The sequence below is a fragment of the Triticum urartu genome, chromosome 7A (genome assembly GCF_056163025.1).
Source record: "Triticum urartu cultivar PI428250 chromosome 7A, HENAU_Tu73, whole genome shotgun sequence".
Taxonomy (NCBI): domain Eukaryota; kingdom Viridiplantae; phylum Streptophyta; class Magnoliopsida; order Poales; family Poaceae; genus Triticum; species Triticum urartu.
The window spans coordinates 20,512,955-20,585,043 of NC_141879.1; the positions used below are offsets into that span (position 1 = coordinate 20,512,955).

Here is a 72,089-nt window from a genome sequence, read left to right on the forward strand (position 1 = left end):
TGATACACATGTTCATGCCAAAAGATATAAGATAGTAATGATAGTACCACCTACTTGTGGCACTGCCACTTAAGTCATATCGGTATAAAACGCATGAAGAAGCTCCATGTTGATGGATCTTTGGGCTCACTCGTTTTTGAAAGGATTGAGACATGCGAACCATGTTTGTTGGTAGATATGCATGAAGAAACTCTATGCAAATGGACCGTTTGGACTCACTTGATTTTGAATCACTTGAGACATGCAAATCATACCACATGGGCAAGATGACTGAAAGCCTCGTTTTCAGTAAAATGGAACTAGAAAGCAACTTGTTGGAAGTAATACATTTTGATGTGTGCGGTCCAATGAGTGCTGAGGCGTGTAGTGGACATCGTTATGTTCTTACTTCACAGATGGTTTGAGTAGATGTTGAGTACATTTACTTGATGAATCACGAGTCTGAATTATTGAAAGGTTCAAGTAATTTCGGGGTGAAGTTGAAAGATCGTCGTGACAAGAGGATAAAAGATCTATGATATGATCATAGAGATGAATATCTGAATTACGAGTTTGGCACAGAATTAAGACATTGTGGAAATTGTTTCACAACAGATACAGCCTGGAACACCATAGTGTGATGGTGTGTCCGAACATCATAACTGCACCCTATTGGATATGATGCATACCATGACGTCTCTTATCGAATTACCACGATAGTTTATGGGATAGGCATTAGAGACAACCGCATTCACTTTAAATAGGGCACCACGTAATTCCGATGAGATGACACCGTATGAACTATGGTTTAGAGAAACCTAAGCTGTCATTTCTTAAAAGTTTGGGGCTGCGACGCTTATGTGAAAAAGTTTCAGGCTGATAAGCTCGAACCCAAAGCGGATAAATGCATCTTCATAGGACACCCAAAACAGTTGGGTATACCTCCTGTCTCAGATTCGAAAGCAATTAGGGATTGTTTCTAGAATTGGGTCCTTTCTCGAGGAAAAGTTTCTCTCGAAAGAACTGAGTGGGAGGATGGTGGAGACTTGATGAGGTTATTGAACCGTCTCTTCAACTAGTGTGTGGCAGGGCACAGGAAGTTGTTCCTGTGGCACCTACACCAATTGAAGTGGAAGCTTATGATAGTGATCATGAAACTTCAGATCAAGTCACTACCAAACCTCGTGGGATGACAAGGATGCGTACTACTTCAGAGTGGTACGTAATCCTGTCTTGGAAGTCATGTTGCTAGACAACAATGAACCTACGAGCTATGGAGAAGCGATGGTGGGCCCGGATTCCGATAAATGGCTCGAGGCCATAAAATCCGAGAGAGGATCCATGTATGAAAACAAAGTGTAGACTTTGGCAGAACGGCTCGATGGTCGTAAGGCTATTGAGTACAGATGGATTTTAAAAGGAAGATGGACAATGATGGTAAGTATCACCATTAAGAAAGCTCGACTTGTCGTTAAGATTTTTTTCTGACAAGTTCAAGGAGTTGACTATGATGAGACTTTCTCACTCGTAGCGATGCTAAGAGTCCGTTGGAATTATATTAGCGATTACTGCATTATTTATGAAATCTTGCATATAGGATGTCAAAACATTGTTTCCTCGACGATTTTCTTGAGGAAAGGTTGTATGTGATACAACCGGAAGGTTTTGTCAATCCTGAAAGATGCTAATAAGTATGCAAAGCTCCAGCAATCCTTCTAAGGACTGGAGTAAGCATCTCGGAGTTGGAATGTATGCTTTGATGAGATGATCAAAGATTTTGGGTGTATACAAAGTTTATGAGAAACTTGTATTTCCAAAGAAGTGAGTGGGAGCACTATAGAATTTCCGATGAGTATGTGTTGTTAACATGTTGTTGATCGGAAATGATGTAGAATTTCTAGAAAGCATGCAGAGTTATTTGAAAAGTGTTTTTCAATGGAAAGCCTGGATTAAGCTACTTGAACGTTGAGCATCAAGATCTATAAGGATAGATCAAAACGCTTAATGGTACATTCAAATGAGCACATACCTTGACATGATCTTGAAGGTGTTCAAGATGGATCAGTCAAAGAAGGAGTTCTTGCCTGAGTTGTAAGGTATGAAGTTAAGACTTAAAGCTCGACCACGGCAGAAGAAAGAGAAAGGAGGAATGTCGTCCCCTATGCTTTTGTCATAGGCTCTATACGGTATGCCATGCTGAGTACCGCACCTGATGTGTGCCTTGCCACATGTCTGGCAAGAGGGTACAAAGGTGATCCAGGAGTGGATCACTAGATAGCGGTCAAAAATTGTCCTTGGAGTAATAAGGACATGTTTCTCGATTATGGAGGTGATAAAGAGTTCGGCGTAAAGGGTTACATCAATGCAAGCTTTAACACCTATCCGAATGACTCTGAGTAGCAAACCAGATACGTATAGTGGAGCAACCATTTGGAATAGCTCCAAGTGGAGCGTGGAAGCAGCATTTATAATATGACCTGGAGATTTGCGAAGTACATACGGATCTGAATGTTGCAGACCCGTTGACTAAAACCTCTCTCACAAGCAAAACATGATCAAACCCAAAACTCATTGAGTCTTAATCACATGATGATGTGAACTAGTTTAGTGACACTAGCAAACTCTTTGGATGTTGGTCACATGGCGATGTGACCTGTGAGTGTTGATCACATGGCGATGTGAACTAGATTATTGACTCTAGTGCAAGTGGGAGACTGTTGGAAATATGCCCTGGAGGCAATAATGAATTGATTATTATTATATTTCCTTGTTCATGATAATCGTTTATTATCCATGCTAGAATTGTATTGATAGGAAACTCAGATACATGTGTGGATACATAAACAACACCATGTCCCTAGTAAGCCTCTAGTTGACTAGCTCGTTGATCAATAGATGGTTACGGTTTCCTGGCCATGGACATTGGATGTCGTTGATAATGGGATCACATCATTAGGAGAATGATGTGATGGACAAGACCCAATCCTAAGCATAGCACAAGATCGTGTAGTTCGTATGCTAAAGCTTTTCTAATGTCAAGTATCATTTCCTTAGACCATGAGATTGTGCAACTCCCGGATACCGTAGGAATGCTTTGGGTGTACCAAACGTCACAACGTAACTGGGTGGCTATGAAGGTGCACTACAGGTATATCTGAAAGTGTCTGTTGGGTTGGCACGAATCGAGACTGGGATTTGTCACTCCGTGTAAATGGAGAGGTATATCTGGGCCCACTCGGTAGGACATCATCATAATGTGCACAATGTGACCAAGGAGTTGATCACGGGATGATGTGTTACGGAACGAGTAAAAGAGACTTGCCGGTAACGAGATTGAACAAGGTATCGGGATACCGACGATCGAATCTCGGGCAAGTATCGTACCGATAGACAAAGGGAATTGTATACGGGATTGATTAGGTCCTTGACAACGTCACGAGGAGTTCCGGAATGGTCCGGAGGTAAAGAATTATATATAGGAAGTGCTATTTCGGCTATCGGGACAAGTTTCGGGGTCACCGGTATTGTACCGGGACCACCGGAAGGGTCCCGGGGGTCCACCGGGTGGGTCCACCTGCCCCGGGGGCCACATGGGCTGTAGGGGGTGCGCCTTGGCCTACATGGTCCAAGGGCACCAGCCCCTAGAGGCTCATGCGCCAAAGGGACAAGAGGAGGGGAGAGTCCTAAAGGGGAAGGCACCTCCGAGGTGCCTTGGGGAGGATGGACTCCTCCCCCCTTGGCCGCACCCTTCCTTGGAGGAAGGGGCAAGGCTGCGCCCTCCCCCTCTCCCTTGGCCCTATATATAGTGGGGGGAAGGGAGGGCAACCATACCTAAGCCCTGGCGCCTCCCTCTCCCTCCCATGACACATCTCCCTCCTCCCGCAGCGCTTGGCGAAGCCCTGTTGGAATCCCGCTACTTCCACCACCACGCCGTCGTGCTGTTGGATCTCCATCAACCTCTCCTCCCCCCTTGCTGGATCAAGAAGGAGGAGACGTCGCTGCTCCGTACGTGTGTTGAACGCGGAGGTGCCGTCCGTTCGGTGCTAGGATCATCGGTGATTTGGATCACGACGAGTACGACTCCATCAACCCCGTTCTCTTAAACGCTTCCGCGCGCGATCTACAAGGTTATGTAGATCCACTCCTCCCTCGTTTCTAGATGACTCCATAGATAGATCTTGGTGACACGTAGGAAAATTTTGAATTTATGCTACGTTCCCCAACAGTGGCATCATGAGCTAGGTCTATGTGTAGTTTCTATGCACGAGTAGAACACAAAGTAGTTGTAGGCGTTGATTTTGTTCAATATGCTTACCATTACTAGTCCAATCTTGATTCGGCAGCATTGTGGGATGAAGCGGCCCGGACTGACCTTACACGTACTCTTACGTGAGACTGGTTCCACCGACTGACATGCACTAGTTGCATAAGGTGGCTAGCGGGTGTCTGTGTCTCCCACTTTAGTCGGATCGGATTCGATGAAAAGGGTCCTTATGAAGGGTAAATAGCAATTGGCATATCACGTTGTGGTTTTTGCGTAGGTAAGAAACGTTCTTGCTAGAAACCCATAACAGCCACGTAAAACATGCAAACAACAATTAGAGGACGTCTAACTTGTTTTTGCAGGGTATGCTATGTGATATGATATGGCCAAGAAGAATGTGGTGAATGATATGTGATGTATGAGATTGATCATGTTCTTGTAATAGGAATCACAACTTGCATGTCGATGAGTATGACAACCGGCAGGAGCCATAGGAGTTGTCTTTATTAATTTTATGACCTGCGTGTCATTGAACAACGCCATGTAATTACTTTACTTTATTGCTAACCGGTAGCCATAGAAGTAATAGTTGGCGAGCAACTTCATGGAGACACGATGATGGAGATCATGATGATGGAGATCATGGTGTCATGCCGGTGACGATGATGATCATGGAGCCCCGAAGATGGAGATCAAGAGGAGCAAAGTGATGATGGCCATATCATGTCACTATTTGATTGCATGTGATGTTTATCATGTTTATGCATCTTGTTTACTTAGAACGATGGTAGTAAATAAGATGATCCCTCATAATAATTTCAAGAAAGTGTTCCCCCTAATTGTGCACCGTTGCGACAGTTCGTTGTTTCGAAGCACCACGTGATGATCGGGTGTTAGATTCTAACGTTCACATACAACGGGTGTAAGACAGATTTACACACGCGAAACACTTAGGTTGACTTGACGAGCCTAGCATGTGTACAGACATGGCCTCGGAACACAGAAGACCGAAAGGTCGAGCATGAGTCGTATGGTAGATACGATCAACATGAAGATGTTCACCGATGTTGACTAGTCCGTCTCACGTGATGATCGGACACGGCCTAGTTGACTCGGATCATGTAATCACTTAGATGACTAGAGGGATGTCTATCTGAGTGGGAGTTCATAAGATGAACTTAATTATCCTGAACATAGTCAAAAGGTCTTCGCAAATTATGTCGTAGCTCGCGCTTCAGTTCTACTGTTTAGATATGTTCCTAGAGAAAATTTAGTTGAAAGTTGATAGTAGCAATTATGCGGACTAGGTCCGTAAACTGAGGATTGTCCTCATTGCTTCATAGAAAGGCTTATGTCCTTAATGCACCGCTCAGTGTGCTGAACCTCGAACGTCGTCTGTGGATGTTGTGAACATCTGACATACACATTTTGATAACTACGTGATAGTTCAGTTAAACAGTTTAGAATTGAGGCACCGAAGACGTTTTGAAACGTCGCGAAACATATGAGATGTTTCGAGGGCTGAAATTGGGATTTCAGGCTCGTGCCCACGTCAAGAGGTATAAGACCTCCGACGATTTTCTTAGCCTGCAAACTAAGGGAGAAAAGCTCAATTGTTGAGCTAGTGCTCAGATTGTCTGAGTACAACAATCATTTGAATCGAGTGGGAGTTGATCTTCCAGATGAGATAGTGATATTTCTCCGAAGTCATTACCACCAAGCTGCTAGAGCTTCGTGATGAACTATAATATTTCAGGGACATATATGATGATCCTTGAGATATTCACGATGTTTGACACCACAAAAGTAGAAATCAAGAAGGAGCATCAATTGTTGATGGTTAGTGAAACCACTAGTTTCAAGAAGGGCAAGGGCAAGAAGGGATACTTCATGAAACGGCAATTCAGCTGCTGCTCTAGTGGAGAAACCCAAGGTTGAACCCAAACCCGAGACTGAGTGCTTCTGTAATAAGGGAAACAGCCACTGGAGCAGAATTACCCTAGATACTTGGTAGATGAGAAGGCTGGCAAGGTCGGTAGAAGTATATTGGATATACATTGTGTTAATGTGTACTTTACTAGTACTCCTAGTAGCACCAGGGTATTAGATACCGGTTCGGTTACTAAGTGTTAGTAACTCGAAATAAAAGCTACGGAATAAACGGAGACTAGCTAAAAGGTGAGATGACAATATGTGTTGGAAGTATTTCCAAGGTTGATCAAATATCGTACGCTCCCTCTACCATCAAGATTGGTGTTTGCGTTGAGCATAGACATGATTGGATTATGTTTATCGCAATACGGTTATTCATTTAAGGAGAATAATGGTTACTCTGTTTATTTGAATAATACCTTCAATGGTCTTGCACCTAAAATGAATGGTTTATTGAATCTCGATCGTAGTGATACACATGTTCATGCCAAAAGATATAAGATAGTAATGATAGTACCACCTACTTGTGGCACTGCCACTTAAGTCATATCGGTATAAAACGCATGAAGAAGCTCCATGTTGATGGATCTTTGGGCTCACTCGTTTTTGAAAGGATTGAGACATGCGAACCATGTTTGTTGGTAGATATGCATGAAGAAACTCTATGCAAATGGACCGTTTGGACTCACTTGATTTTGAATCACTTGAGACATGCAAATCATACCACATGGGCAAGATGACTGAAAGCCTCGTTTTCAGTAAAATGGAACTAGAAAGCAACTTGTTGGAAGTAATACATTTTGATGTGTGCGGTCCAATGAGTGCTGAGGCGTGTAGTGGACATCGTTATGTTCTTACTTCACAGATGGTTTGAGTAGATGTTGAGTACATTTACTTGATGAATCACGAGTCTGAATTATTGAAAGGTTCAAGTAATTTCGGGGTGAAGTTGAAAGATCGTCATGACAAGAGGATAAAAGATCTATGATATGATCATAGAGATGAATATCTGAATTACGAGTTTGGCACAGAATTAAGACATTGTGGAAATTGTTTCACAACAGATACAGCCTGGAACACCATAGTGTGATGGTGTGTCCGAACATCATAACTGCACCCTATTGGATATGATGCATACCATGACGTCTCTTATCGAATTACCACGATAGTTTATGGGATAGGCATTAGAGACAACCGCATTCACTTTAAATAGGGCACCACGTAATTCCGATGAGATGACGCCGTATGAACTATGGTTTAGAGAAACCTAAGCTGTCATTTCTTAAAAGTTTGGGGCTGCGACGCTTATGTGAAAAAGTTTCAGGCTGATAAGCTCGAACCCAAAGCGGATAAATGCATCTTCATAGGACACCCAAAACAGTTGGGTATACCTCCTGTCTCAGATTCGAAAGCAATTAGGGATTGTTTCTAGAATCGGGTCCTTTCTCGAGGAAAAGTTTCTCTCGAAAGAATTGAGTGGGAGGATGGTGGAGACTTGATGAGGTTATTGAACCGTCTCTTCAACTAGTGTGTGGCAGGGCACAGGAAGTTGTTCCTGTGGCACCTACACCAATTGAAGTGGAAGCTTATGATAGTGATCATGAAACTTCAGATCAAGTCACTACCAAACCTCGTGGGATGACAAGGATGCGTACTACTTCAGAGTGGTACGTAATCCTGTCTTGGAAGTCATGTTGCTAGACAACAATGAACCTACGAGCTATGGAGAAGCGATGGTGGGCCCGGATTCCGATAAATGGCTCGAGGCCATAAAATCCGAGAGAGGATCCATGTATGAAAACAAAGTGTAGACTTTGGCAGAACGGCTCGATGGTCGTAAGGCTATTGAGTACAGATGGATTTTAAAAGGAAGATGGACAATGATGGTAAGTATCACCATTAAGAAAGCTCGACTTGTCGTTAAGATTTTTTTCTGACAAGTTCAAGGAGTTGACTATGATGAGACTTTCTCACTCGTAGCGATGCTAAGAGTCCGTTGGAATTATATTAGCGATTACTGCATTATTTATGAAATCTTGCATATAGGATGTCAAAACATTGTTTCCTCGACGATTTTCTTGAGGAAAGGTTGTATGTGATACAACCGGAAGGTTTTGTCAATCCTGAAAGATGCTAATAAGTATGCAAAGCTCCAGCAATCCTTCTAAGGACTGGAGTAAGCATCTCGGAGTTGGAATGTATGCTTTGATGAGATGATCAAAGATTTTGGGTGTATACAAAGTTTATGAGAAACTTGTATTTCCAAAGAAGTGAGTGGGAGCACTATAGAATTTCCGATGAGTATGTGTTGTTAACATGTTGTTGATCGGAAATGATGTAGAATTTCTAGAAAGCATGCAGAGTTATTTGAAAAGTGTTTTTCAATGGAAAGCCTGGATTAAGCTACTTGAACGTTGAGCATCAAGATCTATAAGGATAGATCAAAACGCTTAATGGTACATTCAAATGAGCACATACCTTGACATGATCTTGAAGGTGTTCAAGATGGATCAGTCAAAGAAGGAGTTCTTGCCTGAGTTGTAAGGTATGAAGTTAAGACTTAAAGCTTGACCACGGCAGAAGAAAGAGAAAGGAGGAATGCCGTCCCCTATGCTTTTGTCATAGGCTCTATACGGTATGCCATGCTGAGTACCGCACCTGATGTGTGCCTTGCCACATGTCTGGCAAGAGGGTACAAAGGTGATCCAGGAGTGGATCACTAGATAGCGGTCAAAAATTGTCCTTGGAGTAATAAGGACATGTTTCTCGATTATGGAGGTGATAAAGAGTTCGGCGTAAAGGGTTACATCAATGCAAGCTTTAACACCTATCCGAATGACTCTGAGTAGCAAACCAGATACGTATAGTGGAGCAACCATTTGGAATAGCTCCAAGTGGAGCGTGGAAGCAGCATTTATAATATGACCTAGAGATTTGCGAAGTACATACGGATCTGAATGTTGCAGACCCGTTGACTAAAACCTCTCTCACAAGCAAAACATGATCAAACCCAAAACTCATTGAGTCTTAATCACATGATGATGTGAACTAGTTTAGTGACACTAGTAAACTCTTTGGATGTTGGTCACATGGCGATGTGACCTGTGAGTGTTGATCACATGGCGATGTGAACTAGATTATTGACTCTAGTGCAAGTGGGAGACTGTTGGAAATATGCCCTGGAGGCAATAATGAATTGATTATTATTATATTTCCTTGTTCATGATAATCGTTTATTATCCATGCTAGAATTGTATTGATAGGGAACTCAGATACATGTGTGGATACATAAACAACACCATGTCCCTAGTAAGCCTCTAGTTGACTAGCTCGTTGATCAATAGATGGTTACGGTTTCCTGGCCATGGACATTGGATGTCGTTGATAATGGGATCACATCATTAGGAGAATGATGTGATGGACAAGACCCAATCCTAAGCATAGCACAAGATCGTGTAGTTCGTATGCTAAAGCTTTTCTAATGTCAAGTATCATTTCCTTAGACCATGAGATTGTGCAACTCCCGGATACCGTAGGAATGCTTTGGGTGTACCAAACGTCACAACGTAACTGGGTGGCTATGAAGGTGCACTACAGGTATATCTGAAAGTGTCTGTTGGGTTGGCACGAATCGAGACTGGGATTTGTCACTCCGTGTAAATGGAGAGGTATCTCTGGGCCCACTCGGTAGGACATCATCATAATGTGCACAATGTGACCAAGGAGTTGATCACGGGATGATGTGTTACGGAACGAGTAAAAGAGACTTGCCGGTAACGAGATTGAACAAGGTATCGGGATACCGACGATCGAATCTCGGGCAAGTATCGTACCGATAGACAAAGGGAATTGTATACGGGATTGATTAAGTCCTTGACAACGTCACGAGGAGTTCCGGAATGGTCCGGAGGTAAAGAATTATATATAGGAAGTGCTATTTCGGCTATCGGGACAAGTTTCGGGGTCACCGGTATTGTACCGGGACCACCGGAAGGGTCCCGGGGGTCCACCGGGTGGGTCCACCAGACCCGGGGGCCACATGGGCTGTAGGGGGTGCGCCTTGGCCTACATGGGCCAAGGGCACCAGCCCCTAGAGGCCCATGCGCCAAAGGGACAAGAGGAGGGGAGAGTCCTAAAGGGGGAAGGCACCTCCGAGGTGCCTTGGGGAGGATGGACTCCTCCCCCCTTGGCCGCACCCTTCCTTGGAGGAAGGGGAAAGGCTGCGCCCTCCCCCTCTCCTTTGGCCCTATATATAGTGGGGGGAAGGGAGGGCAACCATACCTAAGCCCTCGCGCCTCCCTCTCCCTCCCATGACACATCTCCCTCCTCCCGCGGCGCTTGGCGAAGCCCTGTTGGAATCCCGCTACTTCCACCACCACGCCGTCGTGCTGTTGGATCTCCATCAACCTCTCCTCCCCCCTTGCTGGATCAAGAAGGAGGAGACGTCGCTGCTCCGTACGTGTGTTGAACGCGGAGGTGCCGTCCGTTCGGCGCTAGGATCATCGGTGATTTGGATCACAACGAGTACGACTCCATCAACCCCGTTCTCTTGAACGCTTCCGCGCGCGATCTACAAGGGTATGTAGATCCACTCCTCCCTCATTGCTAGATGACTCCATAGATAGATCTTGGTGACACGTAGGAAAATTTTGAATTTATGCTACGTTCCCCAACAATGGTCTCTTCTCGGCGGAGTCCGGGAAGTGAACACGGTGTTGGAGTAATGCTTGCGCAGGTTGTTCTCTAGTTTCTCGTTCGCGCTTTGCCTCCTCTTCTCGCTCTCTTTTGCGAACAGGATAGCCACCATATATGCTAGTCGCTTGCTGCAGCTCCACATATTACCTTGCCTTACCTTTTAAGCTTAAATAGTCTTGATCGCGAGGGTGCAAGATTGCTGAGTCCCTGTGGCTCACAGATTACTTACAAACCAGATGCAGGGCCTGATGATTCCGCTCCAGGAGACGCGCTTGAGCTCAAGTGGGAGTTCGACGAGGACTCTCAACGATACTACGTGTCTTTCCCTGATGATCAGTAGTGGTGCCCAGTTGGGGGTGATCGGGACCGTGCCGCATGTTGGGTTATCTTTTATTTTGGCGCCGTAGTCGGGCCATGAGTGTTTGGATGTTGTAATGCTATTTATGTACCTTGATTGACGTGGCGAGTGTAAGCCAACTGTGTTATCTCCCCTTTTATTATCTATATTACATGGGATGTTGTGAAGATTGCCTAACTTGCGACATTGCTTTCAATGCGGTTATGCCTCTAAGTCGTGCCTCGACACGTGGGAGCTATAGCCGCACCGAGGGCGTTACAGCAAATCACTAAAATTATTATTCAACATTGCATACTAAATCCCTCTGCATATTTAATAGTCCTATCCTCAAATAGAATCATTGAAGAAGCAAACATATGCAAACAATGCAAACGTAACAGCAATCTGCCTAAATAGGATAGTCTGTAAAGAATGCTGCAACATCCATACTTCCCTAGCTCCAAAAATTATTAAAGAAAATTCCCACTGTAGTAAATTTATCAGATCTTAATATGCAAAAGGTTTCAACACTTTATCACATTCTGACTTTTCTAGGGAATTATTGCAACAGCGGTAAACTTTCTGTTTTCAAACAGCAACATGTGGACTTCTAAAATAGGCCTAGTAAAGGCTATCAATGCCACTTTTATTGAAATAAAAGATGCAAAACAATGTTCTAAATAACAGCAATCAAATCCTAACAAAATAAATTGACGCTCCAAGCAAAACACATATCATGTGGTAAATAAAAATCTAGCTCCAAGTAAAGTTACCGATGAACGAAGACGATAGAGGGGATGCCTTCCGGGGCATCCCCATGCTTAGGATCTTGGCTATCCTTTAATATTACCTTGGGGTGCCTTGGGCATCCCCAATCTTAAGCTCTTGCCACTCCTTATTCCATAGTCCATCGAATCCTTACCCAAAACTTGAAAACTTCACAACACAAAACTTAACAGAAAACTCGTAAGCTCCGTTAGTATAAGAAAATAAATCACCACTTCAAGTTAATGTAATGAACTCATTATTTATTTATATTGGTGTTAAACCTACTGTATTCCAACTTATCTATGGTGCATACCCTCCGATACTACTCATAGATTCATCAAAATAAGCAAACAACACATAGAAAACAGAATCTGTCAAAAACAGAACAGTCTGTAGTAATCTGAATAAAACGTATACTTATGGAACTCATACAATTCTCAAATAAATTGCTGTACCTGAGGAATTTATCTATTAATCATCTGCAAAAATAATTAACTAAATATCACTCTCCAAATAAAAATGGCAGCAATTCTCGTAAGCGCTAAAGTTTCTGTTTTTTTACAGCATGATCAACAAGACTTTTCCCAAGTCTTCCCAAAGGTTCTACTTGGCACAAACACTAATAAAAAGCATAAAACCACATCTAAACAGAGGCTAGATGAATTATTTATTACTAAACAGGAACAAAAAGCATCGAATAAAAATAAAATTGGGTTGCCTCCCAACAAGCGCTATCATTTAACGCCCCTAGCTAGGCATGATGATTTCAATGATGCTCACATAAAAGATAAGAATTGAAACATAAAGAGAGAATCATGAAGAATATGACTAGCACATTTAAGTCTAACATACTTCCTATGCATAGGGATTTTGTGAGAAAACAACTTGTGGAAACAAGAATCAACTTGCATAGGAAGGTAAAACAAGCATAACTTCAAAACTTTAAGCACATAGAGAGGAAACTTGATATTATTGCAATTCCTACAAGAATATATTCCTCCCTCATAATAATTTTCAGTAGCATCATGAATGAATTCAACAATATAACCAGCACATAAAGCATTATTTTCATGATCTACAAGTATATAAATTTTATTACTCTCCACATAAGCAAAATTCTTCTCATGAGTTATAGTGGGAGCAAACTCAACAAAATAATTATCATGTGAGGCATAATCCAATTGAAAACTAAAATCATGATGAAAAGTTTCATGGATATCATTATTCTTTATAGCATACAAGTCATCACAATAATCATCATAGATAGCAACTTTGTTCTCATAATCAATTGGAACCTCTTCCGGAATAGTGGAATCATCACAAAATAAAGTCATGACCTCTCCAAATCCACTTTTATCAATATAATTATCCTAAATAGGAGGCATGCTTTCATCAAAATAAATTTGCTCATCAAAACTTGGGGGACAAAAAATATCATCTTCATCAAACATAGCTTCCCCAAGCTTGTGGCTTTGCATATCATTAGCATCATGGATATTCAAGGAATTCATACTAACAACATTGCAATCATGATCATCATTCAAATATTTAGTGCCAAACATTTTATAGATTTCTTGTTCTAGTGCTTGAGCACAATTATCCTTTCCATCATACTCACGAAACATATTAAAAAGGTGTAGCGTATGAGACAAACTCAATTCCATTTTTTTATAGTTTCTTTTGTAAACTAAACTAGTGATAAAACAAGAAACTAAAAGACTCGATTGCAAGATCTAAAGATATACCTTCAAGCGCTCACCTCCCCGGCAACGGCGCCAGAAAAGAGCTTGATGTCTACTACACAACCTTCTTCTTGTAGATGTTGTTGGGCCTCCAAGTGCAGAGGTTTGTAGGACAGTAGCAAATCTCCCTCAAGTGGATGACCTAAGGTTTACCAATCCGTAGGAGGCGTAGGATGAAGATGGTCTCTCTCAAGCAACCCTGCAACGAAATAACAAAGAGTCTCTTGTGTCCCCAACACACCCAATACAATGGTAAATTGTATAGGTGCACTAGTTCGGCAAAGAGATAGTGATACAAGTGCAATATGGATGGTAGATAAAGGTATTTGTAATCTGAAATTTTAAAAACAGCAAGGTAACGAATGATAAAAGTGAGCGTAAACGGTATTGCAATGCGTGGAAATAAGGCCTAGGGTTCATACTTTCGCTAGTGTAAGTTCCCTCAACAATGCTAACATAATTGGATCACATAACTATCCCTCAACATGCAACAAAGAGTCACTCCAAAGTCACTAATAGCGGAGAACGAACGAAGAGATTATGGTAGGGTATGAAACCACCTCAAAGTTATTCTTTCCAATCAATCCATTAGGCTATTCCTATAGGTGTCACAAACAGCCCTAGAGTTCGTACTAGAATAACACCTTAAGACACAAATCAATCAAAACCCTAATGTCACCTAGATACTCCAATGTCACCTCAAGTATCCGTGGGTATGATTATACGATATGCATCACACAATCTCAGATTCATCTATTCAACCAACACAAAGGACCTCAAAGAGTGCCCCAAAGTTCTACCGGAGAATCACGACGAAAACGTGTGCCAACCCCTATGCATAGGTTCATGGGCGGAACCCGCAAGTTGATCACCAAAACATACATCAAGTGAATCACGTGATATCCCATTGTCACCACAGATATGCACGGCAAGACATACATCAAGTGTTCTCAAATCTTTAAAGACTCAATCCGGTAAGATTACTTCAAAGGGGAAACTCGATTCATTACAAGAGAGAAGAGGGGGAGGAGAAACATAAGATCCAACTATAATAGCAAAGCTCGCGATACATCAAGATCATGCCAAATCAAGAACACGATAGAGAGAGAGAGATCAAACACATAGCTACTGGTACATACCCTCAGCCCCGAGGGAGAACTACTCCCTCCTCGTCATGGAGAGCACCGGGATGATGAAGATGGCCATCGGAAAAGGATTTCCCCCTCCGGCAGGGTGCCGGAACGGGTCTAGATTGGTTTTCGGTGGCTACGGAGGCTTGCGGCGGTGGAACTCCCGATCTAATCTCCCTTCTGGAAGTTTTGCGATACGTAGGTATATATGGGTGCAAGGGGTATGTCGGTGGAGCTTCGGGGGGCCCACGAGGCAGGGGGCGCGCCCCCACCCTCGTGGCCAGCTCCCGTATCTTCTGACGTAGTGTCCAAGTCTATCTGGTGGCTTTCCTTCCAAAAATAACTTCTCTAGTTGATTTCGTTCCGTTTCGACTCCGTTTGATATTCCTTTTCTTTGAAACACCGAAATAGGCATAAAACAGCAAATCTGGGTTGGGCCTCCAGTTAATAGGTTAGTCCCAAAAATAATATAAAAGTGGAAAATAAAGCCCAATATTGCCCAAAATAGTAGATAATATAACATGGAGCAATCAAAAATTATAGATACGTTGGAGACGTATCAGAGGGACTCGCGCGTAGCCTCCCACTAGTAGAAAACATGGCTTTGGTCCAGGCTGAGGTGGCCCATTAGTCCTGGTTCAGTCCAGAACCGGGACCCGTGGGGCCATCTGTCCCGGTTCGTGAGGCCAGGGGCCTGCCGGGCCTCGTGGGGGCATTGGTCCCAGTTCGTCGTGCCCCTTTGGTCCCGGTTGGTGGGACGAACCGGGACCAATGGGCCTCGCTCCTGGCCCACCACCATTGGTCCCGGTTGGTGGCTTGAACCGGGACCATAGGTTTCCCTTTAGTCCCGGTTCATGCCACGAACCGGGACCAATGAGCTGCCTATATATACCCCTCGCCCGCGAGTAGAGCACCCCAGTGCTCTGTTTTTCTCTGGCCGGTGAGGGGAGGGCTTTGTGGTGCTCTAGCTCACCTCCTATGCACATGAGGTGTTCGATGAAATGACCGAGCCACACTAGTTAAGCTTTCTCCTCTCGAAGCTTGACCTCAAAGCTCCATTTTCCTCGAGATTTGTCTAGGTTTAGCGGCCCGTCACGTCCCACTCCCGTATTCACCGCTGTGGATCACCCGCACCGATCTCATCGCCCGCACCACCGTGGTGAGCCTCTTGTTCTTATCTTCTTTCTGAAAGAAAAAATTCTTACTTTAGCTAGATAGATACTTGTCTAATTTTCTTACTTTTATTATTGCTTGTTATTATATAGTGCGATGGTTTTGGTATCCGCCCCCGTCGGCCCTCGTCCTGGCTATGACTCGGATGTGGTATATATTATCTTTTTATAACTATTTGGTTCATTTATTGTTTATGACAATTATGCCGACCAACGTGACATAGATTTTATTTATCTAGGAGGTAGTTGAACCGTAAATTCCAACCGACCCTATTGTCGAGAGGTTAAATTTAGTTGAAGAAGAAAACAATTACTTGAAGGAAAAAATAAAAAAATTGAGGAGGAGAAGATGATATTGGAGTTGCATGTTGCGGATGTCATCGATGATCACAAGATCAAGATGGATGCAATGCGGTTGAAGATGAGAAAGATTAGAAAATATGCCATTCATACCGAGGCTTGGTATCATTATGCCGTTGGATCAATTGTTACCTTGGTTGCGATTATGATCGCATTTGTTTTCGCATTGAAATGTTTTACATAGTTTCAATGTATGGTTTAATTAATTAGATGCTCTGGAGAGCTATATGTTGTTAGATGAGAACTATGTATGTACTTTGGTTTTAATGTGATGATGAACTTATATTAATTTGGTCACTTAATTATCTATTCATGATGTTCTGTAATGGTTTTTGACACACTTAATTATATATAATGCACGTAGATGAACCGGCAATGGATGTACGGTGGCAGACACACCTCCGAGTACATTAAGGGCGTGCATGATTTTCTCGAAGTGGCTGAGGCAAACAAGCAGAATGGTTTTATGTGTTGTCCATGCCCTAAATGTGGGAATACGAAGTCTTACTCTGACCGGAAAATCCTTCACACCCACCTGCTTTACAATGGTTTCATGCCACACTATAATGTTTGGACGAGGCACGGAGAAATAGGGGTTATGATGGAAGACGGTGAAGAAGAAGAGGACGATGACAACTGTGTGCCCCCTGAATACGGTGATGCTGCAACGGGGGAAGCTGCTAAAGATCAAGAGGAACCAGACGATGTGCCCAATGATGCTGCAACGGGGGAAGCTGCTGAAGATCATGAGGAACCAGACAATGTGCCCGATGATGATGATCTCCGCCGGGTCATTGTCGATGCAAGGACGCAATGCGAAAGTCAAAAGGAGAAGCTGAAGTTCGATCGCATGTTAGAGGATCACAAAAAAGGGTTATACCCCAATTGCGAAGATAGCAACACAAAGCTCGGTACCGTACTAGAACTGCTGCAGTGGAAGACAGAGAATGTTGTGCCTGACAAAGGATTTGAGAAGGTACTGAAAATGACACAAGCGAAGAAAAAGTGAAGACTTTCTCCCGCAACTATTATGATGATACCATGCCAACTTTGTAACAGACGAGTATGATACCATTGTCCGTTCTGTACATGCACATGCTATGTGGGTGAAATTATGATACCATGCCAACTTTCAACTTTTTCAGAGTTCATTTGAAAAGCTTTAATGTCTTATGGTTCGGCCCTCGTAATACCATTATTCAAATTTTAACTATTCAAATTTGAAAACTAATGGCACTAATAGAAAGTTTATAAATTTTTCTAAAACTAATGGCACTAACAGAAAGTTTATAATTTTTCTGACCTAAAAGCAAAAAAGGATTAAAAACTAAAGCAAAAAACAAAAGAAAATAAATAATGCAAAAAAAACACAAAAAAACTGGAAAAAAAACTATTTTTATAGTAAAGTTAATCACAAACTTGTGATTCACACAAATTTCAAAGAACTCAAATTTTAACTATTCAAATTTGAAAACTAATGGCACTAACAGAAAGTTTATAATTTTTCTAAAACTAATGGCACTAACAGAAAGTTTATAATTTTGTTGACCTAAAAGCAAAAAGAATTAAAAAAAGCAAAAAACAAAAGAAAATAAATAATGCAAAAAAACAAAAAAACTGGAAAAAGTAAAGTTAATCACAAACTTGTGATTCACACAAATTTTAACTATTCAAATTTGAAAACTAATGGCACTAACAGAAAGTTTATAATTTTTCTAAAACTAATGGCACTAACAGAAAGTTTATAATTTTGCTGACCTAAAAGCAAAAAGAAATAAAAAATGCAAAAAAAAAGAAAATAAATAATGCAAAAAACAAAACAAAAAATGGAAAAAACTATTTTTATAGTAAAGTTAATCACAAACTTGTGATTCACACAAATTTCAAAGAATTCAAATTTTAAATATTCAAATTTGAAAACTAATGGCACTAACAGAAATTTTACAATTTTTCTGACCTAAAAGCAAAAAGAATTAAAAATAAAGCAAGAAACAAAAGAAAATAAATAATGCAAAAAACAAAACAAAAAAAGCTGGAGAAAAATAAAAAAACTGCCACCTATTGGGCCACCACGGCCTGAATACGACTAGAAACCCAACCTGGGCAAGGATTCAGGCCCACAGAAGGCCCAATAGGCCCACAGACAGCATAGTGTGAGATTAGGTCCGTAAGCCTGCATTTGAGAGGAGCTCGAGAGGGCAGCCGCAGTGGGGCTTATAAACCACTCCGAGCCCCTCTCAACTAGCGAGGTGGGACTAAACTTTTGGCCGCGGGCAGCGCAAGGCCTTTGGTCCCGGTTGGTACCACCAACCGGGACTAAAGGGGGCATTGGTCCCGGTTCGTGGCACCAACCGGGACCAATGCTCCTCGCCCCTGGCCCATGACCATTAGTCCCGGTTTGTGCCACAAATCAGGACTAAAGGGTTGGTCCTCGTTGCGGGCAGAGTTTAGTCCCACCTCGCCAACCGAAGGGGGCTCACACCGGTTTATAAGCCCTTCCCTCTCTGCCTTGTTGAGCTCCTCTCAAAGTGAAAATAGATGCCCTTATAGAGAAAAGTTTAACCTAAATTCAGAGTGAATTTCTCTGAAATTCATAGAAATTTACTATGAATTTAGGTTGAATTTTCTCTATAAGCGCATCTATTCTCATTTTTTTAGTAAGTTAATCACAAACTTGAGATTCACACAAATTTCAAAGAATTCAAATTTTAACTATTCAAATTTGAAAACTAATGGCACTAACAGAAAGTTTATAATTTTTCTAAAACTAATGACACTAACAGAAAGTTTATAATTTTGCTAACCTAAAAGCAAAAAGAATTAAAAATTAAAGCAAAAAACAAAAGAAAATAAATAATGCAAAAAACAAAACAAAAAACAGGAAAAAAACTATTTTTATAGTAAAGTTAATCACAAACTTGTGATTCACACAAATTTCAAACAATTCAAATTTTAACTATTCAAATTTGAAAACTAATGGCACTAACAGAAAGTTTATAATTTTGCTGACCTAAAAGCAAAAAGAATAAAAAAAATAAAGCAAGAAACAAAAGAAAATAAATAATGCAAAAAACAAAACAAAAAAACTGGGAAAAAATAAAAAAAAAAGTGCCACCTATTGGGCCACCACGGCCTGAATACGACTAGAAACCCAACCTGGGCCAGGATTCAGGCTCGTAGAAGGCCCAATAGGCCCACAGACAGCATAGTGTAAGATTAGGCCCGTAAGCCTGCATTTGAGAGGAGCTCGAGAGGGCAGCCGCAGTGGGGCTTATAAACCACTCTCGAGCTCTCTCAGCTAGCGAGGTGGTACTAAACTTTTGACGCGGGGCAGCACAAGGCCTTTGGTCCCGGTTGGTGCCACCAACCGGGACTAAATGGGTGCATTGGTCACGGTTCGTGGCACCAACCGGGACCAATGCCCCCCTTTAATCCCGGTTGGTGCCACCAACCGGGACCAAAGGCCTCCACTTCCCGCCCTTTGGGCTGTTGAAAAGAGACCTTTGGTCCCGGTTGGTGGCACCAACCAGGACTAAATGGGGGCATTAGTCCCGGTTGGTGCCACCAAACGGGACTAATGCTTGGACTATATAACAAACACTTGTGAAAATTTTCAGTTTTCATCACCAGTTGCCTCCCCACCCCCCACCCTACCGACGACGCCGAGCTCATCGACGCCGTCAGGCTGCTCCACCTCGTCGTCTACGCCGCCGCCGTCGTCGCCTCCCCGAGCCCGCACCGTCCTCGTCGTCGGCATCCCCGAGCCCGCCGTCCTCGTCATCCCCGTCGCCGCATGCCTCCCCAAGCCCACCCTCCTCGTCCTTGTCGCCCCATGCCGTCCCGAGACTATCGTCCCCGTCACCGCATGCCGCCCCGAGCCCGCCGTCCTCGTCGCCGAACTCCTGCCATCGGCGCCCCCCTCGAAATGAGCCCCCTCCCTTTCCCATGGTCCAGATCGAGCGCCGCTCTTGCACCCGAGCGTCCCTTGCTCTCTGCCCCTGCTCCATGGTCGCTGCCGGCCCCGACGCATTGAAGAGCAGAAGGAGAGGAGAGGAGAAGGAGTGGAGCAGCAGCAACACGCCATCCAATTTTCTGAAATTTCTGATTTTTTTTCAGATATGAACAGTGCATATAGAGGGTATTTGATCAAATGCTAGATGGCTTTGGGCATTTCTAGAATTTAGGATATTTTTTGTGGTGAGGTACTGATGCAAGACAAAGGTGATGGCAAAATTTCAGAATTTTTGGATTGGTTTAGAATAGGTTTTTAGCAAGGAATTTGAATCTGGTTAAAATTTCATTTGAATGAAATTTGAAAATTTTGAACTATGGATCAGAAGGTTTTTGGTGAAATGGAGTGTGGGTACTGTCATGAAGTTGGAGTAATTTTTGTGGTTGTAAAAGAGTTAGGAACATTTAGAATGTGCTAAATATGTCAAAAAAAATTTGTTCATAGAAAGTTTTTTGTTCATATACAGAAAGTTTTTATATATGACTATGGATATATGAGCAATGATGATCCATGGATGTATGCATCGATATATATGAGAAACGGTGTTCATAGAATATTTACCAAGTATATATGTATTTTTGTTCATAGCATTTTTTTCCATTTATATATGTATATGAGAATTAAATATATATGAGAAACGGTGTTCATGTATTTACCAGGTATATATGATGATCCATGGCTATAGATGGATATATATATATATATATATATATATGAAATGCTGATCCATGGAAAAGTTTTATATATGGCAAAATTACATTTTTAGAAAAGTTTTATATATCTAGCTAGGAAAGGAAGAAGAAGAAAAAGAATGAGAGGAAAAAGGAAAATAAGAAGAGGAAGAAAGGAGAAGAAGAGGAGAGGAAGAAGAGGAGAAATAAATAAGAAGAAGAAAAAAGAAGAAAAATAAGAGGAGAAGAAGAAAGGAATAGAGGAGAAGAAGAGAAAATAGAATATACTATTTTCTCTTCTTCTCCTCTATTTCTTTCTTCTTCTCCTCTTTTTTTTCTTCTTTTTTTTCTTCGATCTTCTCCTCTATTAATATCTTCTTCTCCTCTTTTTATTTCTTCTTCGTCTTCTTATTTTTTATTGGATATGTCGTTGTCGATATACCCCGTGTCCCAATAACTTCAACACTAGGGGGGTTCGACCTACCCCCTCCCCGATAACATATACCACAGGAGCACCCCCGGCCCTCTTGCTCGACCAAAACTCTCGAGGACACCCAAACCCTAGAAAAAACGATGTCGGTCTCCTACCCCCTCCCGCCGCGCCCCTACCCTTGAAGCGTTGCCGAGGCCACCCCAAACCCGGAATAAGCTAGGTCTACGTTTGCCACTAATATATCCACATGCTGTCATATTTGTGTAATAATTGCCATGTTGTAATATTTGCAGAAACAATGGAGTTCCGACGAGACGAGGAACAAGAACAGGTGTTGGGGGACATAATCTTAGCCGGAGGTGATGTCATGTCGTATCTTAACGACAATGATGGTCTGGAAGCAGAACAGGGTGAAGAAGAAGCAGGCTACGGTGATCAAAGAATGGAGGAGGAAACACATGATTATGATGGCTCCGGTGACCCAATGCTCACTACAAGAAATACGTTAATCCATGACGGATTTCTCGTGACGTTCCTAGGATCCGTCACTATCGATGACGGATTTGTCTGGCTCGTCATGAAAACCGTCACGGGTCACTGAGATGAGAACAAGACCTACGACAATGGCTCCCTTAGGACGGACCGTCACGGATACCGTCATGAATCGACCAGCTGTACACCACCCAGACCGTCATGGATGACTCATGCTGACGTGTCATGCGTGCGACCCACACTGATCAGGCTTAGCTTTTCCCGACGTTGCTTATTTTTGAAGGAAAAAATGAACTGCTGTTGCGGCTGTGTCGTCCCGAAGTTGGGCCGCTGTAAGGTGTTCTTTTACAGAAAAGCTATCTGGTTTTTTAATGAAAAAAATGAGAAGCTGGGACATACGATCGAAGTAGCCTTGGTCGCTACTACTAGGCAATTTCTACGTTTGTGTTAAATGTCTTTCTAAGTTCTTACATACGATCAGCCGAGATTTTTAGTCAAAAAAAAGAGATCGAACTGGGAATCGAACCATTTCTATGTTCTTTTGCCAGGTCGGCTACAATTAACAGATCGACCATACCTGAACGTAATTGTTTTAGTAATTTGCACACGCAGGCAACAATTGTTTTCCACATCGATATCAAACATTCGCGAAATCTCCTAACAAATTTATGCCAATCTTATGAATCAATAATATTGTACCATGCCCAATTATTAGAATTGTCTTCCATATTTTGATATAATTATCATTTTTTCCAATAGGTTGCAAATAAAAGTTTGAGTTATCCCTAACTATCTTTTGATATTTTCATCCATTTCTAGGATATGAGCTAAAAAGACATAATGCCTTAAATATATTTTTGAAATGTTTAAACCTTATTTGACATACATATACCTCAAAAAGGAATTACGTCCGATAAGCACACATAAATTCATTTAAACTATAGAAAATATTAAATCATCTCTAAAATTATTGAAACTCGTACACAACAAAAAATATGTATTATAGTACATGTAACAATTCTATAAGGGTACGCAGCGTGTTTTAATTGAAAAAAAGAACCGCACATGAATGGAACTCGAACCCAAGACATGATTTTTAAACGACTAGCTCCTTTTTTTCAAAATCATATTTGTGATAAAGAATGTTTCGTACAATTAAGAAAATGTCCAACTTATACTTTAAAAATGTTTAACATTTGTTCAAATAATGTTCAAACATGTTTTGAAAAAAAATAATTCATCGTGTATTTCAAAATTCAACGTTAATCAAAAAATGTTACATGTGTATACAAAAATTGTAGAATGTCTATTGTATAAAGTTGACATGAATTTGAAAAAAGGAAATGAAAAAAGGAAAAAGAAAAAAATAAAACCAAGCAGGGAAAACCCCCCAAAAGTCGATGAAAACCTACGAAAAACACATAAAACCAATAAAATAATAAAAGAAAACCATGAGCTTGGGCTTGGGAATTTCAGCTCGATTGAATGGGAGATCTTTTTTCAATAAATAAAAATGTATAAATTGATTTAAAGCAAAACAAAACAAACGACATCAACGAAACTTTATCAGTAAATGAAGTTGAACATGGGCAACCCAAAAACAATACTTTGAAAGGCATCAACTTAATGATTATAGCTTGAAATTTAATTATTACAAAAATAGTAATAAATGGTTTTATAAAAATACCAAAATATAATTTAATTTTGAACTGCAGCTGCATGAAAAAGTTTGCAAAATTGGTTTGAAAAATCATATTTGTGTTAGCAAGTCTATGTTTAGGCCTTATTCAAGAAAAGGAGGGAATTCTAAACATGACGGTGCCAAGACATGACCCCGACCATGGAATTACCCCTTTTTCAATTCCAAAAAATGCAAATGGAGTCTGAAAAACATGAAATTTAACATGGTGCCCTCATAAGACATCCAGAGGCTATGGTAGAAATTCGAGAAGCTTTGGCAAAAGTTGTGACATAAGCTGCTTAGAAATGTTCGTGAATTCAATGTTCGAGAAAAAAAATCTAGGTTTCGAGAGGCAACAGGTCCAGTTTGAAGGCGAAGCAACCAATGTTCGTGAATTCAAAAAATGAACGTGAATTCAAAAAAAACATGAATTAAAAAATATTTGCGAATATGAAAAATGTTAGTGATTTCAAAATTTCTTCATGAATTCATAAAATGTTCGCCATTACAAAAATATTCACGATTTCAGAAAATAAGTTCAAAAAATGTGAAAAATGTTCGTGAATTTAAAAAATGTTCACATATTGAAAAAATGTTCACTTATTTTAGAAAATTATTCCTGTATTCAAAAAATGTTCATGAAATTCAAATAAATTTTCCAATTCACAAAAATGTCACGAAATTGCAAGAATGTTCATAAAATTAAAAAGTATCCTCGGCTTGCCTACATCTGTTCGAATCCTCATACACTTTAAGTTAAATGTGTTTGTAAAAATGTTAAATAATTACACAATAATTTTTAATAATCTGTGGTTTTCTTTTTCTAAAAAAAATTTGAACATTTTTTAATACACTTTATTAATTTTTAATGCATGGCGATTTTTTTTAAACTCTACTATACACCAACGTGGCATCGCTCCGGACGCCTCGTGTAGCATGAAACCTAGGCAAGACCGTAATGGAGCATATTCTCGTATTTGAGAATCATATTGGAGCATTCCGGGAGTCTCTGGACTATAGTGTTACGCGTCGTGGGTGTACTTTAAAAAATGTCTTGATAGAAAGCCTCGTCATGTTCTGGACAGGAGAGAAAAAAAATGATGCCACATCGAACCACCATATGTTCGTGTCTTCCGCGAGCCCTGGCATAAAAAATATGTTCATGTTGTTGAATGATTTGTAATTGAAAAATGCAAACAAAGTCAGAAAAACATAAAACTTCGCACGATGCCCTTTATGACACCTAGAGGCCGTGCTAGAAATTTGATAATGGTTAACAATAGTAGTGACGTACACTGCTTAGAAAACCGGGCCATCTTCGTGTAAGAATCAAGGTTTCGATAGGGAACATGTTAGGTATGTATGCAAAGGGACCACATCTTCATCTGTTGGCCTTGGATTTTTCTACGCCCAACAAACACGATAACATGATCCATGTAAAAATAGTTGTGCCATACGCTTCTGAGAAATCAGGCCATATTCGAGTAATCTAGGTTTCGAGAGAGAACATGTCAGTTTAAAGGCGAAGTGATCACTGCTTTATCCATTTGCCTTTTTTCTGCACTCAACATACACCATCATACGACCCATGTCAAAAATTGGCATTTTCTGGGTCTGTTTGCACATTTAAGTCATTTAGTGCATTTTTGGACATTTAATGAATAAAATTCAGTTTCAAACTGCAAGTGTATGGAATTTTTATGGAAAATGGTTTTAAAATCCTATTTGTGTTAAAGTGTCTATGTTCGGGTCTTATACAAGAAAAGGAAATGAGTGCAAAACATGAGGGTGCAAGACTCTTCTAAACTTGAAGATGAATGTTTTTTACAAGGTGAACAATATCATTAATGATTCAAATATTTTTCGCATTTAACTAACATCAACCCAAAGGACAACAAATGATTGAGTCGGACCCGCAAAAAAAAGATTGAGTCAGGACTGCCCTAAATTAAAAAAAAGGTTTTAAAAAATGTTTATTGGGTGAGTGCACCAACGTGGCAGTTGTTGGTTAGCAACTATAATACGGTGCTTCCCTAAAAAAACTATAATACGGTGCTTGCACGCACATGCAAGAGATACGGTGCCACAGATAGCGATCCTGCGTGAGGCAAATCTAGCGTTTTGGTTGGTCCATCCAACCATCCCACGGATCGACCATCCACACCGTTTACTCCTCTAGATCCAACGGCAAGCACACACCTATCCAGCCGCTGCAGCCGGCTTATCTTCAACGCAGCAACAAACTCCCAATTCTCTCCTCTTCCAGATCCTTCCTGATCCACGACCGCGCGTATCTCCCACCACTCTCTGAGCCGCTTGTTCCCAGCCACCAGTTTCTTCCCCTAATCTAGGCTTCCACCTCTCCATCCGGTGGTGCCGCCCTGAGCGGCCCTATAGGGTCGTGCCGTGGTGGCCAAGGGGGCTGCGCCGAGCCGGCGCCAGACCAATGCCGCCACGGATTGCGCCGTGGTGGGACGCCGCCGCCCTTCGTCGCCGAGGTTCCCGAGTCCGTCGTGTACGTCGTCCTCATCGTCGGCTTCTCCATCAACCTCAGCATGCCCTCAAGCTCTTGTCGTGCTCTTCGCCGTCGACCAGCTTGCCTTCAAGTTTGCCGTCCTAAGAGCCCGCCGACCGAGTCTCCTGGCCTCGTGCTGCGCCCGCGCCTGCTCCTACGGGATCCGCAAGGCCTTCTTCGTTCCCTACATCTCCCGCGTGGGGAACATGCCCGCCTCCATCGCCTCGCAGATCTACGCCGACGCTTTGACCGTGATGTTTGTCCCGCTACACTAACCTTTCTTTTAACTTATCCATTACCTTGCATGTCTTCCTCCAGAAAGGCAAAACAGCACATGGTGTTCTCCGGTTCCATTCGTCGAGCACTAGGCGGCACTGAGCGGACCGGTTGCACTTGGAAAGCAGCACATGGCGTTCTCCGGGACTTCCTATAGATTGAAGTTATGTGTGTTTTGCTCCTGTATTTTTTTCTAGAAATGTCTGTAATTTCGAGTTTGTCGTGGTGTTTCTCTTCTTTTGTGTAAAATGTTACTATCAGAAAATGATTGTAAAAAGGATTTAGTAGTAGGTTTGTTGTAATATTTTGCAGTGTGTATATGTAATTTTCTTTTCTTTAAGGACAAACAAATATCTTTTGAAAAGTTTGTATTGGCGCATTAGATCAAAATTTTAATGGATTCATTGAACCGTGTGATGGGCTAATCTAGGCCTCAAATTCATGGGCTTCGGACTGACCTAAAATTTGATTGGGCCAAATTTAGTTTGGGCTAAATACTACATGGGCTATTGGTCTTACCCCTGGGCTGAGATTTAATGGGCCAAAACTTTAATGGAGATACTCTCTTCATGGGCCGCAACGTCATATACATGTGAGATGATGATGTGGCACACAAGTTAACACCGTTATGAGCACGTCAGTTAACTGACATGCATGACGGTCAAGAACTGCCATAGATCCATGACGGTTTGAGAGATCCGTCAACGATTGCATTGTGGTTAAATTATGACGCGATATACATGACGGATTACAAATCCGTCACGGCGGATGATGCACGACAGTTTTGCACTCGTCTGTGACGGACAGGAGTCATCATGGATTAGCAGAATTCTTGTAGTGGCTGGTGCAAGAAGGAGCCCGTGGTGACGGCTCCGGTGACTGAACAGAGTCCGGCCAGGTAAATATATTAGTTAAGCCTGTGATGACTAGCTAATTGATGCATTCATTGTTTTGGTATGTACACATATTAATTAACTCTCATCTAATTCTTCTTTTTTCTAGCCCTCCGAATCGAGCACAACTTCGGTAAAGAGACGAGGCCCGAAGAAAAAGTTGCGCTCGGATGAAAGGTTTGAGATCACAGAAATCGCACACGATGGCATGCCGATTGAACCCATCCGAACAAAGGAAGCATTTTCTGCTCAGTGCGGGGTTCTTGTTAGGGACAAGATCCCGATCAGCATCCAGTAATGGTATAAGCCTAAGAACGAAGACCCTGAGGTGTCTTATGTCAATGATATGAAGAAAGATGATCTTTGGACTGAGCTGAAGGCAAATTTCACCCTACCGCCAGAGGAGGATCCGGAGAAGCCAGTTAAAGAGCAATTAATCAAGTCTCATGCTCTTAAGAAGATGGCAGAGCTATTCAGGAGGTGGAAGAATGAGCTAAAAACGTTTGTTGACAATGAAGAGACACCAGAATTCATCGGCAGATATGAGAAGATCAGAGATCACTGGCCCGCATTTGTGGCCTACAAGACATCGGAAAAGAGTAAGAAGATGTCGACGACAAACAAGAAAAATGCTGCAAAGAAGAAGCTTCACCATCGCACGGGGTTAGGTGGCTACCTCAAAGCCCGACCTAAGTGGGCCAAGGCTGAGAATGATCTTCTTGATAAAGGGATCGAACCAGAGACAATGAACTGGCCAGACCGTTGCCGGACTTGGTTCTTCGGGGCTGGCGGAACCGTGGACCCTGTATCAGGGAAATGCGTTTGGACGGACGAGCAAATGAACATACCAGTCAAGAAGCTAAAGCACTATGTCGATGCAGCGCAGCAAGGGACGTTCGTTCCAGACAGAGAGAACGATGAGCTCACAATGGCCCTCGGGAATCCTGAGCACCCTGGACGGACACGAGGCACGCCAGGCTCCGTTCCGTGGAAGGCTGGTTTTTCGGACGCATGCGGTTACAAATGCCAGGAGAGGAGGAAAAAAGTGCAGCAGACCCAAATGCAGGCGCTGCACGCAAGGGTACAAGCGATAGAGGAACGAGAAGCAAATCGCAGCAAACGAACTGCCGAAGCTTCCCCCGAAGCTACCCCGCCATCTCAGCGGAGAAGCAGCGTGGCTTGCATTGAGCTGCTTCAGCCGGAGCATGTCTTGACGGCTCCTGCCAGCTATCCCGTGGATGCTATCGCGGAGTCTCAAAATTGCCACCTTATGACACAATGGATGAATTTGAAGGTCAAGGCGACTGTTGGCTCTGTTTTTCCTACTAAACCCGACGCAACTTTTCACTACCGGCCGATTCCAGAAGGATATGCTAGGGTGATGGTGGATGAAATAACAGAGGGATTTGAGGACCTCCAGCTTGACCACCCTACCAGTGAAGGGGAGACTCGGCTGGGTTCTGCTCTGAAGACTCCATGCCTATGGCGGAAGGAGCTCATCAACCTTCCGAACTGGACGCCTCCGCCTCCTCCTCCTCCTCCGGCGAGTCAGGGCACTCCGCCTCCTCCACCGCCTCCTCCTCCGGCGAGTGTCGATCAGGGCACTCGGACTCCTTCTCCGGCGCGTTGCGGCACTCCGCCTCCTTCTCCGCCTGCGCCGGCGCGCCTGGGCAGCCAGCCTCCTCCTTCTCCGCCTCGTCAGCAAGGGCGGAAGAGACCCGCCGCTGCTCCGGCTGCTCCGGCGCGTCGTAGTCCTTCTCCTCCGCCTCGTAAGCAAGGAAAGAAGACAGCCCAGCCGCTCCATCTGCTCTGCCGGCGTTTAGCAGTACAGCCAGAGGTGGGAGGCAATACAGATTCGGTCCTTCTCTGAAGACTCCAGAGAAGTTACCATACGAGAGGACCCTGGAGGAGAACGCCGACATCACGCGACCTGAAGTGAGGAACTTCTTTGAAGGGGTGAAAGCAAAGAAACATCCACCTCCGGACGAGAAGGTAGATCCGGTGAAAGCAAAGCGCACTCTGGCTGCCCTGAAAAAACCAGCAAAGTCTCCGCCGAAAGGCAACTATGAGCGCATTATTGAAAAGTCATTTGTCGAAGCGGAGCGGTCGGGAAGTACTGTCAGTGATCAAAGGTTAAAAGAACGACGAGATGGGAAAAAAATTCCCCAGCTCGGCGAACAAGCGAACCAATCATGCCCCCCGCTCAAGGTGCCTACTAATGATCCGAGGATGGTGCTCGGTTATAGCAATCTTGGAGATTACCTGCCTGACGATGTACATTATGAGTTCTTGGAGGTGGAGGAACAAAAATACGAGTACGGGAAGCCTCTCGTCAAAGATGAAATATCTCTAACAACGATGATGCGAAGATTCCATGATTGGTACATGAAAACCTGCAGAGAGTCTAGGGGGAGGAATACTTTGACCCTGAGAGTTAGAGAGGAGCATGACCTCGTTGGAATTGAACTGTTGAATGTTCCATTTGAGGAGTTCTTCTAGTTTTTCAATCAAAAGGCCCTCGATAAAGCAACGGTCACTTGCTACTGTCTGTAAGTAGTACTACTTATGTCATTAAGTCTCTCTATATAGGTCAGCTCTTTCATTGCATGTATTTATAATTATCCTCACTATATTATGCAGATTGAAGATCGCCGAATTGAAGAAAAGACAAATCGGTGATATTGGGTTCATTAACACAAATCTCATAGATGCAACTGAGGTTAAATATCATGCCGAAGATACCGAGGCCAACTTGCTACGATCGTTGGTAATAAATGAAAACAAAGATATAATACTCTTTCCTTACAACTTCAAGTGAGTGTTACTGTCTTGTGCATATTCGGTTTCCCTTATTAGTCTAGGTTATAGTAATGTAATTGATTAGTTATGCATGCGTGCACAGGTTCCACTATATTCTCCTAGAGATTAAGCTTGAGCAGGGACTAGTAACCGTCTTAGACTCGAGACAAAAAGATCCCCAGGACTATGCGGACATGACTCAAATGCTCGACAAGTAAGTTAAATCGATCATTATCCACCATATCAGCAACTTTGTTCATTTCCTGATATCAAGTAATTGTTTTCTTTGTCTGGCAGGGTTTGGAGAAAATTCACCAAAAAAGCTCCGGGACTGCCAAAGAAGCTGCAATTTAGACACCCGAAAGTAAGTACTATAGTAACATGTTCCGCGCATCTCCTAGTGATTCAAGCGCTAGTTTCATCAATACCATTTGGCATGCTTGCTTATCAGTTTAATTGACCTCTATTTCTTGTAAATTGGTTGTGGCAGGAACAAGGGAATGATTTCTGTGGATACTACGTTTGCGAGTCCATCCGCCACACGACCTGTGAACGAGGGTACTCTGACGAACAATATGAAGTGCGTAAGCAATAATATTCACAATTTTATTTTATTACCATCATTTGTGTTGAGTTTCATTTCATTTATTCATATATATGTATTGACCCCCTTCTTCAAATTAGATCTTCTGGATGCGGGATGAACTCCTAGCACCACATCGTATGCGAGCAATTCAAGAGGAATTGGCGGCATTCTTCCTTGACCACGTGATCGCTGAAGACGGAGAATACTATGTGGATGCTGCGTTCATATATAATTAGGAGATTATATTGTAAGAGATAATTATTGTATATATGTAGCCGGTAGTGTCGGATAGATATACGAGAACTTGTTGTTCGACCAATCTCTCGGAGAAGGAGAGGTGGTCGATATCACTTCTCTCTGTATGCATATATGTTCATGACGATCTTCTGTTTCCTTCGTTTGCTTAGTAGCTAGCTAGCGTGTCTAGTCCTCTCTATACGTATATAGTACGTAGCGTCGACCAAGCACGGACATAAGAGAGGACACTTCTCTCTATTAATTAGCTAGCTAACACAATATATGAAACACCTAAATTAACCTCCAAAACCCCCAAAACCCCCTCCCTTTCAAAACAAAAACAAAAATCTCAGCCCCTGAAATGCTGACGCGTGGATGCCTATTGGTCCCGGTTGGTGCCACCAACCAGGACCAAAGGAAAAAAAACAAAAACCTCAGCCCCTGAAATGCTGACGCGTGGATGCCTATTGGTCCCGGTTGGTGCCACCAACCGGGACCAAAAGCCCTCCTGCCTGGGCTCGGCGCACCGGCCACGTGGAGGCCCATCTGTCCCGGTTCCTGTTTGAACCGGGACTAAAGGGCCAGGGCATTAGTAACGACCCTTTAGTCCCGGTTCAAAAACCGGGACAAAAGGCCCTTACCAACCGGGACAGAAGACCCTTTTTCTACTAGTGTCCTACTGGATTGATACCTTGGTTCTCAAAAACTGAGGGAAATACTTACGCTACTTTGCTGCATCATCCTCTCCTCTTCGGGGAAATCCAACGCAGTGCTCAAGAGGTAGCAGACACCACCTCACCCGAGACCCGCCGCTACCCCAACCAAAGAGACGGGCGGAAAGGTCCCACCTTTCGCACCCTTGGGCGACCCCCAGCGTCGAGACCCAATAGGCCAGCCAGCACTGGCATCCATCAACCCGTCCTGCAACCCCGGGCACGAGACGAGCTCGGTCCTGCAACACCGTGAGAGGGATGACGTCAGTCCTGCTGCACCGTGCGCGAGACGAGCTCGGTCCTGCTGCACTATGCGCGAGACGAGCTCGGTCCTGCTGCACTATGCGTGAGACGAGCTCGGTCCTGCAACACCGTGAGGGGGATGAGGTCAGTCCTGCTGCACCGTGCACGAGACGAGCTCGGTCCTGATGCACTATGCGCGAGACGAGCTCGGTCCTGCTGCATCGGGGGCGAGACAAGCGATGGACCGTAGCTGGGAGAGGTCCAGCCCTTCGATGGAAGTAGCGCCCGGGCGACGTGGAGATGGGGCAAAGGCCGAACCGGTCCGAACGCAGACGAGCCGACGCCGGAGAAGCCGGCCGCCGCCGCCGCAGGCAGATCCGCCGAGCCACCATGAAGCCGCCACGACACCTGGAGGCTACCACCACCGGACCTCCCCACGGCGCCGCCCACGGCCGGAGCAACGGCCACGCCAGGCCGCTGCCCAACCCGCTTCGCCTGGCAAGCTCCAAGCACCGGAGCCGTCGGGCACACACCACCGAAGCCAGGCGCCGCCGGCCTACCCTCATCGCCAGATCCGGCCGGATCCAGCAGGAGGTCGTCCGCGCGCCACCTCCCGATACGGGAGCACCGCAGCCACCCCGCCGCGCGGGGGATCCAGGACGCCGGCGCGCCGCCACCAGCCGGTCACCCCGCCGCCCCACGAGCCCACCGCTGAGCCCCGCGGCCACCCAGCACCGCCACTCGAGGAAGCCGCCCGCGCCGCGCCCCACGAGCAGAGGGGGAAGAAGGGCCCCGCCGCCGCCGCGCCCACCGGGCTTTGCCCGACAACTCGCCGGGGGCGGCAGGAAGGAGGGGAGGGAGGCAGGGTCGAAGGGGAGGGGCGGCTAGGGTCCCCCCTCCCGACGCGCGCAGGCGCGTTGCGGGAGGGGATGGGAGGGAGCTGATGAATAGTTATGCCACCATTTTGCCGATTTGATTCTCGGTATACTTGTTCTGCGTAGCTTTGATAAAAAAGAAAAGGAAGGAAAAAAAGAACTTTTGTAACGTTGGATGTTAGATGTGTGAGTATTGCCATGTGCCTGTGTGGTCCCCAAAATTCAATATGAAGATGCATAACAGGTTGGGATCACGATCGTTACCTTCACCGAGTTGCAGCAGAAGAAGAACGTGTCAGTGTAGATTGTACTTGGAGTCCCTCGAACCGTCGATGAACGATATTGCGAACTACCCACGACCAGTCCCTCGAATTGAAGACCAAAAGCACGGCCTCTCTACTTGGTTGCAAGCGTGTAGCTTTCACGATCCAACAGCGTTTCATCGTCCAGAGCTAATCATTACCGGAGAATTAGTGGCAGGAGATTAGAACCACACTGGGCTTCTAATTACGAGGATTAGAGGATTAGTCTATCTCTAATCAGTCAACTAGGACCAACTAGAACTAGAACAAGAAGAACTAAAGGAGGCTTCAAAACTTGTGTGTGCAAAAGAGTACAAATCCTCAAGTATATATAGGTTAGAGAGAAGAGGCAGGGCTGCCACCATGGGAGGAAGGAGTCCCCCTTGGTGCGCTGGCTAGGGGAGGGGAGGGAGGAGGAGCCTTGACCACCTTAGTTGCAGATTCTCAAAGTGTTTGCAACTAAGGTGGTCAAGGCTCATCTCTTTCATGATGAGAGGAGCCTTAACCACCTTAGGTGCAAACACTTCGAGTGATATGACTTTCGAGGATGCAAGACCTTCTTATATGCACCCCAATGTAAATTTGAATTGATAGGCATTGACTTCATTTGACACTTTGTGTGCTGTCCCAACATCATGTCTTCCTACTAATTCAACTTGGTCACTTGGATCCATCCACTTTAATCTAATCCGCCACAACCCCTTCATTGCTACTGTATAAAAAATTATATAACGATGTATAAATATAGTATAAATATAAAGAAATGAAATACGCACGAATAGTAGTAGCGTGGGAAAGAATCGGCGCTACTGGTATTTAGCAGTAGCGCGGATCCAACCATATATGCTACTGCTAGACACAAGTAGTAATAGCACGGTGTCAGATCTGCGCTACTATTAACAATTAGCTGTAGTGCCCTAGCAGTAGCGCGGGCCCCACGCTACTGCTAGCTCTTAACCCACGCTACTACTAGGGCGGCGTCCGGTGGCGACAACCTTGTCGGGTTGCGGCCTGGTCGGGGGTGGTGTGGATTGGGGCATATGATGACGAAGCCTTGGGTTGGGAATGGCGACGTAGCACCGATAGTGGCGGAACTCTGGTGGCGGCTGTGCGGAGGAGGGCCAACAGAGAAGAGGAGAGGGCTGGCCGGGCAAGAAGGAAGGGGCGCATATGGGTGAATTGGCGTGGGCCCTAGTGGTCAGTCCGATGTGGCAAACACGTCCAGGCACGCCAGGGCGTGCCATATCCGTCCTAGATATGGACCGGATATGAAGAGTGTCGGTCGGTCCAATGTTCGGGTTTGGTATGGGGCATCCAGTTGGGTGGGAATTTCTCGTCCGAGCAGTGACCGAGCAGCCCGTCCGGACGTTGGGGCAGGTACAGGGGTCAGGTTGTAGATGCTCTTACGGGTATAGGGGTCCAGTTGTAGATGCTCTTACTACCAAGCAGAGTTGGAGTTGGGCAGCACATGTGACGGACAGGTGGGCCAGGCAAAGGCAGGTGCCCATCCTGTACTTGCTTCCAGGCAAATCTTTATCTCCATCTCACGTGACAAACGATCTTCCCCTGCTCTCTCTCTTCTCTCATCCTCTCAAAGTGAAACCCCATCTCTGCATTTGACAACGCCCATTGATTTCATCAACGTCAATAGATTAATCCCTTCTCTTCTTCCCCACACCACACACGGGCAGGGCTTCTAGCATGGAGACTGAGGTTACGCCTACGCCACTAGTATAAGAACCCCAGCTCCCCCTTGGGGCCGAGGCAGAGCAGAGCAGGACCTAGACTAGAGAGAACATCTTTAGTGCTGTACTATTTTGTGAGGAGGAGAGAGAATGATGGAGGTGGCAGTGGAGAGCCCGCAGCCAGCGGCGTGGGACCACTTCAAGGAGAAGGTGGAGATCATGGAGGAGGAGAACGGTGGTGCTTCCGCAGCCGCAGCCGCAGCCGCCGCCGCCGCTGCTGCAGGGGAGCTGCTGACCAGGGAGATCAAGAAGAGGTTGCTGAACCACGCCCATGAGAATGGGAATGGCCATGGCCATGTCAATGGAGGAGGACCAGAGGAGCTCAAGGTTGTTCCCGAGGAGGAGGACAAGGTGGAGGAGGCTCCTGAAGAGCCCAAGGTTGCTGAAGAGGAGCAGAAGTCGCACCTGCAGCAGACTATCTTCTTCGATGCAGCCAAAGGTAACACCTCTGTTTCTTACCCATCTGCTCCTGCTTAATTAATTTCATCTTATGGGAAGAAGAAGAAGAAGAAGAAGATCGGAATGGGATTTAATTGGTTGCTTAATTAATTAATTTCTTGATGGATGTGGAGGCTGCATTATTTTCCTGCAGGATAGAACACCTGCTGCAGTTATTTCAGGCTCCATCTGCTTCTTATTCCTTAATTTGTCCATTTCTAGAAAACAATAATTCTCCAAAACATAGTCCATGTGTGCAGCACAAAACTAACTTTGTCATCTTGTAAGAGCTTTAGGCAGTGTCTGGATGGTGAAAAATGTAGAGAATTTTAATTACTGCTGCTGTCTCTGCTCCCTAATCAGTTTTATTTACCTGGGAGGGATCAACAGGATGCAGTGATTATTGCACTGGAGATCTTAGTCAGAAACCAGACAAAAAAGGACACGCGAAACGCATGCTAAAAAGGACAAAATCTCAGTGACAGTGATATATGCCAACATCCCTCTCATCTAATCTAGGTCTCACTCAGAATCTTTGGAAACCTTTTGCTGACCACTCAAATTAATCATATGTAGCCTTCCATGGCAGATGATGGCTCCACATGTCGGCGAAGTCTTTCTTAAAAGTTATCATTGAGATTAGACACTAACTCTCTCTTACAATTAGCTTTCTGTTGCTTCACTGAAGCGTTAGATTTGTGGTCGTTTTATAATACAGTAAAGCTAGTTTTCTATTGCTTACTGAAAGGTTAGCTTTCTATTGATTCACTGAAGGGTTATGGAAGTGCCGGCACTGCGATTGGACGTACCGCCTGACTAGTCTGTGCGAAAATGGTACCGTAGATCATCGAGGCTATCGTCACCAAATCGAGCAGAATCTCGAATCGTTGGTTGAGAAAAAGGATCGATTTACGGTTCACCGAACAAAGGTTAGTGCTGAGACCGAGCAATATGGCCGTAAAAAAATTTAGGACAGTTGTGATTAACTTCAGTTTGTCTGGCATACCTGCAATTCTATCTTTGTTTCTTTGCTCAAGCCTCCTCAGGCAGAGGAGGAGAAGGAGGAGGAGGAGGTTGCCGAAGAGGAGCAGGAGTGGCACAGGAGTATCTTCTTCGATGCAGCCAATGGTCACACCTCTGTTTCATACCCATCTGCTCCTCCTTAATTAATTAATTTATCACGGGAGGAAGTAGAGACTGGATTTTCTACTCTCGGGTGTACTACACCCGAGTTAGCAAAAACTTTGAAAAAAGTTTATCAAACGAAATCCAAAAAATCTGAAATTTTGCTACATCAAACTTTATCATATGTTTGAGGTTCGTGTCAAGTTTCATCGAAAAATAACATCCGAGGAGCTCTCACCGAAAAAAACAAAATCGCTGCTGAAAGTTTTGTGCACTGTTTGAGCAGTGATTTTGTTATTTTTGGTGAGAGCTCCTCAGATGTTATATTTAGATGAAATTTTGCAAGGACCTCACACATCTGATAATGTTTTATGTCCCAAAAGTTTAGATTTTTTGGACAATGTTTGATCACATTTTTTCAATCTTTTGCTAACTCGGGTGTACTACACCCGAGAGTAGCCACTACTTTCCGATATAAGAAGAATGAGATTTAGTTGGATGGTCCAAAATCCTCGATTGCATTATTTTTTCCTGCAGGAAAGAACTCCTGTTGCAGTGAGTTCAGGCTCCACCTGGTTGTTCTCCTTTAATTTGCCCATTTCTGGAAAGCAATAATTCGTGTGTTGGACCCTTTTCCAAAAAGTAATCCATATGTGTTGTGCAAAACTAACTTTGTCATCTTGCAATAGCTCTAGCTGCATGGTGAAAATGTGAGCAAATTTAATTTACTGCTGCTGTCTCTGCTCCCTCAGTTTTACCTTGTGATAAAAATTGCATTCAGTATCCTGGAGATCTTATTCAGAAACCAGACAAAAAAGGACACGGGAAACACATGCTAAAAAAGACAAAATCTCAGTGAAAGTGATAGGTGCCGACATCCCTCTCATCTAAATCTAATCTATGCCGCACTCAGAATCATTGGAAACCTTTTGCTGACCACGCAATTCAATGATGATATGTGGCCTTCCATGGCAGATGTCGAGGGCGACTCAGAAGCTCCCTGGATCCGCAAAGTCTTTCTTACAAGTTATCCTTGAGTTATGAAATGGAACCAGAAAGCTTTGCTTTGCTTTCTTTCATGGGATATTTCCCTCTCATACCCCGTCGCCGCTCGCCCCTGCAGGGCGATCGGGGGGCCAACCCTAGCACCCCGGCCGCCGTGATCCCATCTCTCCTTCCCCTCCACCGCCGCCGGCGGACAACGCCGGGCAGATCCCGTGCGTTCGACGGCGCGGCGGAGGGCTGCTCCTCCTTCTCGGGCTGTATGGCAGCGAGGGCGCCAGATCCGTGGAGGTGCGGCCTCTTCCTCGATCCGTGGCGGCGCGGTGGCTCTTGCTGGAGGCGTTTGTTATGGTACGAGGCCAGATGGCAAGAGGATGGAGGTGGGACTGGGCATCGCCGGCGGTGGCGGTGGCGTCCGGCCCGGGTCCGTCTTGGCGGAGGCGGCGGCGATTCCGGCCCAGATCCGAACATGGCGGTGACAGCATCCCCTCTGCCGGGGATGAGGGGCCAGATGGTGGGTCCTAGTGGTGGCGCTGGTGGCGGCAGATCTTGGGATCCCGCAGGACATCGCAGGACGCGCGTGGCGGCCGGTGCTTCATCCAGCTTTGACAGTGCTTGATGCGGGATCGCGACGGCGGTTGCTGTTTTGTGGACGACGACAACGGCTGGTGCGACGGTGGGTGCTCCCTGTAGCGGCCGTAATCGGGGCGGCGGCCCCTCTTCTTCAATGACGGCAGCCTCTGGGATCGTGTGGGCGATTCGGAATCTGGATCTCGAGGTGGTGATGGCCTTCTGAGGCTGGTGGCGGTATGGGACGTCCCCTCCATCAATAGATCATGTTCGATGCGGCTCGGTAGGTGACACATTTGCCCTTTTCAGAATTGTCAGGTGGTGCCTGTCACCGATAGGTGAAGCCACCAGTGGACGTGATACTGGCGGATACTACGCATGGCGTATTATATGGAGACGTCAATTCATGTCTGCTACTAGCTGGTGATGCACGGTGGCTCTGGCGGAGGTGTCATGTTTAGCCTGCTGTTGTCGGATCGAAGGTGGTGCGACAGTAGCGGGAGGCAGGTGGTATGGGACGTCTTTGTCTTTCGTTGTCCCCTCCAGAGGTATCTGGCTATCAAGGTGTTGGTAGACGGATAAGGGTGGATGGTACATATGACTTCAGCAACGATCTTATGCACTCCGGTGAAAACACAAGATCTTTGATCAGACTATGTCATCACGCGTCTGCATCGTGTCCTTACTGAAGGTGGTGGATTGAAGTTTGGCTTTGGGGATGAGAATCTGGAGTTCAACCTTGTGGTGGACTCGCCATCAACGGCGCACGTGCGGCGATCCCTTCTTGAAGGCGTAATCTAGAAGTTGTGTATTTTTTCGTTTTATATTGTGTCTTGTATCATAGGGATTAGTGGCTATCTGGGAGAGGTACTGTCGTGAGGTATACGGTCACAGGGTTTGTTTTCCACTTTATTTCCGGGTTGATGGTGTCTGGCTGCTAGATTTTACACTATTAATAATATATGGTTGTATGCATCATCCTCATGCAAAGGCCAGGGTTATCCTCCTTTAAAAAAAGAGAGATTAGCCACCAACTCTCTCTTAAAATTAGCATTCCATTGCTTTACTTAAGGGTTGGTTTTGGTAAATCTTGCTTTCTGTTGCTTTACTGAAGGACTATGGAAGTGCGGGCACTGCGATTGGACGTACCGCTTGGCTAGTCCGTGCGGAAATGGTACCGTAGATCATCGAGGCTTAATGAAACCAGAGCATTTGGCAGTTGAATCATATTCGGAGAACCAAGCTGCTGAAGGTGTGTTACTTATGTTTTCCTGACCAATTTATCTGCAATTGATGCTTTGTTTCATCAGCTGAGCAATTTATTACTACATTCCAGATCCAGTGATCATGCCACTGCAGTCCGAGATGCAGAACTCCAACGATACAACCACTAAAATTGAATCTCGCACATATGCTCATCATAGTCATGGCACAGTTGTAAAACCAGTGCATTCGATAACCGAATCATCGTCGGAAGATCAGAACACGACAACCACCACAACTACAACCGCATCGGCAACAGCGACCACATCCTCTACAACCACATCAGCAGAAGCGACAACTCACTCATCGTCTTCTACAGGTGTGCATCATGAGAGAAGTGCATATTACATCCTTCAACTCTAACCTAGTCTAATATACAACCTCCAACTTCAATACCATCTAATTTACACTCTCAACTCTTAAAACCAGGCAGAATTCAACCCTCCCCTCCCTGTTGACCGTTTTGACCTGTTGACCGGGTGAACAGTAGCTCTCAGCAAAAAAAAGTGACGTCTATGAAATACTCCCTTCGTCCTATAATGTAAGACGTTTTTTGACACTACACCAGTGTAAAAAAATGTCCTATATTATGGACGGAGGGAGTAGTTAACAGTTCGTGTACTGTTTGGGCTGATATTTTTTTTTGTTGAAAGACCACTGAAATGTCCAAACAAGCTGAAAATTGTCACCAACATCACGCGCTGTAATCGTCCATGCAAAAACAATTCGGATTTTTTTGAAAAAATAGTATTTTTTGAATGTACTATTCACCTGGTAAAAAATCAAAATTGCTTGTTGAATTTTGTGTCCAACTCTTTTTTGAATTTACTGTTCACCCGTTGAAAAAACCAAAATATTTTTTTGAATTCACCCAGTCAACATGTCAAAACTGGTCAACTGGGTCAAAGCCGGTCAACGAGGAGGCGAGGGTTGAATTCCGCCTGGTTTTGAGAGTTGGGAGATGTAAACTAGACGGTATTGGAGTTGAGGGGTGTATATTAGACTAGGGCTAGAGTTGGGAGGTGTAATATGCACTTCTCTCTTATTTTTCTAATGAACTTGCAGATGATTCCTTTTCCAAAAATAAGCGGCAATGGCTATATTTGCATAGAAATGCAAAATATGCCAAAGAAGGGTTAGCAGAGTTCCATCAATCATACCAACCTACATTTTTTTAATGGTAACCAATAAATTAAAAACAAACTGTGAATACAAAGGTACGAGACACAAGAGAGAAAAAGAGCTAGCTACAAAGCTACCAACTTTCATTTGTTTTCATATTAATCCTCCCATCATCACAGTTTATTTAGGATCACTATGTCAATGTAGTGAACTAGATTAACAGACAATAGAAACATGGCATGCAGGAATCTTTCACGCAGAAGTAACTGAATGGATGACAGATGGCATGCCTCCCCTCAAGCCTGCTGATGGAGTTATCATGGATGCAACTCACCACCTACATGGACATGAAGGTAGGCCTGATAAACTGAGCAGTATGCATGGACTACTGTTATTCAGAGGTGAAGCCTGATAACAGTAATTATATTTCTTCAGATGTTCATGGAACTAAGACGACAACGTTCGAGAATGGCTCATTTACCACTCATGTAAGTCACACAACAGAACTCAAGGTCGATTGCCCGAATGTGACCACTACCGCGAGGGGCGATTTACCAACCTCGCCGATTCCTCAAGCAGAAGATCAACCTTATGTAGCAGTGTCAGTCCCTGAAGATGTGAATCCTGCTGCTCCTAGCCCCCAACAGAGTGATGACTGGGATATACCAAAAGCCATAGTGTATGGTGGCTTAGTGGAGTCAGTCACCAGCCTCTCCGTTGTTTCAGCAGCAGCATCAAGTGGAGCAAAAACATGTCAGTTACTTACTTTCCACTTATTTACATGATGAATTCTTTGCACAAAAAAACACATGATGAATGCACTAATTTGACACTGATATTTATATTGTTCCATCTAATTAAATTCTGTTTTTCACTTGCCTGTAGTGGACATATTCATCTTGGGCATAGCCAACCTTATGGGAGGGCTTCCTCTCATTTTCCACAATGTAACAAACTTCTCTGCTCACTGAATGTCACACTGTTCTTACTGATCACTGCAGAAAACTCAGAAAACTAACATATCCTTCCTTTCCCATCGACAACAGATTGCCGATCTAAGAGACATTCGAGATGTGAATGAGGACAACGAGCGCGTCGGCCACTACTGGTTGCAGCTCGGAAGGCGGTCGAAAGCCCGACTCCACATGATCCTGGCCCTGCTCTCATACATCGTGTTCGGGCTACTTCCACCAATCCTCTACGGTCTGTCATTCCGTGAGAGCAATGACAGGGAGAACAAGATGATGGCCGTCGCCGGTGCTTCACTCGCCTGCATCGCTCTGCTAGCACTTGGAAAGGCGCATGTCAAGGAAGCACCCAGGACATACTTCAAGACCCTAATGTACTACCTGACAGTCGCTGTGAGCTCGTCGGGGCTGTCGTACGTCGCCGGCGTGCTGATCACGCGGCTCCTGGTGCACTTTGAAATTATCGAGCAAGGTGGGTCGGCTGCTCCTCCTTCTCTGGGCCTGTCACTCCCTCATTCTGTGGGTGCACAAACATCTGCCTGGGCCTCATTCTGAATTCTGAACTCTGAAGTTATTGGGAAACAGTGCTGAAAAAGAGAAGACATGTATGAGTGGCATTGGTGTTTAATCCTGACATATTGATAGCAGAAGTGAACTGGCAACCAGGCAACTGAGAAAGACCAATTGAAATGAACACAGGCCACTTAGTTGACCACACCAAACCGAGAAAAGCAAACACCCTCGAAAGAGTTGTTAGTACCCGGTGGTTCCACAGCAGTGCTTTTGTGTGTGTATTGTGTAAAAGAACCTAGATTGCGAATAAAAATCATTTGATTTTCGGTGTATCCGATGTGAAATGGAAGGGGGCATACAGTCCCAATCCTTTTCGGTGGTACACGTCCATTATTACGAAATAGCCATAAGTTACGTGCCTATTATCCTTATTTTGTTTCTTGATGTTGTGTATTGAAACATTGGTTCCATGAATGTAATCAGGAAATCAACCTGTTCTTAAGAAGAAGATTTTTTTATGATGTTTGTCCTAAATTATGCGTGCTAACCTTAGCATGAAAAAGTAACAGAATGTTGTATTTTGCTCCAAACACTTCATTTTGTAAAAAAAACAATAGATGTGGATTACTCATGAGAATTTGGGATGGAGGTTTGTGCCCCTCTCTGCTAATGGGAACACATGGTCACAAAGGATTGATTTAATTAGAGATGAAAACTAAAGCTACAGGAGCTTGTATATATCACCATAGCATATAAGGTGTGGGTGCACCTGATATTCTCCCATTAATTCGCTTTGCTGCTGAGGAGTCTGGAGACGAACGTCACTTCTGTACTCTGCTTATGAACATGTTATTGGCGGGCGTAGGCAAACCTTGAAGCTCCCTCCCCGCCCGATCAGGGCACGTTGGATTAATAGTCTGCCCCTCCCCACACGTTACCGGCAGCTGCAACCATTTTTTCTCTTGGAGCAAGGAACATTTGGCACCCCGTTCCATCCTTGCCGGTCCAATTCAGAAAGCATCCGAAGCAAACCCTAGTTGGGCACAGACAAAGCACTTACAGATCAAGCCGCCATGACTCGACCTCTGCCTGAGATAGAACGATGGCGCCATGGTGGAGGGCAGCCTCCCTCAGGAGAGCCACTCTCTACGAAACCAATTATTGGTTTCGCTAAAACTGACTGAAGCTCATGCCTGAGGCTGAGGCCGAGTGGTCAATCAGCTTAATCGGCTTCGTCGAGATCGACAGAGTCCAATCGGCATCGCCTAAGTCAACAGTTTATTACAGAATCGCGCATTATGTATCGAATTAGTGAAAAATGTATTACTATTCTTAAAAATAGCCTCCGTGGTTGCCCTCTGCACGGCTCTTATATTTTTCCACTAAACACAATATACACGGATAATTTTTCCAAACTGCTCTCTCGTATCAAGATCACTTCTTCCAGATTTCAAGAGTGGCTGTGACTCTAAGAACAGCAGATGCTCCTACACCGCAGCCTTCCCAACCACCAAATAAAAATGATTTAGCTTTGTAATCTGTTTCTAATGCGAGGAGATCAAGCAACACATCGGGGAGTCATCGAAATCAGCGTGGTGGGAATGAACATTTGTTAGATATGACTTCTGCGGTACATATAGCGTTAACATTTTCAGTACGAACTCCCACTGCCCCAAAGAAAGTGTGGCCAATCTAGTACAACTTTGTACAGGAGTGCATCTTTTACAAGAACGAATTGGGACGATGAATAATGCAATGTTGAATGTAAGGTCAATTGAGTAACCTGGAGATTCTCAACATAATTATTCTTCTTTTAGATAATAATAATACTAGTAGATAAATATTCCGTCAAAAGGTAACTTAATATTTTTCCACCATCAATGCAGGTGTTCTATACCAAAAACAAACCAAATTGCAATGCTTGTCCAATGAGAAGTGAATGTAGGCTTTAAAAGACATTCACAACTTATATTCGATCCTTGCGCCAAACTGCCTTATGTTGATTGAGATTTGTGACACATATTAGTTTCACTCAGAATACAACTAACTGCTAATTAGTTGGTTCTATTTGTTTCAAACATCATGTTTCATTTTATTGTGCAACTAAATCTTATCTCGGATTCTTGGTCTTAACTTGGCCTTCCTATGTTTGTGTGAAATTCTTAGTTCTTCCGAATTTTCTTACGTTACCCAATTCCTTTTGATGAAGTGAGTGGTAGCATGCCCACTCTAAATTTCACTACCTGATTTGTGTCATGAGGAAAGTACATAGCAAAAGGATTTTCACACTAACAACTCTAAACCAATTATCGAGGAGCCAGCAAGTCCAGCACGGGAAGAACATCCATAAACTTTGGAAAAAGATATTGAAGATTATGATCCATATACTGCTCAAATACCGACCAGAATTGCTCAGAGAACATTTAACCAATATCTGGATCATAATCTTCAATATGATTTTCCAAAGTTTCTAAATGTTCTTTCTGTGTTGGACTGGCTAGCTCCTCGATAATTGGCTCTGAATTGTTTGTGCTAAAAACCATTCACTGTACTTTCACCAAGCTTTTCTCATGAGGTGTAGAGAGTGCAAGCAATGCACTTCACTAAAAGGAATCGAGAGAAAAACAATCGGAAGGACAAGAAAATTCACAAATCAGTAATAATTAATTTGTACACAAAAGTAAAGAGCACCCATTTAAGACCAAGAATCCAAGATAAGTTTTGGCTGCACAAAATAAAATAAAAATGATGTGTATCAAAATTAACAGAGCCATCGGATTATCAACAGATTATATTTTGAGCGGAAATAATATGTGTCATACAAATTTCAACCAGTGTAGCTTGGTGCAAGGACCAAATATAAGTTCTGAATGCCTTGCGAGGGCACTTGCGAAATGCCTACATTCATTTCACATTGGATAGGCATTGTAATTTGGTTTCTTTTGGTACAAAAGACATGAATTGATTGAGAAATATTTATTTATTCTTTCTAGGGAATATTTATGTACTAGTTAAAGAGAACAAATTCATCCTTAGATCCTATGAATATTGTTAAATCTGCTATATACTTTAGTTATTATTTGTACATGATGATTTATAGAGATTGCAATTTACATGGAAAGAATAACATATCATTTGCTGGTAAAAAACACAAGCTCGTAAATTTAAAATTATATTACTACACTCACAGTTTTTATTTATCAAGTTTACACCTACGAGGCCAAAGGTTAAGCGAAAAGATGAAACTGCCAGCTTATTATTGGTAGGGAAGTACTTAAGAACAGTGCATTAATCATGTCATCTTAATAGATTTACATATGTTACAATCACATAAGGAAATTAATGAGCATCTACCATATCCATACTGGAGGAGGATGGAGTTAGAACCCAGATTCTTGGAACTACATATGATGAAGAAAAGAAGTTTGAGAGGAATATCGGCTCCATACAGTATGATCTATAACACTAAGGCTGTGTTTGATAGCATAGTACTATATAAACCAAAGTATCAAAAATTTCAGTAATTTTGCCTATAGGTATGAGATACCATGGTTTTACTAAAATGAAGCATTTTGGAGTATTCACAATACATAGAACCTGTTTGGCTGTTGCCGCACAACGCTATAAATTGTGTTGCCTAGCCGTTGCATTTAAGCACTCAGCAACTTTGTTTTTAAAAAAGAGGTTTGGGGTTCTTTTTTTATGCAGAGAAAAAACTAGTATTAAAACCACAGTTGTTAGGGGCAACCAAACAGCTCATTGTAAATAAAACTATGGTAATCTCAAAAATTGTAGTATTCTTAAAATACGTAAAAAATACTTTGCTATCAAACGGGCCTAAAATAAGAATATATAGTGCAAGATCATGACAGATTTAACACGCCACTGAAAAATGTGTAGAAACGTGTGAGAGATGATATACTAAAACGAAAGTAACAAATAGTGTAATAAAGTGAATTAATGCATTTTGTCTACATTAATAAGATAACTATGCCATGCGGATCTCTGCTTTATAGTAGATAGAGGCCATTAATCATCAGTATGCTTATACCATGGTATTTAACCAGTAGCTAAATGCATTGTCGCGAAGTATGAACACTCTCAATTTAGGCATAGCCTTATTCTAATAGAAGAAAAATGAAATAAGACAGTAACAAATCTATTATAATTCTGATAACCAAAATTATCAGATGTCATGACTTCACCATTATACTCACTGGCTGAACACGTATGTGTAGCCAAAGGTCAATAAATGTACCGGAAACATTACCCAGCTCATTTTTGTTCCAACAACGAGCGTGGAATAAGATCTTATCTCAGAGTCTAATCACTCTCTACTTCATACAGGACGAATTAGTATGTCTTCATGAGCTGGAGGAAACAACTGAAAGAAACAACTTTTTCAAGGTTTGAGTGCAAGAATCAGCTTACATATCACAATAATAAGATGATGACAAAGAATCCCCTCGTACCATCTTTCAGAATTGCAGTCACTTGGCATTATGTGCTACAGCCATGAAACAAAAATGATAATAAGAAAGATTAAAAGAGAAAACAAGAAAGGAATCACTCTTAAAGACAAGAGTAAATCGCAAGATCCACACAGCCTCACGAGTTCAATCCCGTGGTGCTGGGTTAGACAGAATTATTAGTACAATTCCAAATTCTGGAAACAGAACTGCATGCCCAAACTATGGGCCGGCTTATTAAGTCAATGGCCAGATTAGATACATAGAATTAGTGCCAATCAAACAGACATGTAGGATTAGTGCAAAACAAACAGACATGTGGTTAGATTAGTTACCAGAAGAAAAGAACCAACATATCTGATTGGTAAAGGAACATATACCAATATTAGCTGGAGATCTTGTTTTATGTCTTATGCACACTGAACAAAGAAAAAACAGCAAAGAAGAACATAACCATCTGATGTAGAATCTTTGACCTGATGGCAACAAATCTGCAAATTAGGAACAGATATTCAGCAACAGCAGCAGCGTACAAAGCATACATGCATTAAGCATACAGCAGCAAGCTGCAGCGGCTGCACACAAAGCTACAAATAATCTAATTTACAGCAGCAGCAGCAGCAGCATGCAGATGTCAATCTACAACAGCACCAGCACATCTATTGCCGTGGATGTTGGGGAGGAATTGGTAGGGAGGAGCAACAACACGCCTTGCTTCTTGGGCACGCATGGGCAGTGGAGGAGCAGGAAACCTTGAGTTTTTTCGGGAGGCAACCACAGCACCGCAGCGGAGACAGCAGCATCGAGGAGATGGTGCAGATCAGACGACACGTCCTCCCTCTGTCCATGGCCTCTCCAGGCGGAGGAGGCAACGACAATGACGGTGGGAGCGACCCGCTCTCTCTATCTGACGTGCCGTGCTCTCTCTATCTCCCTCCCATGACGCTCGAGCACGACAGGAAAGCAGCAGCGCTACCGGCAGGCAGGAAGGAGGGGCAGGTGTGTGACGGAAGGGGAGGAGGTAGAGGGGTGGCGTCGAGAGGGACGGTAGGGGCGGCACCGTAGAAGAGGGGCTAGGGTTAGGGTTAGGGGAGAGGGGGAAGCGAGGATAATAAGATCATAAAGAGTTTCTCCCACTTTATATTATAATAATAAAGCAAACACATGATACAACAAGCATGTTGGGCCGCAGCACAACGAGACCCAAAAGATAAAACATGAGAAAGAAAGAGAAACAAATGCCGACACCAGCAGCTTGATGAAAAGAAGAAGATGGGCGGCAAGCACTGCGCCCTCCAGAGATCTCCCACCAATGCGAGGATAGTATATAATAGAATGGCCGAGACGGTCTAATAGACGGTCTAATCTATCGGTACCCATCTCCTGGGAGGCTAGGACGTGCAATGACGAAATTGCCCCGTTGGGGCATGGATATTATGAAGGAATGCAATCGGAGTTTTATCTGACGACCTACAATGGCTGGCTGAAGATCCAACATCCCACATGATCCTAGCCCGAGATCGGACTGCCAGTATCACGGAAGAAATCCGATCAGACGGCCAAGAGTCTCGGAGCTTTGTGAGAGCTTAATACCCTCTAGGTCTTTACTCCTGAGGGCATCTCCAACGCCGATGCATCCGTCCGCAGACACGGATGCAGGAGCTGCCCATCCAAAGATTGCCGCATATGTCTAGTTGGATTTAAAAAAATTAAGGAAATTTATCAAATTTCATGCAAACTCAAACTAACAGATGATATTCATTTAAACTATGATAAATTTTACATAAATTCAGACATATTTCATCCAGTGAACTATAAACCTTTTAAAACCTAATCCTATACTTAACGGTGACCTGGTAGGCCATGTTGGGCTGGCCGGTGGTTCCTCTATAATCATCACCATCGCTGTTTTCGGAGTCATAGACTCATAGTTGTTGGGCTTCGGGCAGCGGAAGGGTACGGTGTCGCTGCAGGGCTTCCCGACAGCTGCTTGATGCTCGCGCATTATCCTGTTCACTTGCTCCTGCGCCGTGCGCAGTGCGGCCGCAGCCACCGCGGACATGCGCACGGGAGAGGGCAGCATGCCTTGAAATTGTTACTTGCAAGGATTAAATCTGGTAAAATAAAATTTTTGGTTTTTAGTTTTGACCAGTCGATGGGGTGGACGGCTGGTAAATGATAAATTGCAAAGTGAAATAAAAGTAAGTAAATTGCAATAAGATATTTTTTGTTTTTGTCGATGTTCAAGAAATCGTTAACTGGTAGCTGCTCGGTCGGTTTAGTAGTAGCAATTATGTTTGATAGTAAAGTATCAGAAAAACCAAAGTATCAAAAACTGCAGTAATTTAGTCAGTAGGTACACAAAACAATGGTTTTTATTTAACAGAGTTTTTCGAAGTATTCATAATACAGAGCAGGTGTTTGGCTACAACACATAATGATGTAAAATTTGCTGACTAGCCCTTAGGCAGTCGCATCTAGCTAGCCATCATGGTAGCAATGCAAAAACATGCGCAGCTGGCCTGTTGTGTGCTGTTTTTGTTGCGCTAATCTAGCTAGGTAGATTGGCTAGCCCTTGACATTCACGTCCATATGAACTGAGGAGCATGCACAGACGACGGAACGGTATCTTGTATATTTTGTGAAAGTCCACCTGCAGCACGGTCGCCGGTGACTCACCAGGCGATGTCTCTTTTTTAGATCAAGCGACTTGTTAGCATAGGAGGAAAGAAGATAACAACGCTGCTCTGTTTTTTAAAAAGAAGTCTGTAGTTCTTTTTTTTATACAGAGAAAAAACCACAGTTTGCTCAATACTGTAGTTTTAAAAACACTGTTGTTAGGGGCAGCCAAACACCTCGTTGCAATTAAAACCATGGTAATCTGAAAAACTGCAATATTCTCAAAAATACTAAGCTATCAAACAGGGCCTAATCGGTGAATCGGCCTATTAACTGGATTAATCGGTCGACCATAATCAGTAGATTGAATAGAAACTTGCCAACATATATCTAGATCCTTTTATGTATTATAGCATACTCTCATGCTCCCAACTATGTAGCATAGCAAAACATGTTGCCATACAGATATGAAAAGCATAAAGAGTAGGTAAAATTATTAAAAACATAGCTATTAAGGAACAGGAAGGGGCTGGAAGAGGTTACGGGCCAAAAAATTGGGCTTTGTTGCCAACTCGATAATAGGCTAGCAGGGATTAATTGGGATGACAACTGATTAATCGGTTTAACTGGTCAATTAATCGTCCTGACAAGTTAACACGACAAATAGGTGTTATTCGATTTGAACATGCTATGAGTAGCGATTAACTGACCCTTTAATTGATCCGGCCGGGTCCCTCCTCCTTCTCCTCCTCCCTCCCACGCCGCCGCCAGAGGGGGCGGCTGCTGGGAGTCCTTGTCCCCTCACGCGTCGATCTCGGGGCGGGCCGGGGCTGACGGGTCTGGGCGCCGTGCTTGACCACGGGCGTGGTAGCGCGGCGGTGCACTGGAGCAGTGCTTTCGGCAACTTGGCGGCGACGTGACGGGCGTCGTGCATGGGTGAGGGGGCGTGCCTGGGGCGGCATGCGGTGGCGGCTTGGCCGGATCTGGCCCTCCAGGCGACGCGGGCCGTGGGAGGCGCGAACTACGGGCGGACGTGATGCGAAGCATCCCACGTTCATCCCCATGTACACTCTGACTACTCTTCAAGTCCCAAGAGAACATAAGACGAGACCTCAGCTAGGCACCATTGGACACAAGGTGAACTCGCTCCTCTTCGAACCATCACTTGCGATACGTGAGACATGGCTACTACCTCAAACATGTGTGCTATGCATGACCAGGAACCAAGAGGAAGCCCATGGACAAGAAGGCGAGGACACCAAGCGCGAGGATCAAGAAGAAGGGCCACGGAAGAAGCTCCAGCCACCGGAGGACCGGTCGGGACCGGATGTCCGACGCCTGAAGACCCACCAAACAACTGGCCCGGACCATACGGCCGGCGATCCCGCACCCGAGCCAAAATGAGCGGACGTCCGACACACTCCGGCGTCCGGACGACTGACCGCCACCTCATCCGAGCCAAAACGCCGGACGTCCGACAAGTACCGGACGACCGGACCCTCACGAGCCACCGGACGTCCGGTACCTGTCGGACGACCGGCCCATGGCTGTGCCCAGTGTTGCGGGCCGAAGCCCATGTACCCCTCACTTACCCCTTCGTGTCTCTAGACTATATATACTCCTCCACCACCTCCTAGTTAGGGTTAGCATTGGTTTAGCTCATTTGAGAGATAGAGCATTGCTCATCCACATCGGATCTACTCCTCGAGAGAGACCGTGACCTCTTTGGAGAAGATCCCTTTGGATTCAAGACCTCCTCGCGGAGAAGAGCATCAAGACCTCCTCACGGAGAAGACCGGCTACCCTTGTATCGTCCCTAGTTGATCGCGTATCGTGTGAACTCTTATGTATCCGAGGATCTAGCACATGTGTGGCTTTCTTGTGTTGGTTTAGTAATTCTCTTGTGTTTCCCCTTGTGTTTTCCCTCTTTTCCCCCTCGTGTTCTTCGTGTTCATCATGGGATCCGCTCCTTTCGTGAAAGATCGGCCGATTAGGGTCCTACCCTACATCATCTTGGTATCATGAGCCACGTTGATCACGATTTCGGAGCCTCCCCTCGTTGTTTTCTAGCCTAATTCTGTTGTGTTCTTCCCTAAATTCGAAAATCCCCACCAAAAATAGCTCCAATTTTTTTTGAGATTTGTTGGTTTGACGAAGTTTTGTTGATTTTGATCCATGGATTTGCTTTGTTTCAAGTGGATCTAGCATCTCCCCAAGTTTCCCCATCTTTCATCCACGAAATCTCCTCAATTTTGACCCCAAAATCCCCAAATTCCGCCCAAAATCGCGTCCCGAAACTCACATCTCGTGTTGACCCTGAACCCCGGACGACCGACACTTTACGGACGTCCGGAGCCCCTGGAACGACCGGACATCCGACCTTTTCCGGACGACCGGAACCCCTAACCCGAGCCGAAATTACGGATTTCCGAGCCTGCCCGGACGTCCGGCCCCCGGACGTCCGACCTTGTCCGGACGTCCGTAAACTGTAAAAACTGATTTCGCTCAAATTTTGTTTCGGCCATAACTAATTCATCCGAACTCCGATTTTGACGTTCTTTAGCTTGTTTTGAAGCTCTTGACATCCCCATTCCCACAAAAATACTACCATCACCATTTGACTCCATCAATGTTTTGAAACTTTGGCATCTTTGCCTAGGGCTTCCACCACATCATCCGCTACACCACCACCGACTTCCGCAACCTAACCAATATTGATCCCCATCGCAATAGTGGTTGCTTGAGGAGTGATTTGAGTCTCCTAAGGTGTCTAGGCTACTTAGAGATGGTTTCTTCTTCATTAACCACCACCACCACTTCCGCATAGGCTTACCAACCATACACTTCTTCCACATCGACTTAACCCAATTTTGTTTGTGTTGAGAGTTGTGTCTCCTAAGGTGTTTCGGCTACTTAGGGACCGTGCTTCCAACTCCAACACCGTGTATAGTCCACCACCTTACCCTCCATTTCCGCATTGCATACTCCATAACCCATCATTACCATTCCGCAATTCCATTGAGCTTTCACAAAACCACCACCGCATTCCCGCTACCACCATTTGACATTTGACATTTGAGATTTTGAGTTCGCGGTTTTTCCGTTTCCTATGGTGTTTCGGCTACTTAGGGACGAGTCTCCATCATCTTGGTATCTCCATCAAGATCACCGCCACTCATCATTGACACGGACGGCAACCTCCATATCATCTTGGTATCGTGGTATCCCTCCATTGTATATTCCCTTGCCATTGCATTGATAACCCCTAGCCCATTTTATGTCACTTGCCTATCGAGACTAACCATTTGAGTATTGTCGGCAACGTTACTTGTGCACGTTAGTGATCTACACCTCCCATTGCATATATAACGTATCATATTGGTATCATCATATCATCCCTTGTGCCATAAGTTTGTTCCCGCATATATACAATTGCTATCTTGGTTTGTGCATTGTGCCAAAGTGGCCATACAAAAAAAAAGAATAAAGCTTTTAAGCAAAAGAGAAAGAGCAAAGAAGCTTGTAAGCAATAGCCATAGCATCATACCACATTGCATAAGATTGTCATATCCGATCATCTTGGATCATACCACCGGAACATCATACATATATAGCATACTTGGGATAGAAAGTCAATACATTTTGCATCTTATAGGTTGTGCACAAGTGTTGTATCCGCCTATAGAGCAATCGTGCTAGTGTCTCTCTTGAGTTGTGCAACACGAGTGTTTTCCGTGGATTCCACATTTTGTGCTCATCCTTGGTTGCACGACCCCATTTATCTATCCGTGTGTATGTTTCCGTGTGCCATTCATTGCTATTGGTCTACTTGTTTCACTTGCGAATTTGTGAATCTCCTCTTGCTAACATTTTGCATCAAATTTTTTTGTGCCACTATCCTCACCGAGCTCCACCATAAGCCTTACTTGTGTAGGTGTGAGAAACTGACAAGAATTGGTACCAATTGTTCTATTTCCTTGTCCACATTGGAGTGATCATTGATCCACTTTCAACTTCGGTCAAGGTACATTTGGTATTCGTTCTTCTCTTTCTACCACTCACATTTTTCTCTTGGAGTGATGGATAGGCAAGGCATTTCATCTCCTGTCTTCCACAACAACGACGGCGTGAACAACTACATCACCAAAGCGTCTTCGATCTACAACAACAAATGCAAGGCGCACAATAAAGATTGCGAGAGCGCATCGAGAACCTCTCCATTGACATTCGCCACAACGAAGCGAGGAAAAGGGACTACATCGACAACAAGCTTTCCGCACAAAAGAAGGAGCAACATGTTGGAAATATGCCCTAGAGGCAATAATAAAAGCATTATTATTATATTTCCTTGTTCATGATAATTGTCTTTATTCATGCTATAATTGTGTTATCCGGAAATCGTAATACATGTGTGAATAATAGACACCAACATGTCCCTAGTAAGCCTCTAGTTGACTAGCTCGTTGATCAACGGATAGTCATGGTTTCCTAACTATGGACATTGGATGTCATTGATAACGAGATCACATCATTAGGAGAATGATGTGATGGACAAGACCCAATCCTAAACATAGCACAAGATCGTATAGTTCGTTTGCTAGAGTTTTCCAATGTCAAGTATCCTTTCCTTAGACCATGAGATCGTGTAACTCCCGGATACCGTAGGAGTGCTTTGGGTGTACCAAACATCATAACGTAACTGGGTGACTATAAAGGTATACTACGGGTATCTCCGAAAGTGTCTGTTGGGTTGACACGGATCAAGACTGGGATTTGTCACTCCGTATAACGGAGAGGTATCACTGGGCCCACTCGGTAATGCATCATCATAATGAGCTCAAAGTGACCAAGTGTCTGGTCACGGGATCATGCATTACGGTACGAGTAAAGTGACTTGCCGGTAACGAGATTGAACGAGGTATTGGGATACCGACGATCAGATCTCGGGCAAGTAACATATCGATTGACAAAGGGAATTGTATACGGGGTTGCTTGAATCCTCGACATCGTGGTTCATCCGATGAGATCATCGAGGAGCATGTGGGAGCCAACATGGGTATCCAGATCCCGCTGTTGGTTACTGACCAGAGAGCGATCTCGGTCATGTCTACATGTCTCCCGAACCCGTAGGGTCTACACACTTAAGGTTCGGTGACGCTAGGGTTGTAGGGATATGTATATGCAGTAACCCAAATGTTGTTCGGAGTCCCGGATGAGATCCCGGACGTCACGAGGAGTTCCGTAATGGTCCGAAGGTAAAGAATTATATATAGGAAGTGCTATTTCGGGCATCGGGACAAGTTTCGGGGTCACCGGTATTGTACCGGGACCACCGGAGGGGTCCCGGGGGTCCACCGGGTGGGGCCACCTGTCCCGGGGGGCCACATGGGCTGTAAGGGGTGTGCCTTGGCCTATATGGGCCAAGGGCACCAGCCCCAAGAGGCCCATGTGCCTAGGGTTTCAAGGAGGGAAGAGTCCTAGGAGGGGAAGGCACCTCCTAGGTGCCTTGGGGAGGAGGGATTCCTCCCCTTGGCCGCACCCCCCTAGGAGATTAGATCTCCTAGGGCCGGCGCCCCCCCCCCTTGGCCCTCCTATATATAGTGGGGAGATGGAGGACTTCTTACCCATGCCTTTGGTGCCTCCCTCTCCCTCTCCAACACCTCCTCCTCCTCCATAGTGCTTGGCGAAGCCCTGCCGGAGTACTGCAGCTCCATCACCACCACGCCGTCATGCTGCTGCTGGAGCCATCTTCCTCAACCTCTCCTTCCCCCTTGCTGGATCAAGAAGAAGGAGACGTTACGCTGACCGTACGTGTGTTGAACGCGGAGGTGCCGTCCGTTCGGCGCTAGGATCTCCGGTGATTTGGATCACGTCGAGTACGACTCCCTCATCCCCGTTCTTTGAACGCTTCCGCTCGCGATCTACAAGGTACGTAGATGCATCTAACCACTCGTTGCTAGATGAACTCATAGATGGATCTTGGTGAAACCGTAGGAAATTTTTTGTTTTCTGCAACGTTCCCCAACAGTGGCATCATGAGCTAGGTATATGCGTAGTTCTCTTGCACGAGTAGAACACAATTGGTTGTGGGCGTTGATGTTGTCAACTTTCTTGCCGCTACTAGTCTTATCTTGCTTCAACGGTATTGTGGGATGAAGTGGCCCAGACCAACCTTACACGTACGCTTACGTGAGACCGGTTCCACCGACTAACATGCACTAGTTGCATAAGGTGGCTGGCGGGTGTCTGTCTCTCCCACTTTAGTTGGAGCGGATTCGATGAAAAGGGTCCTTATGAAGGGTAAATAGAAGTTGACAAATCACGTTGTGGCTTTCACGTAGGTAGGAAAACGTTCTTGCTAGAACCCTACTTCAGCCACGTAAAACATGCAACAACAATTAGAGGACGTCTAACTTGTTTTTGCAGCAAGTGCTTTGTGATATGATATGGCCAAAGTTGTGATGAATGATGAATGATATATATGTGATGTATGAGATGTTCATGCTATTGTAATAAGAATCACGACTTGCATGTCGATGAGTATGACAACCGGCAGGAGCCATAGGAGTTGTCTTTATTTTTTGTATGACCTGCGTGTCATTGAGAAACGCCATGTAAATTACTTTATTTATTGCTAAACGCGTTAGCCATAGTAGTAGAAGTAATAGTTGGCGAGCAACTTCATGGAGACACGATGATGGAGATCATGATGATGGAGATCATGGTGTCATGCCGGTGACAAGATGATCATGGAGCCCCAAGAAGGAGATCAAAGGAGCTATGTGATATTGGCCATATCATGTCACTATTATTATTTGATTGCATGTGATGTTTATCATGTTTCTGCATCTTGTTTACTTAGAACGACGGTAGTAAATAAGATGATCCCTCATAATAATTTCAAGAAAGTGTTCCCCCTAACTGTGCACCATTGCGATAGTTCGTTGTTTCGAAGCACCACGTGATGATCGGGTGTTAGATTCTAACGTTCACATACAACGGGTGTAAGACAGATTTACACATGCAAACACTTAGGTTGACTTGACGAGCCTAGCATGTACAGACATGGCCTCAGAACACAGAAGACCGAAAGGTCGAGCATGAGTCGTATAGAAGATACGGTCAACATGAAGATGTTCACGATGTTGACTAGTCCGTCTCACGTGATGATCGGACACGGCCTAGTTAAACTCGGATCATGTTATACTTAGATTATAGGAGGGATGTCTATCTAAGTGGGAGTTCATTGAATAATTTGATTAGATGAACTTAATTATCATGAACTTAGTCTAAATATTTTACAATATGTCTTGTAGATCAAATGGCCAACGTAGTCCTCAACTTCAACGCGTTCCTAGAGAAAACCAAGCTGAAAGACGATGGCAGCAACTACACGGACTGGGTCCGGAACCTGAGGATCATCCTCATAGCTGCCAAGAAAGATTATGTCCTACAAGCACCGCTGGGTGACGCACCTGTTCTCCCTGCAGAACAAGACGTTATGAACGCTTGGCAGGCACGTACCGATGACTACTCCCTCGTTCAGTGCGGCATGCTTTACAGCTTAGAGCCGGGGCTCCAAAAGCGTTTTGAGAGACACGGAGCATATGAGATGTTCGAGGAGCTGAAAATGGTTTTCCAAGCTCATGCCCGGGTCGAGAGATATCATGTCTCCGACAAGTTCTTCAGCTGTAAGATGGAGGAAAACAGTTCTGTCAGTGAGCACATACTCACTATGTCTGGGTTGCATAACCACTTGACTCAGCTGGGAGTTAATCTCCCAGATGACGCGGTCATTGACAGAATCCTTCAGTCGCTTCCACCAAGCTACAAGAGCTTTGTGATGAACTTCAATATGCAGGGGATGGAAAAGACCATTCCTGAAGTATTTGCAATGCTGAAATCAGCAGAGGTAGAAGTCAAAAAGGAACATCAAGTGTTGATGGTGAATAAAACCACTAAGTTCAAGAAAGGCAAGGGTAAGAAAACCTTCAAGAAGGACGGCAAGGGAGTTGCCGCGCCCAGCAAGCAAGCTACCGGGAAGAAGCCAAAGAATGGACCCAAGCCCGAGACTGAGTGCTTTTATTGCAAGGAAAGTGGTCACTGGAAGCGGAACTGCCCCAAATACTTAGCGGACAAGAAGGCCGGCAAAACGAAAGGTATATGTGATATACATGTAGTTGATGTGTACCTTACCAGTACTTGTAGTAGCTCCTGGATATTTGATACCGGTGTGGTTGCTCACATTTGTAACTCAAAACAGGAGCTGCGGAATAAGCGGAGACTGGCAAAGGACGAGGTGACGATGCGCGTCGGGAATGGTTCCAAGGTCAATGTGATCGCCGTCGGAACGCTACCTCTACATTTACCTTCGGGATTAATTTTAAACCTTAATAATTGTTATTTAGTGCCAGCTTTGAGCATGAACATTGTATCAGGATCTCGTTTAATTCGAGATGGCTACTCATTTAAATCTGAGAATAATGGTTGTTCTATTTATATGAGAGATATGTTTTATGGTCATGCTCCAATGGTGAATGGTTTATTCTTAATGAATCTCGAGCGTAATGCTACACATATTCATAGTGTGAGTACCAAAAGATGCAAGGTTGATAATGATAGTCCCACATACTTGTGGCACTGCCGCCTTGGTCACATAGGTGTCAAACGCATGAAGAAGCTCCATGCTGATGGACTTTTAGAGTCTCTTGATTACGAATCACTTGACACATGCGAACCATGCCTCATGGGTAAAATGACCAAGACTCCGTTCTCAGGAACAATGGAGCGAGCAACCAACTTATTGGAAATCATACATACTGATGTGTGCGGTCCAATGAGTGTTGAGGCTCGCGGTGGCTATCGTTATGTTCTCACCCTCACTGATGACTTGAGTAGATATGGGTATGTCTACTTAATGAAACACAAGTCTGAGACCTTTGAAAAGTTCAAGGAATTTCAGAGTGAGGTTGAGAATCAACGTGACAGAAAAATCAAGTTCCTACGATCAGATCGTGGAGGAGAATACTTGAGTCACGAGTTTGGCACACACTTAAGAAAATGTGGAATAGTTTCACAGCCCACGCCGCCTGGAACACCTCAGCGTAATGGTGTGTCCGAACGTCGTAATCGCACTCTATTAGATATGGTGCGATCTATGATGTCTCTTGCCGATTTACCGCTATCTTTTTGGGGCTATGCTTTAGAGACTGCCGCATTCACTTTAAATAGGGCTCCATCGAAATCCGTTGAGACGACACTGTTTGAATTATGGTTTGGGAAGAAACCTAAGCTGTCGTTTCTAAAAGTTTGGGGATGCGATGCTTATGTCAAGAAACTTCAACCTGAAAAGCTCGAACCCAAGTCGGAAAAATGTGTCTTCATAGGATACCCTAAAGAAACTATTGGGTATACCTTCTACCTCAGATCCGAAGGCAAGATCTTTGTTGCCAGGAATGGATCCTTTCTAGAGAAAGAGTTTCTCTCGAAAGAAGTAAGTGGGACGAAAGTAGAACTTGATGAAGTATTACCTCTTGAACCGGAAAAGGGCACAACTCAAGAAAATGTTCCTGAGGTGTCTGCACCGACTAGAGAGGAAGTTAATGATGATGATCAAGATACTTCTGATCAAGCTCCTACTGAAATTCGTAGGTCCACAAGGACACGTTCCGCACCAGAGTGGTACGGCAACCCTATCTTGGAAATCATGTTGCTAGACAACGGTGAACCTTCGAACTATGAAGAAGCCATGGCGGGCCCGGATTCCGACAAATGGCTGGAAGCCATGAAATCCGAGATAGGATCCATGTATGAAAACGAAGTATGGACTTTGACTGACTTGCCCGTTGAGCGGCGAGCCATAGAAAATAAATGGATCTTTAAGAAGAAGACAGACGTGGATGGTAATGTGACCATCTATAAAGCTCGGCTTGTTGCTAAGGGTTATCGACAAGTTCAAGGGGTTGACTACGATGAGACTTTCTCACCGGTAGCGAAGCTAAAGTCCGTCCGAATCATGTTAGCAATTGCCGCATTCTATGATTATGAGATATGGCAAATGGACGTCAAAACGGCATTCCTTAATGGTTTCCTTAAGGAATAATTGTATATGATGCAGCCGGAAGGTTTTGTCGATCCTAAGAATGCTGACAAGGTATGCAAGCTCCAACGCTCGATTTATGGGCTGGTGCAAGCATCTCGGAGTTGGAACATTCACTTTGATGAGATGATCAAAGCGTTTGGGTTTATGCAGACTTATGGAGAAGCCTGTGTTTACAAGAAAGTGAGTGGGAGCTCTGTAGCATTTCTCATATTATATTAGATGACATACTTTTGATGGGAAATGATATAGAACTCTTGGACAACATTAAGGCCTACTTGAATAAGAGTTTTTCAATGAAGGACCTTGGAGAAGCTGCTTATATATTAGGCATCAAGATCTACAGAGATAGATCAAGACGCCTCATAGGTCTTTCGCAAAGCACATACCTAGATAAGATATTGAAGAAGTTCAATATGGATCAGTCTAAGAAGGGGTTCTTGCGTGTGTTGCAAGGTGTGAAATTGAGCTCAGCTCAATGTCCGACCACGGCAGAAGATATAGAAGAGATGAGTGTCATCCCCTATGCCTCAGCCATAGGTTCTATTATGTATGCCATGCTGTGTACCAGACCTGATGTAAACCTTGCCGTAAGTTTGGTAGGAAGGTACCAAAGCAATCCCGGCAAGGAACACTGGACAGCGGTCAAGAATATCCTGAAGTACCTGAAAAGGACTAAGGAAATGTTTCTCGTTTATGGAGGTGACGAAGAGCTCGTCGTAAAGGGTTACGTCGACGCTAGCTTCGACACAGATCTGGATGACTCAAAGTCACAAACCGGATACGTGTATATTTTGAATGGTGGGGCAGTAAGCTGGTGCAGTTGCAAGCAGAGCGTCGTGGCGGGATCTACATGTGAAGCGGAGTACATGGCAGCCTCGGAGGCAGCACATGAAGCAATTTGGGTGAAGGAGTTCATCACCGACCTAGGAGTCATACCCAATGCGTCGGGGCCGATCAAGCTCTTCTGTGACAACACTGGAGCTATTGCTCTTGCCAAGGAGCCCGGGTTTCACAATAAGACAAAGCACATCAAGCATCGCTTCAACTCCATTCGTGAAAATGTTCAAAATGGAGACATAGATATTTGTAAAGTACACACGGACCTGAATATAGCAGATCCATTGACTAAACCTCTCCCTAGAGCAAAACATGATCAACACCAGAATTCCATGGGTGTTCGATTCATCACAATGTAACTAGATTATTGACTCTAGTGCAAGTGGGAGACTGTTGGAAATATGCCCTAGAGGCAATAATAAAAGCATTATTATTATATTTCCTTGTTCATGATAATTGTCTTTATTCATGCTATAATTGTGTTATCCGGAAATCGTAATACATGTGTGAATAATAGACACCAACATGTCCCTAGTAAGCCTCTAGTTGACTAGCTCGTTGATCAACGGATAGTCATGGTTTCCTGACTATGGACATTGGATGTCATTGATAACGAGATCACATCATTAGGAGAATGATGTGATGGACAAGACCCAATCCTAAACATAGCACAAGATCGTATAGTTCGTTTGCTAGAGTTTTCCAATGTCAAGTATCCTTTCCTTAGACCATGAGATCGTGTAACTCCCGGATACCGTAGGAGTGCTTTGGGTGTACCAAACGTCACAACGTAACTGGGTGACTATAAAGGTATACTACGGGTATCTCCGAAAGTGTCTGTTGGGTTGACACGGATCAAGACTGGGATTTGTCACTCCGTATAACGGAGAGGTATCACTGGGCCCACTCGGTAATGCATCATCATAATGAGCTCAAAGTGACCAAGTGTCTGGTCACGGGATCATGCATTACGGTACGAGTAAAGTGACTTGCCGGTAACGAGATTGAACGAGGTATTGGGATATCGACGATCAGATCTCGGGCAAGTAACATACCGATTGACAAAGGGAATTGTATACGGGGTTGCTTGAATCCTCGACATCGTGGTTCATCCGATGAAATCATCGAGGAGCATGTGGGAGCCAACATGGGTATCCAGATCCGCTGTTGGTTATTGACCGGAGAGCGATCTCGGTCATGTCTACATGTCTCCCGAACCCGTAGGGTCTACACACTTAAGGTTCAGTGACGCTAGGGTTGTAGGGATATGTATATGCAGTAACCCGAATGTTGTTCGGAGTCCCGGATGAGATCCCGGACGTCACGAGGAGTTCCGGAATGGTCCGAAGGTAAAGAATTATATATAGGAAGTGCTATTTCGGGCATCGGGACAAGTTTCGGGGTCACCGGTATTGTACCGGGACCACCGGAGGGGTCCCGAGGGTCCACCGGGTGGGGCCACCTGTCCCGGGGGGCCACATGGGCTGTAAGGGGTGCACCTTGGCCTACATGGGCCAAGGGCACCAGCCCCAAGAGGCCCATGCGCCTAGGTTTTCAAGGAGGGAAGAGTCCTAGGAGGGGAAGGCACCTCCTAGGTGCCTTGGGGAGGAGGGATTCCTCCCCTTGGCCGCACCCCCCTAGGAGATTAGATCTCCTAGGGCCGGCGCCCCCCCCCTTGGCCCTCCTATATATAGTGGGGAGATGGAGGACTTCTTACCCATGCCTTTGGTGCCTCCCTCTCCCTCTCCAACACCTCCTCCTCCTCCATAGTGCTTGGCGAAGCCCTGCCAGAGTACTGCAGCTCCATCACCACCACGCCGTCGTGCTGCTGCTGGAGCCATCTTCCTCAACCTCTCCTTCCCCCTTGCTGGATCAAGAAGAAGGAGACGTTACGCTGACCGTACGTGTGTTGAACGCGGAGGTGCCGTCCGTTCGGCGCTAGGATCTCCGGTGATCTGGATCACGTCGAGTACGACTCCCTCATCCCCGTTCTTTGAACGCTTCCACTCGCGATCTACAAGGTACGTAGATGCATCTAACCACTCGTTGCTAGATGAACTCATAGATGGATCTTGGTGAAACCGTAGGAAAATTTTTGTTTTCTGCAACGTTCCCCAACACAACATGCAAGGATGGAGGAGATTCGGACTTTGTTGGCCAAACGTTCTTCCCCTTCATCATCCTCAAGGTAGCGGCGAGCAAGTCAATCATCTTCGGAGCGCCCAAGCGACACAAGCGCAAGTCGTCCATGTCCACATCTCCATGGCGACCACCATCACGTTCGTGATCCACCTCGTCATGAAGGGCAAGTCACCTCCAAGCATCATGTGCACGACGACGACGAACACCATTGAGCTCAAGAACGACAACGACAACATCATCATGAAGATGCTCAAGATGCGCCTACCTACAAGTCCCAACAAGCCCTACTTCACGCCAAGTCCAAACTTCATGACCACAAGAGAAGACCGCGAGACAAGCACCAGCAAGAAGGAGCTACGGCTACACCAACCACTTCGGCATCTTCGCCAAGTGCTGTCAAGGCATCTTCGCCTTTGGAAGTACGGCATCTTCGCCTACTTCCCGTGAGTTCGCCTACATCGACATCATCAAGTACAAGGCGACAACCTACAAGTGAGGGCGACACTTCCATCTTCGGAAGCCCCCCCAAGCAAGAAGGTCGAGCTAGGGCCATCCCCTTCGACCATGGCGACGAGCATGAACCTCTTCAACAACATGAAGACGGAGCCCATATTGGACTCATACTCCGAGTCAAGCTACGAGACCGCACATGAGACCTTATCTTTGGTCTTAGAGGAGAGTGATGGTGTGCCATCTTCGGCCTTCATCCACGGCTACAACCACGACATGATGCAGCATGGAGACATTTGCACCAACATCTCTCCGACTGTGTGACGAGATGCCCCAATTTCCATGTGAGGAGAGCCACCACCCCATAAGTGACATGAGTGACTCCACCACACGTGACATTGAGAGCATTTCCTATGAGAGGATGAGTGTGACCACCACTATCCCCACACTTGAGAGCATGCCACACATCCTATGTGAGGTTGAGAGCCATTTGAGTGACTCCACCAACCATATGAGTGAGATCATCCGAGAGGGAGTGAGTGAGCCACAACACTTAGTGAGTGAGGTAGTTGACATGACATGTGAGGCCACTATGATTTCTAACGACTTACCCTCTACTCCGAGTGTGTTTTCTTCGGTCCTAGGTCTCCTACATGACGACACGCCTAACCTCGACGAGTCCATGCCTCCAATGGAGACAACGATGGCCATGGTGGACGATGATGCACCCCCACATGGTTCCATCAAGATGAAGATGACCACGACTCGGTCTTCGACACCTCACCTAAAACACATGAGCGATGCTCCAAAGGTAACATAGGTGATGTTGCTTCTCTCGTCCCACTAGTGGACTATTTTACGAATGATTGCTTGCATGATGTTGACACACCTATTTCCATGCTTCAAGCTAGTGCAACTCCCTCATGTCATGACTTACCTATTTATGATGAATATGATGATGAGCATGTCAAGCTGCCTAGTTGTGATGTTATGCTACATAGGATATCATGTGAAAACTCTATTAGTCACATCATGTTTGATAATCCTTTGAACTTGTCATATGCTATGAGTGAGATCTCCCATATTGCATCATTTCAATCTCAACATAGTAACTATGCTTGCCCCATTAAAATAAATCCCATTTGCACTTATGGCATAGATGACGAGATGATGGTCATTGGCTTTTGTTTTTCATGTGATGATATTGCCATGCTTCCTTTACATGATTTGCACAATTCATCTACTATGCCATGCCATGATCACATAGAACCAAATATGCTTTGTTTTGGATGTTGTCAATATTCTCCATGTGATGTTCCCATCAATTCTCACGAGGAGACCCCCATAGTTTCCTCATACATATTAGGAGATTTTGATGCATTCCAAACTTTGCATGTTTGCCATGATTGCTTGCATCGTATGCATTCCATGAATAACAATGCTCTACATATTTCTTGTGATGCATTACACAAGTTGAGTCTCCATTATGCTATATATAGCAACAAACCTATCATGATGGATGACATGTTTCTATATCATGCATCTCATTTATTTGAGCATTGGATATTTTGTGCTAACCAACACAAGCACGTGTGCATCATGATGGATGATGTGTACATCTACCACACACACACAATTTTCCCTTTGTCTTTGTTTTGTGTAGGTACTCATGTATACTCGTCTATTGGAAATATGCCCTAGAGGCAATAATAAAATGATTATTATTATATTTCCTTGTTCATGATAATTGTCTGTTATTCATGCCATAATTGTGTTATCCGGAAATCATAATACATGTGTGAATAAATAGACCATAACATGTCCCTAGTGAGCCTCTAGTTAACTAGCTCGTTGATCAACAGATAGTCATGGTTTCCTGACTATGGACATTGGATGTCATTGATAACGCGATCACATCATTAGGAGAATGATGTGATGGACAAGACCCAATCCTAAGCATAGCACAAGATCGTGTAGTTCGTTTGCTAGAGCTTTTCCAATGTCAAGTATCATTTCCTTAGACCATGAGATCGTGTAACTCCCAGATGCCGTAGGAGTGCTTTGGGTGTACCAAACGTCACAACGTAACTGGGTGACTATAAAGGTATACTACAGGTATCCCCAAAAGTATCTGTTGGGTTGACACGGATCGAGACTGGGATTTGTCATTCCGTACGACGGAGAGGTATCTCTGGGCCCACTCGGTAATGCATCATCACAATGAGCTCAATGTGACCAAGTGTTTGGTCACGGGATCATGCATTACGAGTAAAGTGACTTGCCGGTAACGAGATTGAACGAGGTATTGGGATACCGACGATCGAATCTCGGGCAAGTAACGTACCGATTGACAAAGGGAATTGAATACGGGATTGATTGAATCCTCGACATCGTGGTTCATCCGATGAGATCATCGTGGAACATGTGGGAGCCAACATGGGTATCCAGATCCCGCTGTTGGTTATTGACTGGAGAGTCGTCTCGGTCATGTCTGCATGTCTCCCGAACCCGTAGGGTCTACACAGTTAAGGTTCGGTGACGCTAGGGTTGTAGAGATGTTAGTATGCGGTAACCCGAAAGTTGTTCGGAGTCCCGGATGAGATCCCGGACGTCACGAGGAGTTTCGAAATGGTCCGGAGGTGAAGATTTATATATAGGAAGTCCAGTTTCAGCCATCGGGAAAGTTTCGGGGGTAATCGGTATTGTACCGGGACCACCGGAAGGGTCCTGGGGGTCCACCGGGTGGGGCCACCTATCCCGGAGGGCCTCATGGGCTGAAGTGGGAAGGGAACCAGCCCCTGGTGGGCTGGTGCGCCCCCCATGGGCCTCCCCCTGCGCTTAGGGTTGGAAACCCTAGGGGTGGGGGCGCCCCACCTGACTTGGGGGGCAAGCCCCCCCCCCTCCCATGGCCGCCCCCCCCTTGGAGATTGGATCTCCTAGGGCCGGCGCCCCCCTAGGGGTCCTATATATAGTGGGGGGAGGGAGGGCAGCCACACCCAAGCCTTGGCGCCTCCCTCTCCCTCGTAACACCTCTCTCTCTCTCTCGTTGGAGCTTGGCGAAGCCCTGCCGAGATCACCGCTGCTTCCACCACCACGCCGTCGTGCTGCTGGATCTCCATCAACCTCTCCTTCCCCTTGCTGGACCAAGAAGGAGGAGACGTCTTCCCAACCGTACGTGTGTTGAACGCGGAGGTGCCGTCCGTTCGGCGCTCGCCATCGGTGATTTGGATCACGACGAGTACAACTCCATCAACCCCATTCTCTTGAACGCTTCCGCTCGCGATCTACAAGGGTATGTAAATGCACTCCCCTCTCCCTCGTTGCTAGATGACTCCATAGATTGATCTTGGTGATGCGTAGAAAATTTTAAAATTCTGCTACGTTCCCCAACATCGTCAACCTCTCAATCCCAAGAGTTGACGAAACGAGCTCTTGAGAGCAAAGATGACTTGGGATCCCATGAACTATCCTTCCCACCGCTCTCTTCGCGCAACGACTACGCGCATCTCTCTCACTTAGCTCTCACACGGCTATGGGCTATATACCGCTTGTCGCTTCATGCTCATTTTATCGTGTTCACTTTGCATGCTATGCTTGCTTCTATGCCTTTGCCATGCAATTGTGACCATTCCTTACATCTACCCATGATTCACTATTATGCTACTCCTATGTGTATTTGCATGCTTGGTGGAGATCCTTGTTACTATTGCCATGTTTATCATGTGCCTCATGCTATTGATGTTATTTTTCTCATATCTTGCCTTCATGCTTGTGATATGTCTTGTGCATTATTCATGACTACCATTTGCACACATGACATACTTGACATGATTCCTTCTAGTACGTTGCATCTTCGCACTACTAGCTTGCTTGCCTTGATTCATATGATCGTTTGCTTTGTCGCATCACCCATGTTCCACTCTTACTTGCTTTCTTGGGTTGATGACGTATATGTTCATGCCTCTCATATGATATATTTTGTTCATTGTCGCTTGCCTCCAATTGTTGCATCTATGCTTATTGATCGTGGAGACTTGGACACTTTACTTGTGATGCATGCTTGCTTGATTGAGCCTATTATATTTGGTTGTTCTCGCATCATATGCCTCCATACTATGAAATGCTCCCTTGTCCTTTCTTATGATGAGCATGATGCATTCACTCGTTGGGTATTTTACCACACGAATGCTAGGTTTTGCATCTCCGCTAACCTCATTTGTTTTTCCGAGTGTTTGTCATGTTCTTTCATGTTGAAGGATTCACAAGGCGATACCGTCATGATACAATTTGGTCATGTGAAGGCATACACGATGTGCAAAACCAACATTTGCGAGAATCTCCTAAAGGTGAACTCATTCCCTTTGAGCCATCCTCAAATATGCATATTGCATGGGTCACTCTCTCATTGTTATTTCCTTCTTGTTGTCTACATGATACATATCATGAACGGAGGAGCGACATTGGAGATTGGCTCTATGGACCTTCAAAATGAGGAGCGCTCGGACTTATTGGAAGCACCTTCGAACCTCCACTCATGCCACGACATCGAGCATTGGTACACCAACAACTCCATATTTGTTGATTGTGCTTACACATGTCATGCTCATTGGACATATTATACACATGACAAATTTGCATCTTATGCATGGATTGACTCATATTATGATTGCCTTGTTGCATCTTGTATTCCCATGTCATCCATGATATATGAGCTTGTGCATTTCCTTAGCAAATTTGTTATGATATACCTTGATGGCATATTCATACATCATGATCATATTGCCCATCATCAATTGCATGATCACGTACTCATCTTGAGCATCAATTGCCATATTCATATTATTGATAAACCGTCTCTCTATGACATCATTTTGCACCGTGGTTGCATTGATCATATTTATAACACATTTGTGTGCAAAATGAATGCTTTTGCTCCCATGAATGCTTTTCATACCATTCCATCTCTTTTGGATAAGCTTCATGCACCTTGTCATGATAAATCTTGTTGCACAGACTCATTCTTACATGATGGACACTTTGTGTGCTCTAACCATTGTATTTCCGAGTGTCGTTTGTGTTTGCTCTTTTTGCATGTATACCACTCCGGCGACACCTTGGAGTACTTGGATTGCGCAACATCTTCCACTCCGTCCAACTACAAGTCTGTCCACGACTACCGTTTCCATGGTGATGAGGATCACGATTCGAGGTCGGATCTTTCCCAAGGGGGGAGATGATGTGGAGCATCCCACATTCATCCCCATGTACACTCTGACTAATCTCCAAGACCCAAGAGAACATAAGACGAGACCTCAACTAGGCACCATTGGACACAAGGTGAACTCGCTCCTCTTCGAACCATCACTTTCCATACGTGAGACATGGCTACTACCTCAAACATGTGTGATATGCATGACTAGGAACCAAGAGGAAGCCCATGGACAAGAAGGCGAGGACACCAAGCGCGAGGATCAAGAAGAAGGGACACAGAAGAAGCTCCAGCCACCGGACGACCGGTCGGGACCGGCCGTCCGATGCCTGAAGACCCACCGGGCGACCGGCCCGGACCGGACGATCGGCGATCCCGCACCCGAGCCAAAATGAGCGGACGTCCGACAAGTCCCGGACGTCCGACACACTCCAGCGTCCGGACGACCGACCGCCACCTCATCCGAGCCAAAACGCCGGACGTCCGACAAGTACCAGACAACCGGACCCTCACGAGCCACCGGACGTCCGGCCCCTGGCTGTGTCCAGTGTTGCGGGCCGAAGCCCATGTACCCCTCACTTACCCCTTCGTGTATCTAGACTATATATACTCCTCCACCACCTCCTAGTTAGGGTTAGCATTGGTTTAGCTCATTTGAGAGATAGAGCATTGCTCATCCACATCGGATCTACTCCTTGAGAGAGACCGCTGCCTCTTCGGAGAAGATCCCTTTGGATTCAAGACCTCCTCGCGGAGAAGAACATCAAGACCTCCTCACGGAGAAGACCGGCTACCGTTGTATGGTCCCTAGTTGATCGTGTACCATGTGAACTCTTATGTATCCGAGGATCTAGCACATGTGTGACTTTCTTGTGTTGGTTTAGTGATTCTCTTGTGTTTCCCCTTGTGTTTTCCCTCTTTCCCCCCACGTGTTCATCATGTTCATCGCGGGATCCGCTCCTTTCGTGAAAGATCGGCCGATTAGGGTTCTACCCTACATCAGGCCATCTCTGTCGTGGACATCCTGGATGGTGGAGGTGGCGGTGCAGGTGTGGCGGTGCAGGTGTGGCGGTGCAGGTGCGGTGGTGCGGGCGGCGGCGCTGGTAGGGCGTGCTGGTCTAGTTTTGGTCCGGACCCTCTGGTTGCGGCTTCCAGATGATGGCGGGCGGTGCGGGAAGACCCTCCGGTGAGCGTTTCTGGCTGGTGGTTTTCGGTCGGTTTGGTGTCCCCCGTCAATGGGCATGTGGTTCTTGGTGGCTTCGCGCCGCTCTGCTCCAGCTGCCGTGGTGAGGCGAGAAAAGGTGTGTGTCGGGTAGGAAGGTTGGCGGAGGGATGGGAGGTGCCGACGTGGTCGGGCCACCCGTCGCCGGCACGGGGGTGTGTCGGTCGTGGATGCGTCTGCTCTCCCTACTTCCTCGCCGAAGTGCGGCTGGGTTGATCTGGCGTCGTTAGGGGCAGAGCGACTACTGGCGGCTCTGTCGTTCGCGGGCTGCCAAGTGGGCCAAAGACGCAGCCTTTGGCGGGCAAGGGGGTGTCTGGTTGTAGGTCGGCGGCCCTGGCGGCGGGAGACATGTTGCTTGTGGGCGGAGAGCGTGTCTTGGGTGCGGGCGGGCAATCTTGGCCACGTGGGTGGCATGGTTGTTGGTGTTCGGTGGAGCATGGAGGAGGGATGTGAGTGCCGGAGTTCATTACTTGCCTCATTGTTGCCTGGCCGATGGTGGCGTCATCCGCGGGCGTGGTTTCCTTCCTGAAGGCCCTGTCGCGGCCTCTCCTCCTCTCCATGCTACTCTGGGTGGAAACTTGATCTTCACGATCCGGCAGTGACGGCACCATGGTTCGTGCCCTTGTTGGAGGCACGGTCGAGGAGCCCATGCTTAGTCCGTGTCCGGCTTCACTTCTTCACGGTGACTTGCGCTCCGTGGATGTCTCCATCGACATCAAGTGGTCTTAGTTAGCTTGGTTGTTGTTGAGGTGGTGTGTCAGGTGCCCAGCACCTCTGAATCTCGTCATGGGTGTGTGTGTTGTTTGTGGTGGCATGTGTTTGTATCGGCTTGCTCAGATGTTTGTGGTGTTGATTGATTTATTATATATACTAGGAAAAAAGCCCGTGCGTTGCAACGGGATAAAAAGTATTCCTACATCATCCTGTTAAAAGGAAGAGCCTCAGTCATGGTTAATGATGTAGGAATACTATGATTAACCATGACTGAGGCTCTTCCTTTTAACAGGATGATGTAGGAATACTTTTTATCCCGTTGCAACGCACGTGCTTTTTTTTCTAGTAACGTAAAAGAGAGGTCATTGCTAATAATTTTAAATATGAAACTTAACCTTTTGTGATTCATTTTGTGTTTTTAAGAATCAGAAATATATGAAAATAGGTATATCCGAGATAAAAATGACCATTGTTAAAAAAAAGTTTGGAAATTATGAAAAAAAATTGTTGGGTTACGAAAAACAAATTATAGTGATGCATAGTTGCATAGTTACCATAGATGGATGGATCTACGAAGCATAAATTTGTTTATCAATTATCACTTACTTAAGGCATTTATAGGTTGTAAATGTATAGTTGACTCTGAACCAATAATATTATAACACCAATAATTATAATATTATTCATATATTTATTAACTGAGGAAATTTGGAGGGACAAGTAGTTGTCAGAACGTGCCTCAACAAGAGTTATATACTAACATAGATCTTAATTAACACTGACCACGCGTGAAAAATAGAAGGGACAATTAAGTAGACGGCCTGAAAGTTGTGAGCATCTGATGTCGCACCTCAGGGTGGACGACACGAGCGGTCTTTCGGATCGGCTTGTGGCCCGCTCGGTCCTAGCCAGCTCGGGCCTAGTCCGCTCAAAAAATTAGTCGGTCTGAGCTCAATAATCAGGCCCGACAAAGCTTCGGTCCGGTCCGGGCTTTAACCAAGCCGATCGAGCGGACCGAGAAAATGTAGTCACCGTCGCCGCCATTCCTCATTGTCGCGGCCACCGGCAGCCCCTGGGTGAACCATCGTGTCCCCGAGCTTCCCTTATTCTTCCTTCCTTCCCTCCCCATGCACCATAGCCTCTTGCTGCCACTCGCCATCGCTGTCGTGCTTGCACCACCACAGATCTGGAGTTCTCGACCATGGCCATGGCTGTCGTTTGAGCGCAGCACGCACACTGGCCACCAGCTAGCCCAGGTAGGCGAACGCCTCGCCGGCGCCACCAGGATGAACTGGACGGCCTCTTGCATGTGTGGGCGTTTCACCAGGTTCGCCATGATGTACTGCAGCTCCAAGGCCACTGTTTCAGTTCGTGCACCGACGAACTCGGCGCACAAGCCCACGATTTCTCTGTCGGCAAGCCAACGCTGCCGCCTTCAACTGCTACCGTAGTGGTCTTCCAGGACCCGAGGGCGATGAGCGTGTCCACATATGCCGGCGGCTCGCTATCAGTTTGTAAAAATTCAGTTTCGTAAAAATTCAGTTTCGTCAATACGGTCAGTAGTTCAGTTAGCTAATCTGTCAGTAGATTCAGTTAGATGGTTAGCTAGTTTCGCTCGCAGGACCAGGTCATGGGATGGCATGATCACAATAGTTTGTGCGAGCGCAGTAGTTGCTCGATCTCAGCTCTGCGTCGTGGGATGGCACGCCCAGTAAGCCAGCTTGAGACGAGGGCGTTTTGCTTGTTATTGGCAGCTATTTGAGCTTGCTACTAATAACAGAAAAGCAGAGAAAAGCTGCAGTTTTCAGTGCGCAGCACAAAAACAACATTGGTCAGACTTGTTCTTCTCTCGCGTGAAATCCTCTCCCTCTTTCTCTTGTGCGATCAACAGCTATCTGCAACTACATAAACAGCAGCTAAATAGGACCTAAATGCAGCAAAAAAATAGTCTGCCAGGCAACATCGCTGGTCGGTCCATTCGGTCCTCTCGGGCTTGAACGAGCTGAACCCCAAACGGTCCGGTCCGGACCGCTGGCGGCCGGTCCAAATGACGGCTCGGACCGGGACTAGACCGTGTCTACCCTGAGTCGCACCCTAAGCTTGTATTCTTTAGAAGGATTATGTTCTCGCCAGCGTTGTAGTAGAAGGCATCGTCGCAGACCTCCCACATGGCAGTGCCGATTGACGAGCAGTTTCCTGCGTGGATCATGGTCGCCAATATGGATGTATCAAAAAATGCAAAGATGTGGGCAAGCAGCACCGTGCAAGTGCAGAGAGGAGCGGCATTGCAACTTTAATTAGCGTAGAGCAGCAGCTGGTGGAGCCACGACGCGAGGATGCTTCCGCGGCAGCTTCAGCCCGGGCTCCTCCATGTCCCGCCACCGAGATGTCCGTCCCCGCTCGTCCCCGCCGAGGCATGCGTGTGCCGCCGTCGGCCCTTCCCTTCGAGCCTTTTTTCCTTTTTCCTCGTCT

At 45.1% G+C, this 72,089-nt stretch overlaps 1 protein-coding gene and 1 pseudogene across 3 annotated transcripts; one reads left to right on the plus strand and one right to left on the minus strand.

The window, feature by feature from the left end:
• Positions 1 to 31,769: 31,769 nt before the first annotated feature.
• LOC147957082 (uncharacterized) lies at positions 31,770 to 33,005 on the minus strand (annotated as a pseudogene).
• Positions 33,006 to 34,673: 1,668 nt separating this feature from the next.
• LOC125524977 (uncharacterized) lies at positions 34,674 to 42,185 on the plus strand. Of its 3 annotated transcripts, none has more exons than XM_048689999.2 (9): positions 34,674 to 35,291; positions 36,065 to 36,219; positions 36,337 to 36,418; positions 39,102 to 39,239; positions 39,324 to 39,569; positions 40,618 to 40,725; positions 40,808 to 41,125; positions 41,258 to 41,319; positions 41,419 to 42,185. In XM_048689999.2, exons 1-9 carry the CDS (start codon positions 34,943 to 34,945, stop codon positions 41,893 to 41,895), a joined length of 1,935 nt encoding a protein of 644 aa, XP_048545956.2. In that variant the 5' UTR covers positions 34,674 to 34,942; the 3' UTR covers positions 41,896 to 42,185. The 3 variants fall into 3 exon arrangements, with proteins under 3 accessions (XP_048545956.2, XP_048545957.2, XP_048545955.2); XM_048689998.2 differs by having other exon boundaries at positions 34,675 to 35,291; positions 36,328 to 36,418; XM_048690000.2 differs by lacking the exons at positions 36,065 to 36,219; positions 36,337 to 36,418.
• The last annotated feature ends 29,904 nt before the right edge of the window (positions 42,186 to 72,089 follow it).

Bases quoted from the DNA above. Each gene is read 5' to 3' on its own strand.
- LOC125524977 (XM_048689998.2), top strand. From the start codon at position 34,943: ATGATGGAGGTGGCAGTGGAGAGCCCGCAGCCAGCGGCGTGGGACCAC. The intron at 36,419-39,101 runs GTCACACCTCTG...GCTTTACTGAAG, and splicing joins CTTCTTCGATGCAGCCAATG to GACTATGGAAGTGCGGGCAC. The intron at 40,726-40,807 runs GTAGGCCTGATA...ATATTTCTTCAG, and splicing joins CCACCTACATGGACATGAAG to ATGTTCATGGAACTAAGACG.